General features: G+C 38.8%; 6 protein-coding genes, 1 non-coding gene and 1 pseudogene across 9 annotated transcripts; 3 read left to right on the plus strand and 5 right to left on the minus strand.

The window, feature by feature from the left end:
* Nucleotides 1–6863: 6863 nt before the first annotated feature.
* LOC121804296 lies at nucleotides 6864–11993 on the plus strand (annotated as a pseudogene).
* A 5424-nt stretch (nucleotides 11994–17417) lies between these two features.
* LOC121802497 lies at nucleotides 17418–19298 on the minus strand. The gene is made up of 3 exons (XM_042202175.1): nucleotides 19111–19298; nucleotides 18636–19039; nucleotides 17418–18523 (listed from the first exon to the last, which is right to left on the minus strand). Exons 1-3 carry the CDS (start codon nucleotides 19174–19176, stop codon nucleotides 17443–17445), a joined length of 1551 nt encoding a protein of 516 aa, XP_042058109.1. The 5' UTR covers nucleotides 19177–19298; the 3' UTR covers nucleotides 17418–17442.
* Nucleotides 19299–25170: 5872 nt separating this feature from the next.
* Nucleotides 25171–25323, plus strand: LOC121806076. The gene has a single exon (XR_006051612.1). It is a non-coding gene; the product is annotated as a U4 spliceosomal RNA (small nuclear RNA).
* Nucleotides 25324–26996: 1673 nt separating this feature from the next.
* Nucleotides 26997–28899, minus strand: LOC121805635 (GTP-binding protein SAR1A-like). The gene is made up of 3 exons (XM_042205575.1): nucleotides 28676–28899; nucleotides 28460–28591; nucleotides 26997–27588 (listed from the first exon to the last, which is right to left on the minus strand). Exons 1-3 carry the CDS (start codon nucleotides 28802–28804, stop codon nucleotides 27265–27267), a joined length of 585 nt encoding a protein of 194 aa, XP_042061509.1. The 5' UTR covers nucleotides 28805–28899; the 3' UTR covers nucleotides 26997–27264.
* A 442-nt stretch (nucleotides 28900–29341) lies between these two features.
* On the minus strand, nucleotides 29342–34745 carry LOC121805168 (DNA replication licensing factor MCM7-like). Its single transcript, XM_042204957.1, has 15 exons — nucleotides 34601–34745; nucleotides 34450–34517; nucleotides 34298–34357; nucleotides 33989–34212; nucleotides 33439–33616; nucleotides 33229–33351; nucleotides 33060–33149; nucleotides 32382–32524; nucleotides 31625–31802; nucleotides 31254–31445; nucleotides 31001–31173; nucleotides 30627–30830; nucleotides 30243–30408; nucleotides 29773–29994; nucleotides 29342–29574 (listed from the first exon to the last, which is right to left on the minus strand). Exons 1-15 carry the CDS (start codon nucleotides 34629–34631, stop codon nucleotides 29470–29472), a joined length of 2157 nt encoding a protein of 718 aa, XP_042060891.1. The 5' UTR covers nucleotides 34632–34745; the 3' UTR covers nucleotides 29342–29469.
* Nucleotides 34746–35128: 383 nt separating this feature from the next.
* On the minus strand, nucleotides 35129–43467 carry LOC121801794 (vacuolar protein sorting-associated protein 51 homolog). Of its 3 annotated transcripts, XM_042201202.1 has the most exons (20): nucleotides 43145–43467; nucleotides 42243–42382; nucleotides 42037–42091; nucleotides 41504–41611; nucleotides 41315–41413; nucleotides 41113–41190; nucleotides 40476–40553; nucleotides 39887–40030; nucleotides 39514–39614; nucleotides 39339–39406; nucleotides 38762–38835; nucleotides 38560–38626; nucleotides 38162–38280; nucleotides 37183–37449; nucleotides 36991–37095; nucleotides 36583–36654; nucleotides 36445–36495; nucleotides 36007–36240; nucleotides 35736–35912; nucleotides 35129–35610 (listed from the first exon to the last, which is right to left on the minus strand). In XM_042201202.1, the coding sequence occupies exons 1-20, from the start codon at nucleotides 43328–43330 to the stop codon at nucleotides 35485–35487; spliced, it is 2349 nt and encodes a 782-aa protein (XP_042057136.1). In that variant the 5' UTR covers nucleotides 43331–43467; the 3' UTR covers nucleotides 35129–35484. The 3 variants fall into 3 exon arrangements, with proteins under 3 accessions (XP_042057136.1, XP_042057137.1, XP_042057135.1); XM_042201203.1 differs by lacking the exon at nucleotides 40476–40553; XM_042201201.1 differs by having other exon boundaries at nucleotides 41315–41611.
* Nucleotides 43468–46979: 3512 nt separating this feature from the next.
* On the plus strand, nucleotides 46980–48231 carry LOC121802459 (bZIP transcription factor 53-like). Its single transcript, XM_042202135.1, has 2 exons — nucleotides 46980–47134; nucleotides 47317–48231. Exon 2 carries the CDS (start codon nucleotides 47645–47647, stop codon nucleotides 48059–48061), a length of 417 nt encoding a protein of 138 aa, XP_042058069.1. The 5' UTR covers nucleotides 46980–47134; nucleotides 47317–47644; the 3' UTR covers nucleotides 48062–48231.
* A 377-nt stretch (nucleotides 48232–48608) lies between these two features.
* Nucleotides 48609–49181, minus strand: LOC121802458 (calvin cycle protein CP12-1, chloroplastic-like). The gene has a single exon (XM_042202134.1). The coding sequence runs from the start codon at nucleotides 49117–49119 to the stop codon at nucleotides 48739–48741; it is 381 nt and encodes a 126-aa protein (XP_042058068.1). The 5' UTR covers nucleotides 49120–49181; the 3' UTR covers nucleotides 48609–48738.
* Nucleotides 49182–71282: the final 22101 nt, after the last annotated feature.

Here is a 71282-nt window from a genome sequence, read left to right on the forward strand (position 1 = left end):
GTATTGACACAACAACAATCAGTAATGGAACAACTCAAATGGAATTGTTTGTCGCTGTCTTTCAACTAATTAACATAATCAAATTGTCTCATCTTCATATCTCAATTTGCCGTTAAGTTAAACAAACCATGCATGAAAATTAGAAATTATTGTATCTGGTATTTACTGAGCAACTGAATATGAACTTTGTTTCCACCAACAAATCTTCAAATATAACTGCATAACACATGAGTATATGAACAACATCATCATCATCATTTTCTTTCCTTCTTATTTGCAGGAGGATACTTGAATATCCATTTCCAAACTTTGTGGGACACACCTCCTCGCTTCAGCCCCCTATCACTCATCGTAATCCCGCTAACCCCCCACAACTTTTAATATTTGCAAAACCGCCCCTGCCGCAGCCCTCCGTCGTCTCCGGCGCTGACAAATCCACCTTCAAATCTATAACGCCGATTCATCCATCGTGCTGAAATCGCTCTCCTTCGCCGGAAAAACGATCCTGTTCGGTAAGCTATATGTCCGATCAAATTGTTCCACAATCCGAATTGCTTGTCGAGATCGAGGAAGATCCCGCTCGTGACGTAGGAGATTTTAGCGCTCGACAGCGCGCAATCGTTCATCATCTCATCGGCGCCTCCGCCGCCTCTGAAACTGCAGATCGATCTTGACCGAGAAACCCCCATGGCGTCGAACGCCCAAATCTCGTCAGAAAATTCGTCAGAAACCACCACCGGCGCCGCCGCATACATGTCAGCAGCATCCACCTCCGATTCATGCTCCTCCCGGCACTTCTCATGGCTGATGAAATCCTGCTTCCCTCACCCCCACCACCCCTCCGCCTTCTATTCTCCACTCTGATTTTGTCTATGAAATGACCACAATACCCCCGCTTTGTTATTATAGAGTAAATTTGTGATTGAGGGAACTAATTTCTCCTTAAATTTGAAAATTAATACTAGCCCTTGATTTTTTTGATCTTGTAGCTATGATTTGTTCTCTAGTTATATGGTTAAGGGTGTTTGCCATAGATCACTACCATATATATATATATATATATATATATATATATATATATATATATATATATATATAATGGGTTCCTCAATTATTAGTATAAACTTTGCTCGAATTTTAAATTTTCTCACAAAGATTTTATGTTACAAATAAGATAAAGAAAAAGAATTGTGTGCCTCTTTATGTTAATTTCTTCTCGTTCTTCTCCGGCAATATGATGAAGAAATTGACACCATCGTCTCAGAGCTTATGCTTCGGCGGTTCAATCCCGTCATCTGCAACCTTGCATTGAAACGAGAAAATTCCAAAAAGGCTCCACAACGAGGTCCTCTACATTTTACGGTTACGAAATATATTCTAGATATAGTACAATATTATTAAGTATTAAGTAGAAAAATCTAGAGTTCTTAGTGAAAAAATATCTATCCAAAACTCTTTAAAAGAAATTTAGAGTTAGAAAGTTTTAGAAAAAATATAGCGGCTTCATCCACCAACTATAAATAATACAATATGTATCATTTCAAATTTATAAATATATAGAGTGGAGTTGTTTGGAAATTAACAAAAATTACATTCATGGTGTTTTAGCAGGAACCCTCATTAAGTATTACGAACACTTACTCCCTCCGTTCCACAGTAGTAGAGACGTTTCTTTTCAGCACATAATTTAAGAAAAATTGTGTTAAGCGAGTAATTTATGTTACCCTTATAAACACTTATGTTACACTTATTAGTATTATGAACACTTATGTTACACTTATTGTGTAATTTATGATATAGAGTATATTGTAAATCACATTACTTATTCATAGGATAAAGCTGAGAGTCTATAACAACATTTAGTATAAAGTGCAATCAAAAGCAAAAATGGTCAGTTCATATTCCAACAAGTCTAATGAATTAGTATCATATTCCAATAAGTCTAATTAAATTCATTAGTACTTTATTAGTACTATAAATTCCATGGTGATTTGAGATTGGTTAACTTCTTTTTTCTTGTAAATCACTTGACCTTATGATGCATTTCTAAAAATTATTTTTTAATATTCATTTATTAAAATATTGTACCAGCCAAAATGCAAGTGAAAACATTTTTATCAGGAAAATAGAAAAATAGAGGAATTGAGTAGAGTATTCCGGTGTACAAAGTTTATTTTACCAAGAAAGTATGAAATAATACATATAAAGCTCTGCCAAATTAGTAATTTCAACAAAAAAAGTACTCCATGTAAGAAGAAAAATGAATACTTATGTAGATCAATTTTGGATCTTAATTTATTGAATTAATAAATTGCGTGTGTGCGTGTTTGTAACTTTGTATCGTCATATGTAGTAATTCTACGTGTTTGTAACTTCGTATCCTCATATGTAGTAATTTTAAGTGTTTGTAACTTTGTATTTGTAACTTTTTATCGTCATATGTAGTGTAGTAATTCTACTCATCTTATATTTTATATTCCACAAAAAATATACTAGTAATGTACTTCATATAAGAAGAAAAATGACAAGGAAAATTAGTTGTAAATTGGTGTAGTATTCGATTTGGACACGTACAAATTAATAATTAAGATTTCCAACTTCTACTACATCATTATCATATAGCCAAAAATTTCATACCTCATTTCCATCTCCTTAAATCATACTCGTCGTTTCACAAAGAATATGCACTTTTGGTTGAGATAGATAGAAATAAAAAATAATTAAAGTATTTTAATTAGATAATGAGTTCCACCTCATTAGAGATAAAAAAAATTAAAATTAAAAAGTGCATACTTTTGTAGGACGAACTAAAAATAAAAGAATGCATATTCATGTGGGACGGAGAGAATATTAACTACTCCTCCGTCCATAATAAGTATTTTTTGTTGGGCACGAGTTTTAATGCATAATTGGTAAAGTAAGAGAGATGTAGAAAGAAAAATACGAGCTTTTGTTAGTGGAAAATGAGTCTCGCCTCAATAGAGAGAAAATAGTTTCCAAAATTAGAAAGCGCATATTTTTGTGGAACAGACTAAATAGAAAATAGTGCATAATCTCGTGGGACGGAGAAGTATTGATTTATTATTACTATTAAAAATGTTGAATATTTTGAAAGATATAAATCATTTAACTTAGATTGTGGTAAATTTATGAATGCATTCGTTTCTTAAAAATACGAGCTTTTGAAAGTGTGCAAGTTTTAATACACTGTTGGTAAAGTATGAGATGAATAGAAAGAAAAAGTTATTGAAGTATTGTTAGTGAAGAATGATTGTCATTTTATTAGAGAAACAAGTTTTTTGAATTAGAATGTTTAAAATTTTAAGGGACATATTAGAAAAAAGATTAGTTTATATTTTTAAGGGGCGAAGGAAGTACAAACATGCATATGCCTATTGGATTTTCAAAACTGTACAAATATTAGATGTTAGAGTATGATTGCTAAGTTCTTAATATCCAACACAGCTTGAATCAACGTATGTGTCTATGTTATTTTAATTTCCAACTTATTTAATTTTATGTATTTAGTTGTCTAATAATATTGTTATCCACATTTCTTATTTTTAAAGTGTATGTAATAATATTATTTCTCAGTTATATTGTTTATTAAGAATGTATAATCAATATGTAAAAGTTATTCGACCCGTGCATCACACAGGTGGTAATAACACTATCATATAGGAAATATAATTGACAATACAATAGAGAATTGGTCCAAATCCAATTTCCTTAACTACTTAACTTGTTTATCATTAATTGACTTGTGACATTGACAAAAAACTGACGCTTTGACTTCACAAGTAGTCTTTTCTTTGATCAAATGCCAATGAGATTATCTGATTCTTCTTCGTCATTAAGCATAAACAATGTGAACAGTAAGCATAAATATCATTCCAAATCCCATATAATTCTTTAGAAAAACTGATTTGATCACGGTAGATCATTGCATGCTCCAGTAATAGAGAAAAACTCACTCAATCACTCGAAATCATTCCAAATCCCATATAATTCTAAAAATCAGTGAAATATTCAAGATAAACTTTGTATCGTTAACCTAACACTAAAATATTAAAAAAAAACTCAAAATCGGAAAATAGAATGTAACCTCTAGAAGTTTCCACGAGATCTACTTGTTTCTTTGTCATTTTTGCTCATTCTTGAACAAAAATCGAACAAGGTTGAATGGTAAGTAAACCCCACATTCCATCAATTTATTCAAGTCACATTTTATTATAAAACTAATATATATAAGTGGAAGCCTCAAGCTCACTGAGCATGGTGTGGAATGGTTCTATGACGTCAAGCTTTCCTCCGATGGTAAGAGCAAAAATGGTATACTTGAGTTGTATAAGGTAAGTAGGTATGTGTGGATATCTATCCTTTAAATGACATATTTATAAGCTAAAATATTATGCACTTAACCCTTGATATAACTGCAAAATTTAGAGACTCCACTTAATCACCCTTTAATTATAGAATAATGCTATGCGACCACATTATGACCAGCCATAAATTAATTAAATAACAAAAAAAAGTTGATTTTTTTCAAATTTTTGGTTTAATACTACTTGATTTTACTTTTATATCATCTTCATTATATGTTGCTCAACATGTTAGTGTTGCTCTTTCGTAGTTTTTGTTCAACTTATTACTACTGGCATTTCTTGATTGTTGATCAACGTATACAGTAATTCGTGATATTAATGTTTTTACGTAATGGAATTCAAAGATAAGTATCAACTCACAAGTCCATTCACACACATATAAGTTTATATTGGTAATTCTAATTTTTTTATACATGTAAATGGACTAAATTAACTCTTTATGGCCGGCCACATTATGACCATTTAGCATCACTCTTAATTATACACGATCATTTTTGTAACTCCCACACATACACGATCATGTATTTATAAATTATACAAATGTATTTTAAAATATCTTCATTTGTAATTGCCCCACTAATTTTAGTTTAAAGTTTCTTTTTTAAAATATGACAAATGATCTCAATAACTTAATTTTGAGATCATAGTTTACATGATTTTAGCTGCCCTTTAATTATAACTTTTTAATTTCATATATTTTTTAAATTAAATGGAAATCTTGTAAATTTTTCCAAAACTCTCCTTTTATATATTGTATAGATATAAGTAAAATAAGATTTTAATTAGTATCAGACAAATCTAAATAGCAAAATAAGATTCCTGTAATTAATGTCATAAACATTGCACCCAAATTTGCGAACAAGGTACTAACTGGATGTTGCATAGAAATATCAAATAGTGGTATGAGTTGTGGGTGAGCTTGTATATCATAATCGTTGAATAGGAACCAAATCAACTAATGAAAAACATTTTGTTATATGATCAAAGGGTTGTCGAATGAATATCATAAATATGTAACAAAAATAATGAATAATAAAAGTTGGAAATGGTAGAAATTAAATAAATTGTTGACCAAATGAATGTTGGGAATAGGGATGTCAATGCAACCCGGAACCCGCGGGCCAACCCGAATAACCTGATAAAAATACAGGGTTATGGTTGTAATTTCGCAGCCCGAATTTAAAATCGGGCCATTTGGGCTGACCTGTTCGGGTTGTCGGGTTAGGCGGGCTGACCCGTTCGGGTTACGGGTCGGCCCGACGGGTTGATGGCTTCTACACAGCGAGCAGTTTTTGTAACGGTCATAACTTTCTCCACAAAGCTCCGATTGAGGCTTGCAATATATCCACGCGAAGCTCTTTCGAAGACGAAGAGAATGATATGCATTAGAGGTTTATCAAACTTCAAAATCGCGAGAAACATTGACTCAAACAAGGCTGGTGCACATCCACATATTTTATGTATATTTTCTAATTCATTTTCTGTCATATCTCAACAAACATGTAAATATACCAAAATATAGAAATATAATCAAAATCATCCAAGACAACCCTCTAAAACCATGCAAAATCCAAATACGTCAACCGACTACATAAGATCACGAAAAAAATCACTATGTGGTTCATGGATTCATAAATACTCGTATATAAAAGCTTTCTTTTAGTATATTTCCAATATAATAGTGCAAAGTGTTTTGACGCCGCTTCGTCATTGAATTATGCGTACTTTGATGATTGTTAAAACAAAGATAAGTTATTATTTGACTTATTTACAGCTGGAATAAATTAAATTTGACCAATCATAATTCAAAAAACCTTAGAGTTACTCCAATTAGATAGCATCTTGATAATTCACTCTTTAACAATTCAAAATATTTTTGTTACATCTACGATGAACCTCTCATGTTATGAAAATTTTATTCAATTTTCTACGAATTGATTTATGTTTGAATTTTGAAACAAAGTGTTGATTTATGTTTTAAATACATAAACATACTATTGATAGATATTTTGTAAATAATTATGTAATGAATAAGTTATTTAAATTTAAATAACTTAATCTTTTTTAAAAATATTAAAGAAAATTAAAAATACGTATTTCATTGTTGAATGATTAATTAAAAATATGTATATAATTAAAGAAAATTTAAAATACGTATTATTCTTTTGAAAATATTAAAAGAATTAAAAATGCGCATGGCCCGAATAACCCGGTGGGTTAGGCCGAAACCCGAAGGATTAGGGTTATGGTCGAACTTTTATAACCCGAATACCCCATACCCGAATGGCCCGACAATCCGAACGGGTTGGGCCGATTGACATCCCTAGTTGGGAATAATAATGGTAAGCCTACAGTATCCCCCCAAACCTCGAGTTAGATCTCACTTCACTTGAATTCGCACTGCCACAAATCTATCTTCATTGCTTCTTCACTTCTCTCTCTAATTTTTAATCCTAAACAGAAACTCACCCATGAATAATGGCCAAGAGGGGGCGTTGATGGTTGTGCGGCCGTCTCGCGTGCTGGCGCAGGAAAACGCAGCAGCGGATGCTCTCTTGAAATTCAAAACCGCCCGCCCTAGTGAACGCATTGGAATCCTGGAACCCGTCGAACACCGGAAACTGGCCGGCCGTGGACTGCTACAACGTGTACGTGTGGGGACTGCAGCTCGACAGTATACTATATACCGTATTTATTTTATATACGATATGATATACACGTGGAGTAGTATAATAGTCATTTATATAATGAGAAACAAAATATTAAAGCAAGAAATTTCAATTTTTATCAATTGGCTGATTCGTATATAAAATAATACAGTATCTTTTGGTGCTGCTTGAAAAAATGTCGTTTTATTAAAATACAGTAAGTATTTTCTCTTTTTCCTTTATTTTCTTATTTTATTAAACAATGTCGTTGAGCATCACTATGTGTTTTGTACACGACTAAAATAATTGAAAAAATTGAATATTCATAATTCAATAGTCCATTTTCAATAATCAAAATTCTTGATTTAATATATATACATCTGTTATAATAAAGCTCTTTGCCAACATTTTTTCTGCATCCGCCTGTGTCAACAGGGCCAAATCGACGTCGACGCTCTCGTCGCCCTGCAAACTCTACGCACACTCAGCTTCAAAAACAACAACTTCCAGCGGACCATGCCCGACTGGCCGAAACTCCCCGCCCTCACTTCCTTGCATCTCTCCGGCAACCAATTCTCCGGCGAGATCCCCGACTACGCCTTCACCGGCATGGATTCAATAAAGAAGGTCTTATCTCAGGCAACAAATTCACCGGCCCCATCCCCACTTCCCTAGCTTCCCCTACAATGGAGGAGCTCGGCCTCGACAACAACCAATTCTCCGGTAGCATACCGCCTTTCCCCTCCGGTAACATCCAAATCTTCGACGTCTCCGGAAATCAGCTAGAGGGCCCCATTCCCCCGTCTCTACGCAAGTTCGTTCCATCCGCTTTCACAGGTGAGCTTTCCGAAAAAATAATGGTAGGGGGGCTTGAGCCCCCCTAGCCAGCATACATTTTGATCTTTTTTTTTTTTGCAGGGAACTCGGCTGCGAGGGAGACTCGTGCGAGCCCCCGCCGGATTTACACCCTCTCCCGCCTTCCGCGAAGAGTAAAAAACTATCTCCGGCAATGATATTTATAATCATCCTCAGCACTCTGCTTGCTCTGTTTCTGCTCATATTGCTTCTTCTCCTGTGCCTATGGTGGAGCCTCGAGGACGATGATGTTGAGACGCCGCGGGCGAGATTGGAGACGGCCTCGCCCTTTAGCGAGCGGACGCAGCAAGCGACGAAACTGTCGTTCATGAGGGACGACAGGCAGAAGTTCGACCTGCAGGACTTGATGAGAGCCGTGCTCGTCGACGGGGAGGCGCTCGTGGTGAAGAGATTCAAGCAGATGACCAACGTGACGAAAGATGAATTCCACGAGCACATGAGGGTGCAGCGTATTTATACCGCAAGGAGGAGAAGCTTATCGTATTCGATTTCGTCGCCAACACCAGCCTCGGGAAGCACCTCCACGACGACGGGAGACGGGCAGATGGGTGGCCGAAGCCGCTCAACTGGCCGTGCCGGTTTGATACAGACCAAACGGGAGAACTCATCCCAAAAGACTAGCCTGTTAGGAGAGAGAGCCAATTTAGTCTATATACCCCACATCAGTTATTCTCACAACCGATGTGGGAATTGAGTCCGTAACATTCGACCCTCCTTTAAGGGCCAACGTCCTCGTTGGTCACGGCCACGTTGGTCACGGCTGGTTCTTTGCCAGGCCACCACTCCGTGGGCCACCACTCCGAGTTCTCGTTGGTCACGGCCACGTTGGTCACGGCAGATTCTTTGCCCGGCCACCACTCCGTGGGTCACCACTCCAAGCGGTCCCAAACGCACTCGTTGGTCACGGCGAGTTCGTTGCCCGGCCACCACTCCGAGCAGTTTGGGCTCTCAATGAAAGCACCAATTGATACAGACCAAACAGGAGAACTCATCCCAAAAGACTAGCCTATTAGGAGAGAGAGCCAATTTAGTCTATATACCCCACATCAGTTATTCTCACAACCGATGTGGGAATTGAGTCCGTAACATTCGACCCTCCTTTAAGGGCCAACGTCCTCGTTGGTCACGGCCACGTTGGTCACGGCTGGTTCTTTGCCAGGCCACCACTCCGTGGGCCACCACTCCGAGTTCTCGTTGGTCACGGCCACGTTGGTCACGGCGGATTCTTTGCCCGGCCACCACTCCGTGGGTCACCACTCCAAGCGGTCCCAAACGCACTCATTGGTCACGGCGAGTTCGTTGCCCGGCCACCACTCCGAGCCGTTTGGGCTCTCAATGAAAGCACCAATTGATACGGAGAAACCCGTATTAATGATAATTGGTGAGAATTCGCAGGATATTGAAGGTCCGTTCGCGGGATCCTCCCGTCGAGCAACCGATGAACAAAGACGGAAAAGTAAATTGCAGAAAAATAAAAGACGGAACAATAAAGATAATTATATTTCTTTCATGATTCCTTCAAAAGATAACAAAGACTCATATTTATAATACTCCTATGAATAACCTAACTTGGTGAACAAAATAATAAAGATACGGAAAAGATATAGTAATATATTAATAGAGATATGAGAGATATTTCGGGAGATATAATCGTATCAACTCCCCCACGGTTGAAATCCACCTTGTACTCAAGGTGGGAACCAATAAGCAACGAAGAGCATCGCGTATCCCCTCCTGGATCAAATGCAAAAAATTGCTATGTCCAATTATAATATCCACTTATCATCGTTTTCAAGTACATAATAAAATAATCAACATCAAATATATCTTCGAATTTCGTTTGATCATTCCATATCTGATCTTGCATAAGCACCTTAGCATGAATGCATATATTATGACGGATCTGCGGCAGTCCGTTGGGCGGGTCTGCGTGCGCGCCCCAGTTGTAAGGCCGGTATGGCTGCTGCCAATCCGGGGGGTCAGGTTCGAGCCTCGGTGACAAACACCTTTCGTGTTCATCAAGTCTTGCCTCGAAACGCACCACCCTGGTGAGTAGGTGTTCCAGCATCGCTACAGTTTGGTTTAGCTGTTGGCTTCCTGGCAGTGGCAGTACCGCCGGGACCATGGACGCCGTTGGAGGGCTTGCAGAGTTCTGGGGAAGCACTTGCAGAGCAGATCTCGGGAGTACCTTGTTTTCCCTCAACATCTCACGTTCCTTGTCTTGAGATCCTTCACTCTGTTCAATTTCATCGCTCACATCTACCCCGACAGCAGTGTTGATGGCAACATCGGTGATGCTGTTGGGAACATCGTGAAGGTCTTTGGGAACATCCATCGTGAAAGTGTTATCAATGTTCTCCTCAATTATATTTTCATCATCAGTGTTCTCCTCAAACCAAGCGGTCAAACGGGCGAGCAGAGCGGCTTGGTCCAATCTATACACACGTAACTTCTCGTTGTAATCATTTACGGCGGCTAGTTGGGCAGGGGAGAACGATAGAGCCATGAGGTCAGGATTATTGGGGTCAGAACCCTGGTATGTTGCTTCACCATAGGCAAGATACGGGTCGTGAGGCGGCGACTGATCATAGGTCGAAGAACTCTGCTGCGTGCGCACCCATGGCGGGTCCCAGCAAGTGGGCTGTCGGGCCAGGTAGGGATGATATTGTGGATAGGATTGTTGCAGATCTAACGATCCAATCGGATGGTGTGGTGGCTGATATATGGGTTGCGATGGGTGGTGGTGTGGTGGCTGATATATGGGCTGTGATGGGTGGTGGGCGAATTGCGGCTGACGGTAGTCGAATTGGTGATGATAATAGGCAGCATAGGTGGATGACATGATGGAGGTAATTCGGAGGATGAGAACCGAATGAAAGCACCAGATGATACGAGGGTACTCGTATCGGTCCCGGCAGCGCGAGGTTGCCGGAGAAGGGTTAGGTTCGTTCGCGGGATCCTCCCGTCGAGCAGCCTACGGTTCTCGGTCAATTAAAGTTTGACGAGATGAACTTGCGGAAAAATAAAGTACGAAAAGATAAAAGAACGATAAAAGATAAATTGATTTGATATTTCTCCAATGATTCAAATGAATAACAATGTCCACTATTTATAATAGTGAATACCCTAACTTAACGAACAAGAAAATAATCCTAATAAATATGAAACGATATGGTAAATCAATAACTAACTAAATAATATAGATATGGGGATAATCCTTAGAAATATGCTCGTATCAACTCCCCAACGGTTAAAATTCACCTTGCCCTCAAGGTGGAAACCAAGAAGCAACAACGAGCATCGCGTATCCCCTCCTGGATCAAATGCAAAAGATTGCTCAGGGCAGCACGACAGAGAGATCGCTGCTGGTGGGGCTTGGTCGTCGTCTAACACTTTCCTCTCTTCTGCAATCTTGAATTTCTCATATATCTCTGCATCGTGCGTCTCCTTCTTCAGCCCGTAACGGGAGAACTCATCCCAAAAGACTAGCCTGTTAGGAGAGAGAGCCAATTTAGTCTATATACCCCACATCAGTTATTCTCACAACCGATGTGGGAATTGAGTCTGTAACACGGTTGAAGGCCATCAAGGGGACAGTGAGGGGGCTGGCCAACCTCCACACGGAGCTGCCCGGGCTAGAAGCCTCCCACGGCCACTTGAAGTCGTCCAACGTCTTCCTCGATAGCAGGTGGTGAACCCGGCCCAGATCAGCGAGGTGCTGGTGGCGTACAAGTGTCCCGAGTACGCCATGAGTGGGCGGATGTCGAGGAAGTCGGACGTGTGGTACTTGGGGATTTTGATACTGGAGACGCTGACGGGGAGGGCCGTGGATAAGTACCTCGGGCAGGGGGGGCTGTGGTACGGGGCAGAGCTGGCCGGGTGGGTGAAGGGGATTGTTGAGGAAGCGAACGAGAAAGGGGCGGTCGGGGTGTTCGACAAGGGTATGGAGATCAACGCGGAGGCGGAGGCGGAGGCGGAGATGGAGAAGCTTTTGCAGATTGGGATATGGTGCTGCCAAGAGGAGCTGGACAAGAGGTTAAATTTGGTAGATGCACTAGCAAAGATTGAGAAGTTGCATGAGTAATTTATCAGCATCAACTTCAAATGTTTTGTAGTGAGAAATAGTTATATAAGTAATGTTAATATTGTGATCAATATGGCATTTACTTTACCTACAAAGATTGTAATCACACGCAACTGTTGTTCCAATCATCCAATCTTATAAATCATTCAAAAAAATTTAACAGTAACACAATGTATTAGAGCAGTTTAAGAAACAAAATCATGGAGTGCCAAATGATTTATTCGCCAACTTGGACTGCCACATTGGAGAAATAGGAAGCATCAGGCCATCCGCAACATTTCTCGTTGCCATCTCTATCTCGTCTCGGCGAGACGAGACAGCGTTGCAGCCCTGCGTCTCGTCCCTGTCTCGCCGAGATGCTCGTCCCTCCGAGACGCCTAGCTCGCCAGCGCCACGTGGTGCGCGCTGGCGCTAGGCGTGACGCCCACTTGCGGGCCGGCGAGTGGGCGTCGTCACGCTGACGCAATAAATATTTTTTTTACAAAATTCGATTTTAATAATAATAAAAAAACAGTAATATGACCGTTCAATGGTTATTTTTTTAATTTATTTATTTATTTTTTTATTCTATAAATATTCCTCTTTCATTACCATTATACACACAAACACGCATCTATTCTTCGCAAATCATCTCCATTTTCTCTCCAATTTTCATCTCACCTCTCCAATTTTCATCACAAAATGTCCGACGACGGAAACTCTGGCGGCTCCGGTGGCTTTGACATAAACGCGTTTGGCGACTGGAGGCATGTACAATGTCTTGGTGGTTCCGGTTCCGGTTCGTCGACGCCGGGCACCCAAGGCTCGTCGACGCCGGCTGTGTACCAACCACCCTATTTTGATATGGATGCATACGCTCGTCCCTCCGCCCCGAGGTATTCGCATGGATTATCCAAAATTAGGGAGGATTATCCGGATGAACCCAATCTGGAAGGAGGACGAGGCAGTGGAAGCTCGAGGGCTCGCGCATTCGACGCCGTGGAGGAAGAGGTGGAGGCGGCCCAGGAGGAGGAGGAGGAGGGTGTAGGCCGTCATCCATACAGCCGCAAGGACACGATGGCTCTGTACAACGCCTGGGTCAGCGTCTCGTACGATCCTATCATCGGGAATCAACAAACCCGGAAGTGTTTTTGGGAAAAGGTCACCGACGCCTACAACAAGATTAAGCCAAAGGGGTCCCACCGCTGCACATTGAAGATGCTCCTCAGTCATTTTGACGAAGTCGACAGAGAAGTCAAAACATTTTGCGGGATCTACAAGAATGAAACGACGAATTACCAAAGCGGAGCCAGTGGAGCCGACATTCTGAGAGCGGCTTTGCGAGTCTTTTTTTACGACAACGACAAAGAATTCAAACATGTCGATGTTTGGGAGGTGGTCAGAGACGAGGAAAGGTGGGCTGGCGGTGTCCAGTCCAGCACAGGCTCGACCTCGAAACGCACGTAGCACACGGTGGGTGGCCAATACTCGTCTAGTGAGGGCGGTTCAGGTAGCGACGCACAAGAGTTTGCCTCACAGGGGCAGCGGCTAGAGGGAGGAGGGCCGAGGCGAATCAAGCCAGGCGGGCTCCCAAGGGTCGCCCTCCTCACTAATGTCCATGTACTTCACCGCCACGATGACGGACACTTCCCGCATGACGCCTGCCCAATATCAAGCCCATCATGCCGGCATTGTGTATCTAGCGGGACAACTTGGTATTCCGCCTCCATTCGGTGCACCGCCACCGCCTTCGGGGGATGATTCGCCGGCGGAGTAGTTTTTATAATTTCTATAAAATTGTATTTTAAATTATGTCTTTTTTTATTTATTTTGCCACGAATTTAATTATGTATTTTTTAGGATTTTAAGTTGTAGTTTTATTTTATTTAATGAAGTGTATTTTTATTAATTGAATTTGTTGGAAATAAAAATAGAAAATGAAATTGAATGAATAGTTAAGGGATGAGATGGTTAAGAGACGGATAAGAGATGGAGGGTTGCAGGTGCTCTCTTAGTTAAAAGATGGAGTGAAAATTACAGTGGGGCCCATAAATAATTAAGAGATGAGACGGTTAAGAGACGGATAATAGACAACATTGCGGATGGCCTCAACATTTATTTTGCATGGTCTTGAGTCTTAATTGCATAAATTATGAAACTCAAAGAATGATGTAGTGGTATATAAAAAATTACTAGTACAAAATAATGACATAGCATATTAGCATCACTTCTAATTATAGAAACTCATTATTTACGGGGTAAAAGATGATTATCAATTACGTATAATATTGAAGAAGATATGCTAAAGTAATAATGTCCGAGTCTAAGAGCATACGCAGCGGTGGCGTCCGTCGCCACTGGCACGGACGCCATCCGCCGTCGCTGCGCTCGCGCCGCTGGCACGGCGCTGCTCGATGTATCGAGCACGTCCTTGCCAGCGGACGCACACGTGACGCGCTTCCATTCGTCAACGGCATAGCCGTTGTGTTTAAACATTTTTTATTTTTTAAAAAAAAATCGGTATTTAATTATAAATAATGCTAAAAAATAAAAAATATATTTTCCAAATCCCAAAAATATGGCCGTTTTTTCCCGTTTTTTCTGAATTTTTTTGATTTTTTTTTATTTTTTTTCCCCAAAATCATCTATAAATACACACATTCATCACTCATTTATCACATCAATTCATCTCTCATTCATCTCTCATTCATAATTCTTATACAAACTATCAACACATTCAACATTCACTCAAAACATCAAATGGATTTCACTCATCTCATGGCGGAAGCGGAGCGCGAAGAACAAGAATACTACGAACAACATCGTGCCGCTTACGAAGCATATGTCGCGGCGAATACCCCCGCTCATCCTCCTCAACGCACTAGATCAAATCGCCGCTACATCCATCGTGACCGGGAGGGAGCCCACGAAAGGCTCATTGCCGACTACTTTGCCGACCATCCGCGGTTTCCGGCAGATTACTTCAGGCGCCGTTTTCGCATGTCAAAGCGCTTGTTCATGCGAATTGTCAACACATTGCCCGCACGTGTTGAATACTTTCAAACAGGTGTAGATGCAGCCGGCCGGCAAAGTATCACGGCGTTGCAGAAGTGTACGTGTGCCATCCGACAACTCGCTACTGGGCAAACGGCCGACATCTTCGACGAGTATTTGCATATCGGTGAGTCCACTGGAATCCTTTGTTTAAAGAATTTTTGCGAGGGCGTTCGTTCTGCTTTTGGGGATGAATTCCTTCGGGCACCCACCACCGATGATTGCCAACGGTTGCTTCGTCTTCACGAATCAGTCCATGGCTTTCCCGGAATGCTTGGCAGCATTGACTGCATGCATTGGAGGTGGAAGAATTGCCCGACTGCTTGGAGGGGGCAACACTTAAGCGGTCACAAAGGCGGCGGCCCAACACTTATCCTTGAGGCGGTCGCCGACTATCGCCTATGGATTTGGCATGCGTATTTCGGCGTTGCCGGATCCAACAACGACTTGAACGTGCTCTATTCTTCACCACTCTTCAATGATGTGATGAATGGTGTAGCACTGGTGATCGACTTCACCATCAACGGAAATACATACCGCATGGGTTACTATCTCGCCGATGGTATCTACCCAAGGTGGTCGACGTTCGTGAAGACGCTCTACAACCCGCACGACCCGAGACGGGTTCTTTTTGTGCAGCGTCAAGAGTCAGCGCGGAAGGACGTCGAAAGAGCCTTCGGGGTCCTTCAAGCTCGATTCAACATTGTGAAGGCCCCAGCTCGGCTGTGGTACGTGAATAATATCGCCGACATCATGTTCACGTGTATTATATTACACAACATGATTATAGCCGACGAAGGGTCGAGGGCGGCTAGCTTCTACGACGAGGACGAAGCTGGAAGCTCAACAGCGAGGTCTCCCCCACGCCGAGGCGAGCATACGACGGTTGGCCAGAGGATCGAGACAAGACACACAATGCGCGATACTCGAATCCACAATCAACTACAAGAAGACCTAATCAACCACATGTGGGCGAAATTCGGCAACGAGTAGTGGTTTTTTTAATTTTTAGGATTTTAATTATGTAATTTTTAATTTTTAGGATTTTAATTATGTAATTTTTCATTTTTAGGATTTTAATTATGTAATGTTTAATTTTATTTGTCATTTGTAATATTTATTGTGGTTTTTAAATGAATTTTAATATTATGGAAATGTTATTGTTTAATTGTATTTTAAATTAATTGTGCCCGTCCTTGTGGAAGAGCATAGTTGTGGGTGTTGCGCTCTTGCCAGAGAGCAGGCATGAATAGTACCGCCTGGGCCCACAACCGTGCCGCTGGCAAAAGCACGGTTGTGGATGCTCTAATGGTCTGGGTTCGAGTCCACTGTAGCCGTGACTTTTTAAATTATATTCATTTGTTCATTAAAAAACCCATCAACGGTCCAAGTGTTTGGCACACTCTTCGTTCCCATTTCAACATGTACAGTCATTACACATTTTATTCTTCATTTCCAATTTCTATAAAAACAATAAAAATAACTTCGCTTTAGAGTTTTGGTACTCTGTTTTTACAACTCGTTGCTTTGTAAAAATCAACCTCTTTGGCAATTCCAACGATTTAACTTGAATATGGACAGTTTCCGTAGCTTGTCACAACCAAGAAATTCTAGTGTATTTAACGTACATTTTCCGTAATTTAATACAAGCAGTATATGTAATTTTGATGATAATGAATTTAATTTATGACTTTAGAATAAAGGATAACAAATAACGCACTAAATCATTTGCCTATATGAGAATATCACAGAAGTAGTAATTTATGTTAAAACAATGTATTCACCAAAATCATACGCCTACAATTTTGTTGCATATGACAATTTGAACAAAACATGATAGTCTTATCTTATAAAATAATTTGAGCAGATATGGATGTAATAAATATTCCCCATCAACTATGGCAATACTGACTCACCCATCCCCTACTCCTTTCATTAATTTCCACCACCCAATTTTTTTAGGTTTATAAAATTATGTCTCACACTCACATACATGATACATGGGACATGAAACTAATTTTATACTAGTAGCAATTTGTTCTGCAAAACATAAAAAAATTATAAAAACCCATTTCGAGAAAATATTCCCCTATGCTAAAGTGTTTTAACATTTTGTGCAGATATCTCCCATCCCTTTGCTCCGTTTTAAATGGATCTCTCTTGCATGTCATCATCAATATTGTTTGATTGAATGTATTCGTCCCAATATCTACTATCAAGATAATGTCACGTAAGATTAGTCATAGGTCACGGAATTTGGCCTTCTCCTTAATTTCCACCAACTCAACGTCGAATAATCTCGTGTCAAATTTAATCTTGAGTGATCGAATAATCTCGTGTCAAATTTAATCTTGAGTGATCGAATAATCTCGTGTCAAATTTAATCTTGAGTGATCGAATATCTCGAGCGTATTAATTAACAACTGAGCGCCTCATATTTTAGTGGGATCGGATGATTGAACCGCGTGTGAGAAAGCGAATTTCCGACATCCCGACAAAACACTCCTTGAAACGACGTATTCCCTTCCGCTGCGTTGTTTCGTTGCTTCTCCACCGCCTCGTCCTCCAAAATTGCCGCCATTAAACTAGCATAACCCCTCTGAATCATTCTGTGCAACACCAAAGCCGACATCTTCGCGCCATCCCTCACCGAATCGACATCCTTCTCATCCGCGAATTCGCATTTATGCATGAAATTCCACGATTGATCGGGCTTGTGTCTCAGCATCAGCAGCAAATGAGCTCTTTCCAATTCCGACCTAGAGCAGCCTCGCCTCAATCCGATCAATGCGTGATAGTCTAGGCCTCCGGTTTCACCGGAGGCGAGACGCTGCTTCAGCTGCTGGATTTTAGCTGCCACCGAGCACAATTTGCCCGGAATTTCCCGGTGTTGGACCTTCTGCCGCTTCCAAACAGGCCCTGGGGTTTTCCGGTCGCGCTGAATCGAATTGTAGAGTAATTTCAAATGCTCGAGATCGTGGAGGCTATCGTGGAAGCACCTGATCGATTCAAACAATGTGGCTCTAATGGCGAGCGCGTCGATGCAGGATGTGTCCAGCGCTAGGGCTCTGTTGCAGTCGCCGATTGCCTCTGCGATTCGGCCGGCGGATCTGAAGGCGGAGGCGCGGTGGACGTAGCACTCCGCCAGGAACCCCTGCGGCGCGCCGCGGCGGCCGTCGAGGATCTTCGTGAAGTGCCTGACGGCTTCGGCGTAGAGTCCGGCGTCGAGTGCGGCTAGCGCGGCCGTCTTGCGGCGGATGAGGAGCTTGGTGTGGCAGAGGAGGCGCGAGATGCTCTCGAATTCGGTCTTCGGAGGCCTTTTCGGCTCGTGATTGTCGCCGGAGAAGGGGTGATTGATGGAGGAGAAGATGTCGTCGGTGAGAGAATTGCTCCGCCGGCGGAATGCGGCGGTGGCGAGGCGTTTTCCGGTCTGGAGGAGTACCAATGCATCCTCCATTAAACCTAGGTGGCAGCACGCTTGACCTAACACCGAGTACCTGTTCGATGAAATGCGTCATTGATTTGGAGATATTTCATCAATTTGAACTGATATTACTCCGATTCATAAAAAAACACAAAATTGAATCATCATTTCATTTCAATTCATACCTCCATTGGCCAGCTTCCTCGACATTCTTAAACAAACCGGAAATAACTTTCTTCTTCAAATCGGAGACAGAGAAGCATGTACACGCCGGCTCGGATCCGCCGCCGGAGGAAAGGAGCGAGGCTCCCTCCCTAGACAGGTGAGCCGAAGCGCTATCGGATGAACTGGTGGTCGACGCGTCGTCGGAGATAGCCATTTTCAGACTCGGAATGTAGTCCTGAAGCATTTCCACCACCTCCTTAAACCGGCGGAGGTAGAGCAAGCTCCGCGCCTTCATCTCGAGCGCCACCTCCATGCGCGGCGCCACCGCCAGCGCCGCATCGAGGAGGCGAAGCGCCGCCGCGATCTCGCTATGCTCCTTCGTCGCGATCAACATCCTCGCTTCCCTCACGTGTCGCTCCACCATCTGCATTATATTCCGCTGATTCAAACACTGTATTTGCGCAAAGACAAGGAGAAATCAAGCGAGGCGAATACCTTTCGGTTAGTGAGCCACCAGTGCTTCTTCTCGGCGGCGGCCGGAGATGGAATTGCTACCGCCATTGATAAATTGGAGGAATTAACGGTGACGTGATAATTTTACTCCGTCCTTGGATGCGTTATATATATACGAGTGAAAACATATTCACATTTTGATGAGGATTTACCCTCAAATGCAGAGGTTGGAACTGAAAATCTGAGGGAAATGAAGAAGAGAGAGAAAGGGGCTTTAAACAACAAATGCCAGCTTTTTACATCACAGAGTAAGCTTTCATTCTTCTACTTCATCGCTGGCATCAGATTCCTTTTCGTTTATTAAATCGTTTCATAAATTTCTATTAATTTTGGAAATTAGGATTAAATTTGGTGAAAATAAAAATAATATAGCAGCCGAAAATCATGTGTGAACTATATAAAAAAAATGAGATCCTTAAATAAAAAAAAATTAACTACTAATATTACAAGGATGTGACTAGGATTTTCATCATTAATAATGAGTCAAATCCAAAGTGCTAATTTTCAATGTTGCAAGACTGAATTGGTAAACTAATAATGATTTTGACTCGTCAAAGAAAAAGCATGTAAATATGATTTGAGATTATTAACTATGTTTTAAAATTTCAAGATGTTGATATTACTTTTCACTAATTTTACCAGACATGTCGCACTCTTCTTTCTACAACAAATAGAATGAATAAAATTGAAAGAATATAATTTGAAATATATTAAAATTAAAATGGAAAGTACGTTTAATAACAACTCGTACAAGTAAAGTAAATGAGAATTGGATAGGATGAGTTATGAAACATTAAAGTCTAATTAACTTAATGCACATCAATAATACGCTTGGTTACTATTTATGTGAATTAATGAAAATATCTAATTTTACTCGACAGTATTATATTTACAAAATTAAGCCATCTTGTATTAATGTAACATTTACACAAGATGAAAGCTTAATCCCAATAATTAACCCCCAAATCTAGTGGATTAACAGATAATTATTAATTGAATCGCATAATTTTGAAAATCAACAATTAATTCTATCATTATATGTATGATCCAATTTCAAAATTTTCAATCCTATCCACGTTAAAAGATCCAAAATCCAATCGAAATGTAGATAAAAAAAAATATATTGATTTTACCGCATAGTAGTTATATTTCTGTTCATTTAGATTAATAAATAAGTTATAGTTAGTTGGTAAAAGAATTGAATATTATGTGGTGCAAGTTAATGTATTGTTTCAATTTCTGATCATTTAGATGAATAAATAATTTATACGCATTAGTTAAATAAATAAATAATTTATACCCCGATAGGTAAAAGAATTGAATTTATATGATGCAAGTTAATGTGTTGTTTCAATTATTTGGACCCCGCCCATTATTATGTATCTGCGCTATGTGAGCGCTTTTTAATGCTTGAGAGTAGTATAGTAGTAGTATATTATTAATGTGATGGTTATATTATCAGTATATATTTACTGAATTATAGGAGTATATACTGGGAATATATTTTATAATTATGCATAATAAGTTATGGTGTATTGATATTTGAACATATCTAACCATTTTTACTAAACTCAAATCCATTTTAATATAAATATTATTAAAAAGAAATAGTGATTTTACTTCAATTATTTACATTAAATTTAAATTTAAAAGAGCATTCTCTACCGTTTTTATTCACATATGCTGAAAAACTTATTTGAGTTTGTTTTAGTATAAACCTAAATATAAGTATATTTTTTACTCAAAAATTCAAAATACGATTTGTTTTGGAGTATCAATGGAGCTAATTCTCTTCTATATTTTAGGTCTTAGTGTATCATTGGAGATGGTGTTATATACTTCATCCATCTGCCATTAATTGGCTGTGATTGACTTGACTCATATTTTCAAAAATGAAATGGAAATTGAGTGGAAAAAATGACAGGAAATGAGTCATACTTTTATACTCCATATTATTAATTTCACAATAAAATATGAGTGAAATAAGTTAATGAAATGCGAGATTCATTACAAAAAGTAATTATTCGCGGATGAACAAAATGACAAATTGAGATGATTAATGGTGAATGAATGGAGTATATGATACTTCATTCGTCCACCAATATGTGTCTCATTTATGATACAAGTTTTAAGAAATATAATATAAAATGAGCGGTAAAAAAATTTATGTCCTACTTTTATATGTAAAAGATAAATAAAAAAATTAATGAACTGTAAAGTTCAATACCAAAAATAATAAAAATAAAATGAAATAGAGAGGAGTAATATATACGGAAAAAAAATAGACACAATAAAAACAAGAATTATTTAAGGTTCGGTTTGATGATAAGGGAGTGAGTTGGTATATTTCCAAAAGGTGTTGTCACATTAATACGTATTTTATACCTATGCAATTAACCCTAAAATTTTTAAGACTACTATATTTAAATCTCACATTTAAGGAATTTGTAATGAGATTTCGCAAAGAATGCACACGCACCAATTCCCCATTTGTTAAGAATAAATTCTCTTCAACAAATAAGAATGATTAACCCCATTTGTTAAGAATAAATTCTCTCAAATAAGAATGATTGACGAATTATTCAAATAAAAAATAGTAGTCGATTTATATTTAATTGCGAGCTCACGGGTGAATTTTTTTTATCCACCAACTAATGACATGATCCTTATTTAGGGGAGAATACCATTATAAAATTGTAATTTTATATGAAAATTCCCTTAGCAAGATAATTGAATACAATAAAATTCACATTCTCTAGACATGTTGGTGCACGAGGAGGCAATTGAGTATGTGAACTACTAATAAATTAGAAACAATAACGATTGAGACCATAAAATTAGAAATAGATAAGAGTTTCCTAAAAATACGTAAATTTTAGTGAGTGAGAAACTTTGGTTGGAAGGAATGATGGATCACGGGCAGCAAAGTCAACAATATTTTTGGAATATTCTCACAAAAATCAACAATACTGCTTAATTATGGGGTGAATTGAATTTTGGGTCCCTTTGATTCGAAGCTAAGGGCATCAGTAACCCCGTCCCCATTTCCGGCCCCAAGTCCCCTCCACGTCATCATTCCTCTACAGTTGCGGCCCAAGCCACAACTGCTGTAACCCTGCAGGTTGCGGCCCGGGCCGCAACTAATAAATGACACTATTCACAACTCCAACCTATTTTGAAAGTAAAATAAAAAACGCTGTAAATTTATAACACGAAAAATTTAATTTCATCGAATACTGCAAAATTACAACATATAAATTTTTAAACTGAAAATAAAATACATGAAAACATAACGTCAATGCTGGAAAACGTTGTTGCGAGTCCAAATTTCTTCGATTAGATCGGCTTGGAGGCGAGTGTGTTGTTCCTCTTGGCGCATCGCAGCTGAACGAGCCATGACATTGCGGATGTCGTGAGGAAGGCCCTGCACGGGCGGCTCGGTGACAACGTAGTTACTCCCGCTGCTGGCGAGCGGATCGTCGCTCCACAAAGTGACGTTATCTTGTTCGTCCTCAACAATCATGTTATGCATTATGATACATGCATACATTGTGTCGGCGATGTTTGACCGCTGCCAACCACGGGCCGCTCCCTTCACGATAGCCCACCGCGCTTGGAGGACTCCGAATGCACGCTCGACATCTTTCCGAGCCGCCTCTTGCCTTTGGGCAAACATTGCCCTCCGATCGGTTGTCGGAGCTGTGATAGTCTTCACGAACACGGGCCATCGAGGGTAGATCCCGTCTGCCAGATAGTACCCCATACTATACCGACGGTGGTTGGCCGTGAACTCTACGTTCGGTGCTCGCCCAGTAACAAGTCGTTGAACAATGGAGACTCGTTCAACACATTGAGGTCGTTGTTGGACCCCGCGACACCAAAGTAGGCATGCCAGATCCACAATCTGCAATCGGCAACGGCCTCCAACACAATCGTGGGATGTGTGCCCTTGTGCCCGCTAGTGTATTGTCCTCTCCAAGCCGTTGGACAATTCTTCCACTGCCAGTGCATACAGTCGATGCTTCCAAGCATCCCCGGGAAGCCGTGGGCCCGCTCGTGCATGTCGACCAACTTGCTAACGTCGTCGGTCGTTGGCTTTCTCAAGTACGTATCCTTGAATGCTTCGACGACTGCCCGACAGAATCTAGCGAGGGACTCCCGTCCAGTAGGCTCGCTTACATGGAGATACTCATCGAACATATCTGATGTAGTTCCGTAAGCGAGTTGACGAATGGCAGACGTGCATTTCTGCAACGTCGATATACTTTCCCGGCCCACAGCATCGGTAGTTTGGCAGAAATACGGGTCACGAGCTACAACGGCGTTGACAATGCGTATGAACAAAGGCCTCCGCATCCGGAACCGGCGACGGAACATCTGATCACTCCATCGCGGATCTCTAGAGAAATAATCCGTGAAAAGCCGCAAGGCAGCTTGTTCACGGTCTCGGTGAATATACATCCGGGTACGTGGTACCCGGGTTCGTTGTTCGTTCCGAGCTTGAATAGCAGCTTGGAAGCGTTCAACTTCGTTGTTCATTTCTTCTTGGATTGCCGGTACCGCCTCTCCTAACACTCGGGTCAATTGATCTTCGAATATTCTTTGACGAGGAGGCATTTTTTTCGAATTTTAGGAAGAGATTTGAAGTTGAATGTGAAGTTGAATGTGTATGAAAATGGTGTAGTATTTATAGAAAAAAATTTCGAATTTAAATAAAAAAAAAAAAATTTGGTTGCGGCCCGGCCCGTCACCGTGCAACGCTGGGCCGGGACGCGGGACTTGCGGCCCGTCTCCGTGCAACCCCGTCCCGGGCCGGGACGCGGGACGCTCCCCAGGCCGGTCACGCGTCACCGGGACGGTCCTGAGCCGTGCCGCACTTCCGTGTAATGCATGGGACGGGCCGGGACTCGCAATTTGCGGCCCGGCCCCAAGCGTTACGCATGCTCTAAGAGCATCCACGTCTGTACTCTTACCAAAGAGCACGGATGTGGGTCCGAACCCATTTTTATTATTTTTTACTCTCTGCTCTTAGGCAAAAGCACAACACTCACATTCATGCTCTTCCGCAAGGACATGCTCAAGGGTCTCACTATTCTATTATTCAATTTAAATAAAAACATTTACACAATATTAAAATGCATTAAAAATACCCGGAATACTATTACAAATTATAAAAAATTAAAAATTCCATAATTAAATTCCTAAAAATTAAAAATTACATAATTAAAATCTTACAAATTTAAAATTACATAATTAAAGGCTAAAAAATACCCCCGTGGAAGACTATTCCCCTAGCCCTATCCCCAATGTTCTTCGGAGACCCCGTATCATTGCCAAATGTGAATCAAGTTACTCGGGGGTCATATTTGACCTATCGGCCAAATTGAATTGGGCCAAAAGGGTCCACAACGAGTTGATGGGGGGTTGAGGTGGCACAAACGGAGCGGGGGCGGATGGGAATTGTGTAGTGTGGTGTGGTGTGAATTTTTTTGTGTGGAAGTGAGAATATTTATAGATGAAAATGTGAATTTTGGGGAAAAAATTGAAAAATAAATTAAAAGTGGGGAGAAAATGGATATAATTTATTGAGAAGTGGAAAAATATTTTTTTATTTAATTCGGATTTTTAAAAATTAAATCCGATTTTTAAAAAAAATGAAAATGCCAACGGCATTGCCGTTGGCCAATCAAGTGTCGCGACGTCAGCTGCTCAGCGGCACGGACGTGCTCGATGCATCGAGCAGCGCTATACCAGTGGCAAGAGCACAGCGGCGAGCAGGGGTGAGCCGCGCTAGCGGCACAGACGCTATCCTTGGGCGCGAGCACCGCTGCGGATGCTCTAAGTGTCACGAATATAGACAATAGTCACTATACTTAGACCTCAAATTAAAAAATAAGAGTATAATTTAAAGAGAAATTCAACTCAATTTTATGTGGTACAATTAATGATATGCACAAACTAAATATTATCCCACATCGTTTAATATATTCAAAAATTAAGTGTGTGTTAAATAAAAATGAGAGTAAGTAGTATTGTAATAGCATCTTTGCGCTTGGGGCAATGACGCAGCTAGTGAGGTTTTAACTGAGGCGCGTCTATTGTTGGTTGAAAACTATTTCCAAACCCCCTCTTCGACCCTAGCTTGACTTGGGCTGTCGAGAATTTTTGGAAGGGCTCCCATTTATAGGAAAAGCCCTGCAATATAGTTATAATTTTATTACTATCCAAATAAATACTATGTCAAGTTTGATCATTTTAATAAATTAATAACTAAAACTACGTAGAAGTGGTATAGTAGTACCATTTTTGACGTCCCAATTCAGTTTCATAATTTGAATTACTCCATAGCTTTATCTCTTGCACCATGAGAACTCCAGAAATGGTGCATCTATCCAATTGAAAAAACACGAGACTAGATCTATAGAAAAAGATGCTCTTTTGATTAAACGAAAATTACATTGGGTTGATGCCGGGGGAGGATGTGGTATTTTCAAGGATTGTTGCCAACTTTGGAATCCCAAATTCTAACTCTTTTTAGAAATGTCATTATGAAACATTATGTCCTGTCATGTAAAGGAGATTAAACTCAACAATTTTATGCGTTACAATCAATGACATGCAAAGACCATCATCTAATATTGTGTGTTGAATAAAAAGATGAGTAGTAGTAGTAGTAAAAGCATTGTTGCACTTGGCAACGACCCAACTAGTGAGGTTCTAACTGAAGCGTGTCGTCTATTGTTGATTGAAAATTATTTCCAAACCCCCTCTTCCACCCAGGTTTGTTTGTCGAGAATTTCTAAAAGTACATTTTTTTGTGGGAAAAATCGTACATTACAATTGCAATTTTGCCATGGCTTTTCTCTTATATCTTTCTTCTTTCAGGTTTGATATTCTAGTGTCCTAGACTTCCAGACTTTGAGGAACCACACCATTCAACCCTAACTTGGTGGTTAAACTCTTTGAGGTTGCAAGTGTCCTTTAGATTTATAATTGTCTCATCAAAAAACTTACCAGCATAGTTCCCAATTATTGTACCGGAGTTGGGTCCAATCACATTTATCGAACCCACTCGTTGTGGAGTTAGATTCAATCACAATTACCAAGCTCTTGCACCACTCATTATAAATGTATCCCAACAATACTTCTTATTTTTACAAAATCTTGAATCCCACTGTCACAATCCACTCTTTGCTCTTGAAGCAACACTTTCCCAATGTTAATGTTGCACACTCATGGTGGATGGAACACCAATGTTAATGTTGGAACACCAAGGAGGTCTTTAAAATTTCTGTTTATTTTTCTGATAAAAAGGAGGATGGAAACTCCAAAATAGCAAAGTGAGTGAGAAAAACTGACTAAATCACCTCATGAATCGCTTCTACAACTAAGCCAGTCTACTACTACCTTGCCAAAATCTCACTTAGAACTAGCATGGCCCTAAAACAACATCGTTCCCCTCTCTTCTCACCGCCACCTAACTTGACACCAACATCTCCAATGAAGATGGTGAACTTTGCCTGCCCTTCAAGTTTCTTCACCTTTCATCACTGACAACCAGGAAGGCCATTTCAACTTTCGAGCATCAGTTCGAAAGCAGACGCACACATTAACAATCCCCAGAGGTCATATATCCCATTTTTCCATGAGCTATCAATTTAAACGCCACAACATCAACATAAACTTGTGTTAGTGAGGCAACTAACACTCCCTAAAAGCTCTAACATCCAAGGAGTGGGTATCTAACCAAACTAATATACAACTGGTTTACTACCATGAACAATTCAATAAAATGACATAAGGAACTCAACAAACATTAGTTTTAAGAGCTGCACATCAGGCAAAGATTCAAACAGAAAATAACAATGTTTCCAGAAACAGTCACAAAGATATGATATGTATATAGTATATCCATTTATCTAGCACCAACTCCTCATAGACAGCCAAATTTCAGATAAGGATTGTACAGAGAAGACGCATAAGTTGTAACAACCATCAAATCAAACCAACCTGAAAGAAATTAATACTCTATCCATTTAATATTTTTGATCTTTTCGGTGAGGAGCAGTTCTTCCTATCTTCTTCAAGAAATACGAGTTATGGGCATGCCCATTAGACATTTATATGGTAACAACTCTAATTAATATATTGAGAGACCCATTTGAAACCATCACCATAGCCCATTTTGCGCACAATGCTGCACATGAATACCTCCAGAGGGCGGCGCACATTAGAATCTTCAAGATTAACCTTCCCTTTTCCAGTTGTCACACCATCCAAGCCAAGGTGATAACGCAATTCTTCTTCAGATGCAGCATATGGTATGTCAATCTTGTTTCCCAGAACGAGAAATGGGACAGTGGCAAGGGCCTCATCAGAAAGTAGTGCATCTAGTTCTTTCTTCGATTCTGCAAAACGCTCCTTGTCATAGGCGTCCACTAAATAAACTACAGCATCAACCTGCAGGACCATAAGACACAATTGTTATTATATAATAATATATCTCATTAGGTTTTAAAGTGCTTGAATCGAATATTGACAATAAAAAGTAAGAATTTTCTTTATGAAGTTTAGCACTTCCTCAGGTGATAATCTATATGAGATCCATATGTTTTCCCTTGCAAACTTCATGACTGGATACATTTTGAAAAATAGTTTCAATTTTTCACCACATTACAACTTAAGGCTGATATATGTTGATCAGACTGCAACAAATATGAGTAGTCCAATCTCATTAACAAGTCTTGCACTCAACAGTGTCTAAACCTGTTAAATATCAAAATTTGCTTTTTATACGTGTTGGTCTCATAATTTTCACTGTACATGTTGAGGTGCTAAAGGATCTAAGCTTACCTCCCCAATAAAATCACTTCATTAGGCCAATTGTTCTAACTCTAAATTGCACCAGTGAAGCCCGAAGGTAAGAGCTAAAAAGAACACGGAGCTTCCACTGTTACATTGACACATTATGTGTTTCCAACATTTTAGTTTATTACTGACATAACATGGGAATGAGCTAAAGACATATATTCACCATTGCAGTTCCAATTTATTCACATTACAAAGCCCAAATAACAACAAAACACTACTAGCTTCAAAAATTCATCTATTGCACGATATTTGAATCACTCAAAACCGTGAAAACAACAAGTAAATCTAAATCCAAACATGACTTGAAGAATTCCATGAACACAGATGAAACTTTAGAAACAATCCCTAATTTCTAGCAAAACATTCTGTAAACGCACCGTTTACTCATCGACTGAAGATGGCAAAACCACAGCAGCGCATTCAAAAACACAAACAGAAAAATAGACTGAATAAAATCTACCTTAGCGTAATAGTCCTTCCAGACTCTACGAGCAATCTGATGACCTCCTAAATCGAAAGCTTTGAACTTAATTTTGCCAATACTGAGCTCCTCCGACGTCGGATACTGCGTCGGCTGATGCTGCACTAATCTCTGAATGAAACCACGCTTCCATCATCAGGATCCATTAATCAAATCAATTAATTAAAAAAAAATTTAAAAAGGAAGAAAGAAGACCTCATCCTTGAGCATGTGGAGGAGCGTGGTTTTTCCGGCATTATCGAGGCCGAGGAACAAGATCTTAGCCTCCTTCTGCCATAAACCGAGAGAAGCCAAAACGCCGTAAAACCAGTCCAAGAGAAACATGGTCGATCGGCGGCGGCGGATCTGGTTTGATTGAGGCGGAGAAATTGATAGTGACGGACGGCGGAGGAATGGAATTTGGGAAAATTAATAGGAGTATTTATTTTAAATATAAATTGCGTGGATTTTATGGCTCAGGTGTGACGTGTCCCTTCTATTAGGACTGAGCCACGTAACCACCGCCTCCCTTTTTTAACCAAATTAATATACTAATTGGAATTGGGATTTGCATTAGATCTTTAAAATGACTAATTATCAGTTACGACTAGATTTCATCAGTTGAATGAAATTATGAAATTATGAAATTATGAAATCATGATAATATAGAATGTTGAAATTTAACTTTATCGAAATATCATAATAGTACGCCTTTGTCGAGGCTATGGTAGTGGGCCCACAATTTGTTAACATTAACATCACCTTCACATATTCGAAATATAGAGTGGACAAAATAAAATTGTAGTAACAAAAATTTTTTAATGGTCAAAATTTGGGAAATGTAACTAGACACATTACATGAATGATTAAGTAAAGGGAGCATAAAAAAGATTGAATAACATTAATAGAACTATCAGCAAATAATTCAAGCATCTACAGTTTAAGTTATCTAGCTAAGCTTTCCGTCTATGGCAACAGCATATTATATGTGACACTATGCATCACTTAAGCTAAGCATCAATGAAGCGAATGTCGAAGGTGTTAGGATGGATCTGCCACACGTTTAAGGCAGCGTATTCCTCTAAGCATTCTTTGAGCTGGGCTTCGCTGTATCCCTGGTTAAACCGAGGTTCAGACAATCAGATATCCAGCATATAAAACACCATAGAATTGAAGCATTCCCAGCAGTATGAGTTTAGATCAGGGAAATGCATAGTTTCTATTTCTCATAAATCAATTCACTTGCTACAATGAATGATGAATCAGAATAAAGTTCAGAGTAAAGGTGTCACAGGCAACTTGGAGAAACTGACCTTTCTTGAGATCCAGTTGAGCGCATGGGCATAGCTTACGTCCGTTTTGTTAGCTCTTGCAGCCTCATCACGTAAGATCGAATAGATATCAGATATTGCATCCAGACCAGACCGTTGGCGGTCATCTGAATACAATGAGAACTTTGACATTTGCATTAACCTAAGAGCCTCATCCACATCACTCTGAGCTACGTTGTCAGAGAATCTGAGTCTTGCCAGAGCCTGAAAAAACAAAAAGTACCATCTGCCATGCTAGAGATTATACATTTTTATATTGTAAACAATAAATTAATATTGGGAAACAAAGATTGTTTAAAAGGTTGAAAACTTTGTTTTATTAAGCCACAAAACAAGATGAGCAGCATAGGTTGTCTGATTGATAGTATTCTGTAAAAGGAATCACTCATGAGCAAATCTATTCCAAATATTCACCTTCTTGCAATATTTCAGCATCCAATAAAGAAACTTACAGCTGATATCCTCAGAATACTGAGAAGAGTTCTGATAGTTGTATACGTGTGTGGAGCGTTTGATTTTGCTTCTTCCTGCCTGATAGTTGAATATGCACTAGCTATATATTCCTCCAAGTCCCTTGGTACAGCAGGAGACAGTTTTCGTGCAGCTGAAATATATGCCCTGATAATCACAAGGCATTTGGTTAACACGAGAAAACAATTAACTTTTAATAGATATGAGTCGGAGACATTGACGACCCTGCATCCTAATTTACACAAGATATGGTTTGCAAACTTTAGCTCAAGGCCGGTAACTAGCACAACTTATTTTTCATATTTACGACAAACTTGACTGGAGAAATGAGAACCATCTCCAACAGTGAAGTTACTGCTACTTACCTAAGGAGAGATGGCTCAAGAGGAGTGAACCCAAGATCTGGCGATTCTTTTGCTTGGTGTACATGGAGAACATGCCGAGCCATTTCAAGATCAGTATCCATATCTGCTCGGTCTAAGATCAACCACAGAAGATCAAACCTTGACAGAAGAGCTGGAGGAAGATTAATATTCTCAGCAGGTGATCTCCTTAGATCATATCTACCCCTGCAACACAAGAAAGTTATGTTGTGAAACATCAAAGTTAACATCTGGAAGACCTCACACTTAACTATTAGAAACCACTTGATGATTATAGTTCCATATCAACTATTGAACTAACTTACATAGATTCAATTGTGAAATACAAACTGCATTGAGTTTACAAAAATAGGTACCAGGCAGGATTAGCAGCAGCAAGAACAGCAGTTCGTGCATTCAAGGATGTAGTGATTCCAGCTTTAGCAATGCTAACTGTTTGCTGTTCCATTACTTCGTGTATTGCTGTACGATCAGATTCCTCCATTTTGTCAAACTCGTCAATGGCACAAATACCCATATCCGCAAGTACCTGATAGATATGGTGATTAGTATAACTGTACAATGGAAGAAAGAGATATCCCAATGGTTTCAATGAAAAAACATCCTCACCAGAGCTCCACCTTCCAAAACCATTTCATTTGTCACTGGATCCTTCATAACAGCTGCAGTCAGACCAACTCCACTACTTCCCTTGCCAGTTGTGTACACACCTCTTGGCGCAACATTGATTATGTGTTTCAGAAGCTGACTTTTTGCAACACCCGGATCACCCATCAAACATATGTGTAGGTCTCCTCTAATCTGCATTGTATATGAGGGAACTTCATTTTACTAAAGTATGATAAAGAAAAAATAACTTTAAAATATGCAAACATGATACAGATTCTAAAATATATCGGTGCGCTAGGAGATTCATACATCCAAGTGAATCGTTGGAACATCATAGAAGTTTGAGCAAAGGGAATCTACACAGGTAGTACCTTCATCCCATCTTTTAATTTTCGATGAGGAGCACCGACTAGGAGAAGAAGAAGTGCCTTCTTAATATCTTCATGTCCAAAAATTTCAGGGGCTAATGATCGTGAGAGTTTGTTATAGATATCACCATCCTCAGCTAACCGAGCAATCTGCTCCTCCTCCTCCCCTCTAAGGTCATAGCTGCATTTAGAAGATCAAATCAACAATAAGGTTGTCATAGAACTTATTGTGTTCACGAGATATTTAACTGAAGAGTTGAACAAATGGAACTCCACAACATTCCTCTGTACAAACTGGTAAGAATGATTCGTAAAATATCCGGTAAGCTACTTGCTTTTAATTAGATGATTATTTAAGTTCCTTGTTGAACCCAGAATCAGGAGTGAATCTTATAGAAGAAAAAGATTACAACATTGAATTGCTATAGTTACTTGTTTCCATTAACAATGAATGAAGGTGGCATGATTTTACATAAAAAAAAATAACAAAACTTTGTCAATGTCCATTTGGGTTTACTAAGCATAATTTTATATAAAAAAAATCACACAAATTTTAAATACTCTGTAACTACACAGTATTAGCTGTACAGAACCTATCTGTGCAAACAAAAATAATGATTGGCTCTTTACCTTACGCTATTATAAAGTAATTTTATTTTAATAACTTCAGCACATGCATGTAGCAAATTACTCAGAGCTAATACCTTAGATTATTGGACATGGAAATTTATGGAATTGATGCAAATCTACAAAAACTTACTCTTCATATTTTTTCTTGAAGTGGGTGACAGACATTGCATCCAAGTAAGTATCAGCAATCAAGCCAGCTCGCATTGCCCTAAACCCAACATACGGAATTGGGAGAAATATTCCTGACAACTCTACAACATCACCAGGAGAAACCTGAAGTATATTAAGTGTAAAGGTTAATAAGGTTGTGAAAAACAAAACATAACTGAAACAAAAGTAAAGCTCAAGAGACGGATAACATTGAAAAAGAGGCAAAAGGGAAATCATATGGCAAAATATATCAAATTGAGCTTTAATACGAATAGGGAGAACAGATTCTTATACAAATGGGTCTTAGAACTTGTACACTGGGAGAAAAATCTGAAAGGTGCGATTCAAATAACCTAGGTACTCATGTCTGTGTCATTTTATATTAAAAGATGCCACAGCATGAATATGCACTTTGAAGTTTGATACACAGACACTTTACAAGACATCAATGATCATCGACTCTCACACTTTTTCCCAAGTTTACTAGTGAAAGGTTCACAGAACCAAGGTACTCATGTCTGTGTCAGCTGTCATAAAAGGTCCCAAGAAACATATGGCACAAATAGACAAATCCTGTACAGCATGTTCCCAAAACAAGGCTTACTATTATTACAATGCATATCTGCTAAAAGTAGCTTTTAAATTTTTAATCACTAACCTTTCTAGTAAGCTCTCCTCTAAAATGCACCGTCATTGATCGAGGAATGTGACCTTTTGGAACATGTTCAGCTAGTTCTTGCATTTTGGCCTGAAAAGTATATTAGAAAGTTTACGGGAACATATACTTTCAGAGGGGTCTTGAGCATAAGCCACAATGAAATGCAAACCTCCTGAAACTTCAAAAATTTCGATGCTCTGAGTTGGGGAATGAGCTTCCCTTTTGCATGGTTTGTTTTGCATTGTTCAGAAACACAATCAAATAGAGGCATAAATACTCGAGCAGTAACTTCCTGTGTCACATGTAACAATTAGGTTATCAACTAAATGAGTCAAAAGGATGACAGAACTCATAATCAATTGGGAACCAAAGATAAAACCTGATAGATTTCAAATCCACACTCCTCACATGTGTAGACAGCAACCTGCATTAGCGGTTTGACATCTGAACATCGTGTCACAATGCCAGATATCCTTACAAGCTGACCAATATATGAAGCTTTAACCTCCCTTATCGTGAATGGCCTCCCTTTTGGAGATGCCTTCACATAAACTTCGCTGATATAACAAAGACAAAATGTTACTTCTACAGTTCCACCATTCCTTACAAATTACGCAGACAAGTATAAGTCTCCATTGTTCTTTTTCTTCTTTTGGACTCCATAACTACCAACAAGTGACGACACTAGACACCGAAACACTATTAAAAACGCAGAAAATGCAATTGGCGCTAACCCAACATTGTTTCAAAATATCCCAAATTACTGCATTCAACCAACCATTTTCTGCTGTCATAATTGGTATGCCATTAAACTATAGGTACAATGTTTTGAAATCAACTACAAATCAGCAGTGCTAACAGATTAAAAAGATTAATTAAATTAAAGCAAATAGTCAAGCATCGAATACAGCGTGATCCACAAAACTTACTAAAATCTTTTAATTTCAGGAGGCATCTTCTTTTGGGGATCAGAAGCTCCACCGGAGTCATTTTCGTCGACAACCCTCTGAGTCATAAAAACATCATCTTCGTCATCCGGAAGCACCTCGGTTGGTTCTGGCAGCAGCTCATCAATTGCATCAGCAAATATCCCAATATATCGCCGTGTGTTTTCAGTGACGCGCCGGAGAAATTCCTCATCCAAATCCTTGTACTAAATTTTTCCAAACAAAACCCTAAAGTCAGAGCTACTGCACCCAAATTAATCGGACTAACATACTAAGACCATAAACTTTTACATTGAGTAGATCTTCGAGCTCGATCTGGACGACCTTACTCTTCCGATTCGCTACATCTTGCTGGAAAGATAGCAAAACGAATTTGTCAATTAAAAATGGGGGAGGGGTGATAATCAATTCATTAATGCAGTGAAGAAGCAGGGAAATCTCACAAGGATGCCAAAATATTTGGCTTCGCCGCTCGCATCTATAAAGTTAGTAAGGAAATCCTTCGCGATTTCTGCAATACAGAATGAGATCTAACATTAATAGGCAAAAACAATTAGACGCACGACGATGCTAAGACGTCCGCGGTTGGCTTGCCTCTATCTTGCTTGAAGTCAAATTCGTTCATTGCGGCAACGTCCGCGCTTGCCCGATTGTGCGTGTAGAGAGAGTGAGAGTGACAGTGATGAGCAGTTGGATATTGGCGGCAAATGAAGAGGAGGCAGAAATATAGGGTGGAAGTTTTGGCGGGAAAAGAGAGAGCGCTACAAATTGCAGATAGGTCCTCAAGAGTTTCTTATAATTGCATTTGAAAGCCTTGGATTTCTGGAAATTACAAATCGGTGATGCTGTTGTATAGTTACACGATTTATACAAATGTTTTATTTTATTTTATATTAATACAAAAAAATTAAATTTTGTATAAATAATACAAAAAATTTACCCCTTTTAAGAAGCAGTCTACAGTTAGTGATGCAATATATAATAAGTTGTTTACTATTGCCAACATGACATGTACAAAACATGAAACAAAGATGAAAGTTTTCATACATCCACGTAATGTATTAAAATGACATGCAAATAAATTTAACGCTTTTCAAAATTTTTAAGCCAACAAGACCAAAATTTAACCAAACTGCAATACACACTTATTAATTAAAGTGTGAGTCTTTATCTTCAAGCAAGTGGTTGGATAAAGAGTGTTCCATGATTAGTAACAAGTGATTCTGTTATTAGCCAACTTTGCAACCAACAATCTACATCACATTCATATCATCAGATAGGATAAAGAGACCAAAGGCTTACAAAAACTGGTTTTTTCTCAAAGGTATAAACGACATCCCCTCTCCTCCGACAACCATCTGAGCTGCCTATAATCTTTCTATGGCCTCGGCTGGGAATAGCCCGGTGCGACTCATTTACAAAAAAATCTTCAAGTCTTCACGTAGTAGAACCAACAAGAGAGGGCTCGTGTTACTTTCCTACTTCGATTTTTCATCTCCGCCTTGCTCGGAAGTCTTTGCTAGCTTTGCTTGAACTAGCCTGTCCATCACAGGAGGCTCCAGCGGATTTGGATCCAGACAGCGCTCTGCACTGCTAACTATCACCTGTTCAATCACACCACATCGACATTCTAATTTATGTTGCGCAATCAAAATACAAAAAAACAATCCGGCTATTCATTGAAAACTCTATAGCCATTTCCAAGAGAAATTGACGATGGCACACTTACCTCATCTAGCAAGAAATCAACAGCAGCTTCATCTTCAGTTATGTCCTTTAAAGTAGTCCTCAAAAAGTGAATGTCCAATTGAATCTGTTGAAATCCGCTACGGTTAAAGGTTTGGAGCCTGACAAACTCTTGGAAGCTCTTCAAGGAAAGTTTAACTATTGTTGTTACGACAGATTCCTGCAAATCATAGTAAATATCAATACACCATTGATCAGTTATTCATTCAAAGAATTATAAATCAAAAGCTCATACTAGAAAAAAGTGTCTCAACCTGTGTGTGCTCGACTTTTGTGAAGATTTCCATCTTTTGCTTAAACAATTTTGCTAGATGACTCTCCAGAAGCTGGCTTCTAGCCTTCTGAGTATTTGACCTGGTCAGTAGTCGGTCATCCCTCAGAGGATTGCTGCGTGAAGAAGTAGTGCTTCCATTGCTATTGTTACGACGATGCTTGTGAGTGAGGCCCTCAGGCAGAATTTGCTTTACTTCAGACCTTATTTCATCGAGCTTATGGATGATATCAAAAAATATCAATTCAAAATTAATTCATACTAGTATAAAATTCAGAATGGATAACAGAAGTGAAAGAAAAAAGGATAGATATGCACATAAGTCTCGTGGCAATGATGTAACTCAAACTTTGTATTTCAAATCTTCAAGAAAACAGGAACAAATAAATACAAGAATAAAACATCTAGTTGGACTTATTACCTCTTGACGAAGTAAATCCACAAACATATGCACTTCTCTGGGTTCTTTATGCTGCAGAAACACGTGAGAAGTTAAATACTCAGCTAGATCAGCTGTTGAAGTAAGGATGAAATAAAATTAAGCAATGGTTTCAATTACCTTCACCCAATTTGGGGCTGCAAACCTCTTCTTCAATAGAACTGATATTTTCTGAGTTCTCATTTTTATGTACTGAAAAGTGCAGTAACGGTCATTAAGAACTAGTGCAGTTAATGAGCTACTTATTCCGACAAGAACAGCAGAATGCATTCATCAAGACTAGCAATAAAATATACAAAAGCATTATCCATCATTGAGGAACATTCATCCAAATTCAGGCAAACACTACCAACCACTCAAACAAGAATAGACGAAATCAGGTGTGTGTGAGTTGGCCAAGCGGAAAAGGTCTCACTTCTCAGGTTCGAGTCCTTTGTTGCGCGGCCTTTATATTTAAATTCATTTACCATAAAAAAGAATATATAAAATCAAAAGCTTTACTTGAAGGTTTAGATCAAGAATACTCACAAGGTGCAAGAAACTTTCCCCAGATGACCGAAAGATGCGACAAATTTCAGCGGGATCTGTTGCGAGGCCACGGACCCCACCACCAGCAGAAAGTGAAGCTAGTTCCTGCAAATTTGATTTGGGTGTCAGATACAATTCAAACCTATACATACATATTAACAGGATTCTGGGTTGGGGGGATCAGCTCCCTGCCTCTGTGATTCTGGGGATGGCAGTTTGTTCGATATAAAGAGTTAACTGTGCCAGTACAAGAACAAGCCCAGCAGATATTTTTTCTCCTGGCATCTCCTCTATCAAATTAACATCTTGAAATGCTGTAATTTTTTTTCCAGAGAGCAAGAGAAAATAGCCATCAAGCTTTCTGAAGAAATCTTGGAACCCTTCATGGACCCAGTCGATTGTTAAGTCTCTCAACTTGAGTAGTAACTCTGGGTTTTCATCAAGCAGCAGCCTGAAGTCCTGCGACAAAAGTATATAGTGTTTATGAAGCAGCACTACATGACAAAAGCCACTTATAGCGACAAAAGTGTGATCATCTTCTTTTGTTATATCAGAAACCACATGAACATATTAAGATGGTTATTTTATAATTTTAATATTTCAAAGATAAAGCTCTACTCCTGATACACCAAGAACACAAGAATTTTGTATAAACTGATTGCTTGTGCCCACTTTCAATCATAGAAAATTTCAAGCTTCTAAACCATGGACTACAATGTATTATTGGTCTTTATTTACAAGCCATTAAACCTGGTTTTGAAATGAATGAGGATGTACAAAAGTAAAGTTTGGCGAGAACTGAAGGCTTCATCAAGGGACATGTAAACATAAAGTGTAACATCAGAAAATGATGAGGCTGGTGTAAAGGTGGTAAAAGAAGAAACATATAACCAGCTCAAATACCTAGTTTGGAGTCTGTCTGCATTTTTGTTCCTTATACAGTAATATTTACAAGTTTGAATAAAAAAAGTGTTCAAATCCAGAAAACCAATTGAAATTTAAAAGGGATGAACAAGCTTTAACATATGTGAAATAAATTTCACATGATAAAACTGATCCTGCCTTTAAGGGACACAGAGATGGTAAAGAATCAAAACAGTTCATGGTAGTAAACTTTACATAATGGAAACAGTACAAGGGAGCAATGATATATCCAGGAATTTATCTTTACCATTAAGGCATCCATACTGCCTTGGATCACTGACTTTTTGCTTGCTTCAAGGGCTGCACGCAACGGATATTCTTCCTCCATCTCTTCTTTTACTGTAAATTGGTATTTCTTAAGGGTGTCTGGTAGATAAAAAGAAGCAAAAATGAGCATCGACAACAAAAATTTCACAATGGAGTTATCTCAAAAACCTTACACAAAGTCATTAGGGTAGGACAAATTAGCTTTCATATTTTCATAAGTGTATAGTTTAACTGTGAGCAGTGATATAGAATGTTGAGCCATCTCGAATGACTATCAAATACAAATGTATCTGAAATTCATACATAAAATGTTCAAGTATTCCTCTGAAATTAAATGAGACTTTGTGTATACTATAACATGGCACAGAGTCTACAAACCTGAGATATTCATCAAAAGCCGACTAAATGTGCTGCAGGTGTAATCTTTGATGGCAACACGAGCATGCTGGAAAAAATATTTACTAGTTTATTGCGCAAAATAAACTGAGGTTGAGAATGCAATGTAGGTACTAGGTAGATAGCTGGTAGGAGCAGACATAATTTGCTCTTGTACAATGCCGTTCAGCAAAAATGTCATTACCTGCAAAGCAAAATCTGGCAGGGAAGCTTCAGGTAGCACTTCATCCATAAGAAGCACATCAGTCCAGATAATGCCTGGAGAAATACAAAAGGCAAAAATAGATGGAATCATATAACCAGCCTTTATTCATTCCGTCTATCATCTTAGCCTCTTGAGAGGTCTGTGGCCCAACTGATACAGATGTCACATACACAAATATTTAAGCCAAAAAATGAGTTCTCATTACAAGTTTAGAGTAATAACAAGCACATAATGATTGCTTCTTTAACTATTACAAGTCTACATCTGGAGCTGGTCAGCCTAAATGACAACTTCATACTCGAGCATATTTTAAATATATTAATCCTCTCTACATAAGTCACGGTTTTGTATGGCTTCATAAAACTGTGAAAAATTTCTTAACGCCACATCCTGAGTAACATTATAGCTACACTTTCTTCCACCCCATGTAATGTAGTTTATGGTGGATTGAGAGAGTTAAAGCCAGATAAATAACTCTGAACATTCATACAAAAACAAAGAATGAAAAACCAGTGACCACAATCAACAGTGATATATGGTGGATAATGTTACTTACGGAGCATTGCCAAAAGATCTGCAGATCGGACATGCTTCATGATTTGTTGATGAATAGCTTCAAAATGCCTGATGTTTAGGTTTAAAGTTTAATCTCAGAGCAAATATGACAACTTAACACAACTCATAACACAAAAAGATGTACAATAGCAAAATTATCATAAAAGCAGCTGTACTTCTTAACGAGGTCTTGTCCGAGATTACATAGCTGTGGTTCCGAATGCAAGAATATAGCTTTATAAGCCCGAATGGCTTCCGCAAATTCATGAACTGATGCCTGAAAGTAAACATAATTTGTAATCTAAATGATGATACTTGAAGCCTACATATCTGAACTTTTGATATTAGTTGAAACTGATTCAAGTGCATGAGAAGAAAAACAAACTGTGAAGAATGGTGACTATTCAATTACTCTGATTTCTTTAAGTACATTGCTAACAGCAGGCGCCTATATAAAATATGATGAATGTAATTTGCAGCCCAACTGTTGCAGAATAATCTGTGTTCAAAACTTGCATAAGCAAACTCAAAGTTGCCAATTCCTCTCACCTCATGTGTGGTAGTAGAAGCAGATTTCGGGTTAATAGACTCATCAACATTAACAGGCACATTTGTTAACTCATTGTATTCCAGATCAAGGTCCACAAGAAACTGCTTCAACTTCTCAAACAATTTAACCTTCAGATTTTCAACCTATTCAACAAAAGGTGAAAAACAATTAGCAAAAGATTATTGACATCATGGGTAGACTACAATAGAACATTCACATACTTTCTCCTCAAGACACAAACCTAACGAAGCCTTATATTCCAAGAAACACCCATACTAAAAAACCTATCTTCTAATTGTAATGCATGGGACAGTGTGTCACTAATTAGAATATGTTATCAAGAAACAAAACTTTCAGATACGAACCAGAATAACAATTAACAAAAGATTATTGACATCAAAAGAAGAATAGCATAGAAGTTCATATAATTTCACCACATGGCCAGCAACCCGAAATATAAAACAGTAAATTCCCAGAAAGACCTACATTTAAAACCTTATTTGCTTAGTTTGTAATGCATTGCACATAGTGCATCAGAAGTTAAAACATGTTACTGAGATTCGAGAAACAAAAGCTTTGGATACAAACCGGAAAGTCCAACTTCTTAAGAAGCATGACAGACTCAGCTCTTGCTTGTATTGACTCAGAATCTGAGAAAACTAAACCCTGAAAGAAACACTCAGACTTAAAATGTGACTGATACAGAGAGAAAAAAGGGTGAGGGACGGAAACCCTTTAGCCCAAAACAACTCTTACCTTGCATTTACCCCTTTTAAGAAGCAATCTACAATTAGTGATGCAGCATATGTTCATTTCTACTGTAAAATGATTACATGTAGCTTCCCAGTATGCATACTAATACTAAAGAGATCAAATTAGGCCATTAGGGGAAACTAATATTCCTGTATCTTCCAAACCTAATTCTTTCACCATTAAAAATTTTAACAAATCCTGGTGATACTACTCATCTTTCAGTAAGATATAAATAAGTGTGTGAGAAAGCGCGAACATGTGAGACTGGAAAATGTCTTCTGTACTTTGTTGAAGGTAGGGATTGTTCAACTACCAGTAAATAATCTACACTGCTGTGTTGGTGAACCAGAAATATTACCGAGGCTTAAATATTTAGGTTCTGAGAGTGAACAAAAGCATCGTCACCCCCCGCAAGGATTACAAAGTGAGAAACTCGACAATAGTGAAGATAGCTGCGAAAAAAGGGACTTGCCTGCAAGTTTTTTATAATTACTGACACTGCTTCTTCTGATGCACGTTTGCAGTCCAGAAAGGAAGAATCCCCATATGCCTGATCATAGTAAGGAGAGGTCAGAGATAGGGCAGTTACTGATGAAATGCAGGGTTCATTATGCTGAGTTATGCTACAGAATGTGAATATATACAGATTCACAGAAAATTCAAAGGCAAAAGACCTTGAAGATTGGAGTGGCTCCTGTATAAAACTTTACTGCATCAGCATAGGCCTCTGACTTGATACACTTCTGAAGTCTTGTAGGTAGATCATAAATAAACTGCTCTACCAACAAAATATAACATCTTTGTAATTCTTGCATGACCAACCAATTATACAGGGCATCTGAGAAACATAACAACTCTAGTACCTGAACTTTTCGAAGTAAATTGCGTGTGCGGTGCAACTTCTCTATATGTTCTCTCTTTTCGAAAAGAGAAGTATTGACTCCATCGCTCCTAGATTGCACGGATGTTATCTGCAAAAGTAACAAGTCAATCTCTGATACAATTTGGGGTTAATTGCAAAAGAATTTACCAAATTAAGGTTTTTTTGCATTTTAATCATATTTCCTAAATTTTGGCAATAACAGAAAAAACTTCCAATCAGTTGCAATTCCTTGTCGGCCTCTAAATTCAGTAAAATTAAAGTGAAAATAAGCCAGAACTAGACGTCTATCAATCCGATGGTGCATCAGTTCAGATGTCTGTTGTCATGAATGGGAGGGGGGGTCAGTTTCAGTCTAGCATTGCTAAAATATTATATGCTATATGTGATTAAATTGCAAAAATAACTAATTCCTTGAATTTTCTAGTTACTGATCTTTATTTTTGATACAATTGTTTTGAAAGTCCGCAAAGTTCTAGTATTTAACAGAAACCAAAACGAATCTATACCAAACACCTTTTCCAGAAGCTGTTCCATGTTTGTCTCCATGCCAACAATATTATTTTTCATCCTAGAAACATGGAAATAATTAGGTTGAGCTGACAGATTATCATATAGATAAAAGTAAGAAAAAAAAGTTCAATACACCGTGCTCTTGTGGATGAGGATGTTCACAAACAAAAAAAATAACTGAGACTAGTCCTTCTAATAAGAAAAGTTACTTCTTTATTGTATCTGTTGCACTGATGAATTTGTTGTAGTTCTCATACACCAACATTTGAAGGTCAGTGTCTAGATTTTTAATCTCTGCAGCCATTTCCACATGCTTCTGAAGAAGACCCTCCAGGCTTGACTTTTGTACCTACATAATCAGTCACGAAAATAAGTTAAGGGAAACAACATATAGACAAAAGCCTCCATATTTTAGCGGATTCAAGAAAGCAGGTTCCTTCTCATCCGTGAGTGAGCAAAAAACAAATACTACTATACACTGAATATGAATTTCTACATTAGCAAAATGCTATGAGCAGTCCAGTCTGGCCATTAGTTTTTCTTTTTTGGCATCCGATAGACATTTGGAAGCAACAGAAATGGAGAAACTGGTTGAAATTTTTGAATAACAGTCCCGGTCCCCATAATAATAAAGCCCACATACATGTTTCTCACACATAAATGATCCTAAATACATTTTATATCAACCCATGGTTAAGTATCCTATATCGTTTATCTATCTTGTGTCATTTATCTTATATCAGCATCCAACCAACAATCAAGATATCATGTAATATTTCCCACTTATATAAACTACAGCGAAGAAGTTTAGTAAATGATGTTGAATGTATGATCAAATTGTAGCAGAAATGTCACAGCTCCATATTATCTGTTCCTTCCACCCAATTTAGAGATAGCCAATACACATACCCCTCAACTTAAGTCGTCTATATTCCCTCAACTAAGCATCATTCATAAAATTGCACAAAACACGTAATGTAACAATTCCATAACCAGCGCACCACTCAATTACTCGTGGAACAAGTAAAAAATTAAGAAATTCACAACCAATCACGGGCAATTAACATCATTGAATCGACAAAATTATTCAAAATTGAAGCGAGGAACGCACGAGGAGATTCATGTACTGATCTGCGTCGAATGAGGTGGTGTTGATGGTATCGAGCGTGGCGAATCTAGAAACAGTGTTGTGCGGCGGCGATCCGGGTATCGATTGATCGGGAGAGTAGAAACTGGAGAGCAGATCTCTCATTCGCTTCGCCTTGTCGTCCATCGGCAGTGCTCCTTCCACCTCCATATTTTGTCGCAGTTCAGCTACTGCTTTCGGCGATTTGTGTGACTTGTGTTGATCGAAGGAAGAGATAGATTTGGAAGTCCAGATGCAGACGCGGTGAAATGAAACCAAGCATTCAATTCATTATTTTCTCCAGCGCAGAAATTAACTACACAAATTAAAATTTGATATTTTTGCTATAAAAAATTAGAGCATCCGCGGCGCGGTTAGTGGACACCGTCCGTCCGTCCGTGCCAGAGGCGTGGTACGGCCTGCTCGATGCATCGAGCAGCTGACGTGGCGTGTTCTGATTGACCAATGGCATTTCCGTTGGAAATTCATTTTTTTAAAATCGAAAATAATACCAAAAAATAAAAATAAAAAAATTTTAGATTCCCAAAAATATGGTCGTTTTTTACCGTTTTCTGGAATTTTTTTTATTTTTTTATTCTCAAAATCATATATAAATACACAAATTTATCATCCATTTTTCACATCAAATCATCTCTCATTCATATTTTTTCATACAACTTATCTACATCTTTCTCTCTCACTCAAACCCTCTCAAATGGATTTCACTAGAGGTGTGCATTCGGGTTTCGGTTCGGTTTTTGTCAAAACCGAACCAAAACCGAAAAACCGAATTTAATTCAAAATCCAAACCGAACCAAACCCGAAAAACCGAAACCGAAAAAACGAAAACCGAACTTAAAAACCGAAAAACCCGAACAAAATCGAAAAACCTGAAAAAAATAAATACAATATAAATATATATTTATATATGTGTATTTTATTTTATTTTATATATACTAATAGAATATTTATATATAATATAAAATTAATAATACATATAATATATATTATATAGTAGAATATATTAAAAGAATATATATTATATATAATATAATATATTAAATTAATAGAATATATATATAATTCGGTTTTTCGATTTTTTTCTTCGCCCGAACCGAAATTTTTTTATTTTTAAAACCGAACCGAATTTCAAAATTTCGGTTTGGTTTGGTTCGGTTCGGATATTCGGTTTCCGGTTTTTTTGCACACCCCTAGATTTCACCAATCTCATTGCGAAAATGGAGCGCGAAGAACAAGAATACCATGAACAATATCGTGCTGCCTATGAAGCCTATGTCACCACGAATACCCCCGCACCTCCTCCTCGACCAACCGCAAATTAATTTTTAGGATTTTAATTATGTAATTTTTAAATTTTTTTAATTTGTAATAGTATTCCGGATATTTTTAATGCATTTTAATTTTGTGGAAATATTTTTATTTAAATTGAATAATAGAATTGTGGGACCCTTGAGCTTGTCCTTGCGGAAGAGTACGAATGTGGATGTTGTGCTCTTGCCTAAGAGCAAGGAGTAAAAGTGGGTCCGGGCCCACATCCGTGCTCGTTGGTAAGAGCACGGATGGGGATGCTCTTAGCCACAAATTTTAACTACAGATCCATTTCCCTCTACCACTATGACGTCTTGAGTGATACTATAATCTTTGTTAAATAGTCCTTAGCCACGAAGATTAAGAAAAAAATATGTAATAAACATTTTTTTCTCGAAAGTATTTTGTCACTTAGTATTTTATTTTGTATTTATTATTCTATTTTATTTTATTATCTCTTAATTCTTTAAGGGCGCAAAAATCGAGACGCAGTTACTTGCGTTGGAAAATTGTAAAGAGTTACAACAATTTAGGACGCCAAAAAAAAGTGTTCCTAAATTCATGCTCTCTCCGTCCTATAACAAGAGTTATGTTTTGTCATTTTTGTCTGTCCCCCAATAAGAGTCTTATTTCACTTTTACCATAAATGATAAATGCATCATATTGCACCACCTTATTTTACTCATATTTAATTATAAAGCTAATATATACTATAAGTAAAACTATTATTCCACTAACTTATTCAACTCATTTTTCTTTACCTTTCTTAAAACTCATGCCATAATTAAATAGGACTCTTATTACGGGCCGAATGGAGTAATAAATTAACTTAATCTTTTATTTTTTTTCATGATAATTTTATTTGCATCCTCTAATTTAGTTGGAACACCAACAACTATAACCCTTTTTGTATTAAAAAATATACTTAACTATTTCTTTTGTTGTAACTTTGATATTTTATAAGGAATACTTTGTAGAATGTAGTTACGTGTTATAGTCTGATAGGATTACTCTTAGGTATTTTCATTTTAACTTTGTCCTCTATTAAATATTTTATATTGACACCATGGACACAGAATTTTTAAACCTAAATTTTAGGTTTACCACGTTAAATAAGCTGATTTCATATTTCAATATTTTATTTTATTTATATTTTTATTACAAAATTAATACTTATATGAAAACATTCCACTCGTCCTTGTCTAAGTAAGACGTTTTTTTTATATGATATTTAAGAAATTATACTAGTTTAGTGGATAGTTAATAGTGAGATCAACAAAATATTAAACTGGTTAATTCTAAAGATATTGTAAATAAAATGGTGCGTTGGAGTAATATTTGTTCAAAATTTCTAAATTAAAACTATAGTATAATATTAAGGGACGAGTTAAAATGAAAATATCTTATTATTAGAGGAAACATCTTTTTTGGTCCACGAACTTTGCCAAAGTATCATTTTAGGTCCGTGAACTTTGAAAATATCATTTGAGGTCCACCAATTATAGATTAATATCATTTGTAGTACTTTTTACTATTTCCAAGTTTTTTTGGACGATAATACCCTCAATACCTTAAAATGTATATATTTTTAATAAATTTATCATATAATCATATTTTTTTATAAATATCTTTACAATATAGTTTTGACAAATTTTCTAAATATAATTTGACCTTAAATATTATCACTTAATTTTGTGTTATGCAAGTAAAATTGCTTCTTCGATTTTTTATATTAATTTTTTTAAAATTGAATAAAGAACTTTTATTTAATAATAAAAAATTGAATAAATATCTTTTCTTGCATGTCACAAAATTAAATGATAATATTGAAGGTCAAATTATATTTAAAAAATTTGCCAAAAATATATTGTAAAGATATTTATAAAAAAATATGAGTATATGATAAATTTATTAAAAATATACACCCTTTAAGGTATTGAGGGTATTTTCGTCCAAAAAAACTTGGAACTAGTAAAAAGTACTTCAGATGATATTAACTCATAGTTGATGGACCTTAAATGATATTTTCAAAGTTCACGAACCTAAAATGATACTTTGGTAAAATTCGTGGACCAAAAAAGATGTTCCCTCTATTATTTTTATAGAACAAATTATAACCAAAGGAAACAGAATACTACAAAAGAAAAGACAAAAGAAAGATATCAAAATTTTATGATTTAAAATATTACTTTCTTCATTCCGTCTTAAATGATTAATTTATCTTTATTAGTATAAATTAAGTAGAAAGATAATATAAAATATAAAAAATAGAATAAAGTAAAAAAATATAAATAAATTGTTTTTGTCAATAATAAAAATTTAATTAGGATAATCCAAAAGGAAAAGTGGTATACTGATTATCTCATTTTGTAATATGCAATCATTTGCATCGACAAAAAAAATGTGAACGCAGAAGATATATCGTGTGGAATTCGCATTTTTGAGCGAAGATTCCCTCACTTATTAGCTGTAAATTAAATACAACGCCACGTATTTCATCGACGCCATAATTAAATCCAAATTCAACTCTTTGTAACATAAATTTAATTAAAAAAACCCCTAAAATCGCATCGCTTTTCCTATAAATACCATCTTCCTCAACCTTAAAAATCTTCCCTCGCCATCTTTTGGAACTGCAGCTGTAAGGTTAGCACGATTTCCGTTTCCCCTTTTCTTTTGTTTTTTGTCTCCTTTTTTTAGTATTTCGAGTTTCTGTTCGTTTTATTTATATTTACGCATCTGATTTAATTGTTGAAATCTGGTTCTGTCTTCGCGATCAGTGATGTAATCGGTTTTTTTTTTGTTTTTGGTTCTCAATTCATCTGCAGATTGGTTTCTGATCGGAGCGGTTTGATTTGTGATTCGTAGATATTTTATTTTATTTTTATTGCGAATTTGAGAAGTTTTCGATTAGGTTATGAGACGATGCCGAGGAATAAGATTAGAGCACTTCACTCATTCTCGGCAGTTTTCCTCTATTGGTTCTATGAATTTGCACGCTAAGCCCTAATTTTGTTCAGCTATATCAGTTTTATTTTTATTTTTGTATTGATTTATTTAATCGGATCTAGTGAAAACTGCTATAGGGTTTAGTAAGCATTATTTGATTGTAAATAATCGAGTCGCTCGATCATTACTGCGATAACGTTTTGAGGAATGGCTTCGAAACAATTGCCAACAAGCCAAGGCTCGGACGGTGATGAAAGGAGGAGGAAGAGGAAACTGTCCAATCGCGAATCAGCGCGTAGGTCTCGGATGAAGAAGCAGCAGCGCTTGGATGAGCTTCTTGAAGAGGAGGGCCGGATAAAGGAGGAGAACAAGAAGCTGAGCCAGATGATTGATGCCACTACTCAGCTGCACTTGAACGCTGCGTCCAACAATAATGTGCTGAGGGCTCAGATTGCTGAACTCACTGACCGCCTCAGGTCGCTCAATTCTGTGCTTCAGATTGCCTCTGAGGTGAGCGGCCTCATGATTGATATCCCGGACATCCCGGATACATTGCTCGAGCCTTGGCAGCTGCCTTGCCCGATTCAGTCTGCCCCTGCTTCTGTTGATATGTTCCAATGCTGAAATGGTGGCTGAGGATGCTTGTGATGGTCAAAGTTGATGTTTTAGTATTAGGTGTAGTCACATATCTTGGTCCTACAATTGTTATCACAAGAAAGATTAGGTTGTTGGATTTGCTCATTTGCACTGTTCTTATGAATTCTATTTAATTGAAATTCCTCATCTTTATGCTATTGATTGATTGATCTTTGTGAAATTGAAAGATCCACAAGTAGTACTAGTATTCTGATAGCTGCAGTTTTGTCGTGTAGATCCATCTCTCTTTCGTGCTTTTGATGCTAGCAACGTTGCTGTCCAGCTAGAGACATTTGGTTTTGTTTGTGCTTATGATCCTTGATTCTCTCTGTGTAAGAATGTGTTAGTATAAAAGTTTTTTTTGTGTGTTTATATATAGAGTTTCGATGCTAGCAATGTTATTATCCAGATACATAGCCAGAGTGTTCATTATGTTTATGATGATTATGCTTATGTTGCCTCATTATTCCCATGTGTTTGTCTCTGTACATTGTGTGAACTGTTAGTTTAGATAATGCATATATGTATATAGATATGTGGTAAATAACTTAGTTTCATTTCACACATCCCAAATCTTGATCTTTGTTTCATACATTAGTTGAAGGGCATTAACTGAAGCCTTACAACAGCTATTGAAGCACAGGTTTGAGATCAAGAAACACAAGCTAGTCATCATAACTTCTGCACTCGTCTGTCTCTGGATTATCCTTGCAAAATTTCTCCAATGGATCAGCGTCCCTCAGCTTGTCTCTAGCATGGCTGACCGCCGCGCTCAGCTCCTCCACCTCGTCCCACGCGGCCTTGCATTCGCCGCTGACGGGGTCCTCTGAGCAGGCCTCCTGTGCATTCTTGATGCTCTCCTCCACCTTCCCGGACAGCTTCTCGGGTACAGCTGCTGCTGGCCGGATGTACATCCGGCCGGTGGCGAGTCTCCTCCATGGGGTGGTTGGGATTGAGAGTTTGATGAGGTGAGATGTTGATGGATCTGTTGTTTTGGAGAAGTTTTTTGGAGTGGTTGTGATGCTCACTCTAGAGATAGCTGCCATTGCAAGATTTGGTGTGAATTGCTCTTGTACAATGGGAACAATGGCAGATCTTGAGAAAAAATATAATCTAGTAATGATCATATAAATGAGGTGTGGAAGAATTTTGGACACTGATTTCTTATCATATATGCACCAATCACGGGCCTCCACATAAGCTTTATTGGATGATATTATATGAAAGTGTCATTTTTAATGGTTAGTTTTCATGAACCTAACTTTGGCTATTCTGTAGTGGGGACAAATGGGAAATCACATGTTTATATATCACACGTTATATTCTGATCGGTAGCACGTTAGTCATTTTTGTCTTCAAATTGTGCACTTTTTCTTTTAGTAGTAATTAAATTTTTTTCCAAGAGACCTGTGGATTTCCTATTTTGATGAAATTAAATCATTTTTCTTACATTGAGCATTTTTTCAAGAGATATTTGGATACATAACATCCATACCTTAATGCCCACCTTTTGATCTTTCTTGGCAGATAGAAACTCAAACATGCACAACGAGATTTCTTACTCTAAATCTTTAAGAGTTTCAAAATAGCAGCAAGCAGAAAATCAGAAGGCAGTTACTCCCTTTCTTTCTATACTTCGGAGGCTCTCCAACTTCAGTGTCATATTAAAAACGAGGCAGGAACGGAACCAAAACTTAAAATGAGTCGGTGCTGAAATTTTACAACAAATATGGCAGGACGTTTGATGCTCCTAGAATCTCCTAAAATGCATCCACTACTATATATAGTAGTGGATGTATTTTTTTCCGGCACGGAGATTAAGAAAAAAGATAATAAAGTAGAAGAGATGAAAAAAGTAGAGATAATAAAATAGGAGAGAGGAAAAAATAATAGTGAAAAATGTGTTACCTTTCACTAAAAAAAGAAATAACTCTACTAATTATGAGAGGGAAAAGTAAGAGTGAGAAAATATGTGATGAAATATCATAGTCAAAAAATTAATAAATAAATTGATAAAATTTTAAATAATACAACGAATAGTAATTGATTCTTGAAATATTTTTAAAAATAGAAGAACAAGATGGTATTATATTCCTAAACTAATAATCACAATAAATAAGAAATGAAATAATCAAAAACTCCTAATCACACAGAACAAGAAATGGATATAAACGAGTGGTTTCTGTCCCTATGTCATAATTATACTCTTACTCTATCTCTTTTTTATAAACAAAATCCAAAAACACTACAGGTGAATTAAGAAGGACGGCTGACAGTGGCGGACCTACATAGGGGTTTGGGGGACCCATGGAACCCCCATTAATTTCGAATATTAATATATATTATATATTCGTTGGAATTATATACCAACTTAGCCTAGTTGGTAAGAATTCACGCCTCAATTGTATTTTTACTATTTTTCTGATGTTTATTTATACTATTTCTTACACAATTATACACAAAATTCATGTTTTATGTACTTCATTAATTAATCTATTTAAAATTAATTATTTCAAATTTTCTTTTAGCTAGTATTTTTATGTGATGGTTTTTTTTCCTACAACTATTATACACAAAAATTTTCATGTTATATACTTCATTACTTAACTTATTTCAAAATTTATTCATGATTAATAATATTAAATATATACATATATAGTTTCTATATCATCTAACTAAACCTATCTCATTACTCATTTCCCTTGCATCTTAATAATATCGCAACTTTCGGCTACGACGACATCAAATAATATTTTACGATTGTTATCAGAGAATTGGACCCCCAAACTTCAAAATCGTGCGTCCGCCACTGCGGCTTGGCATATGCTATCTCCGTCCCGAAAAGGAGGAAACTACTTAGGAAATAGTTAAACCTAAAGTATTTAATACATATCAAACTGCGGGCAGTACTTCTAGATAGCAAAATATTGTGTATTAGAGCATCTCCAACCATTTACACTAAATTCAAACTCATTTTAGTGTAAATGTGATTTTACTTCAACCATTTACATTAAACTCAAACTTAAAAGAATATTCTTTATATTATGTCTTTTTTACTCACAAAATTTGAAAAAGTTTTGGGTTTTGGTTTAGTGTAAATAGGTATTTTTACTCAAAAACTAAAAATGGAATTGGTTTTGGAGTACTATTAGAGCAAATTATATATCCCATTTTAAGTTTTAGTATACCCTTGGAAATTGTGACATCCCTAACCCGAAACATGCATCATTTTGCATATTAACATATTTATTTTAATTAGTTATATGTGTCATGGAATATTAAGTGGATATCATAGATAGTAATATTTAAGGTTATGATTCTTGAAAAGAAAAATAATTATAGTAATAAAATCAATTACGTATATTATGTAATATTGCTTTAAATACTACATAGTTATTCTAAATGCATGTATATGTGTAATAATGTGTGCATGCATTTATAAATGTATACGTACTAATAGCTTTGTTTTAATATTATTTTACTATGACTTTTGTTTACACTTGTTTGTATAATTAAGTATACCAAAGAAATATGTAATATTCTATTTTAACTTCAAGAATGTGAATCCATTTAACAAAAGGTGAGTATAGGGCGTGTAAAATTCTATTAAACTACACGTATTAATGTGTATGTAAAGTAGATAAATGTGACCTTGAAAATTAGCTCTATTTGTATAATCTAAAGTAATAAGTTTATTTTATATAAATATGCATGGGAGAGGGCACGTGTAATTCCTAGAATTAGTGCATGTTTTGTGTCCTGGTGGATGAGTTGAAACCATATACAAGTGGATTAATTAGCCGCCATTAGTATGCTCACATATATATACACATACAAGAGAAAAGTGTGTAAATTAGAAAAAGAAAAGGGACGAAAGGGAGAGCAGAAAGCACATGGTTTGAGAAGAGTAGATTCATGAGATAAACGTGATCGAGGGTGGTAAATTAGAAGACAGTCGGGAGTTTGATTAGATCATCTATCATAAACAGGTGTGTATAAATCACACTTTTAGTTTTACATGTGTTATGTGGTTGATTGTTATATGTTGAATTGGAGTGAATTATTTGGTTTTGATGGTCGAATATGATATGAATATTTGATTGCTGAAATGGACATGTTTGTATAGATATATTTGATAATTTGATGGAGTATGATATGGATATGTTATTGGTGCAAAGGATATGTTTATGATACCGATTATGTGAATCATTGGACTAAAGAGGATCTGTGACGGTCTTGCCCTGGATCTGAAATTACAGAGGGACCTACGGGTCAAATTACAGAGGGACCTATGAGTCCAATTATAGAGGGACCTTCGGGTCAAACACAATGGGACCTTCGGGTCAAATCATAATGGGACCTACGGGTCAATCATAGAGGAATCCCGGGCAGATACCAGGCTAGACTGTTACAGAATAATAAACTGAATAGAGTGGCATATGCATATGAATATGGAATGGTTTGTTTTTAAATTTATGTTATATATTGTTTCTGATTATATGTATTGATAAAAGAATATGCTTGATGTTTGTATCATGTGACATTAAAGGTGGAAATTTATATATACTGAGTTGTGGCTCATATAAACCACTAATTTTTTCAGGAATAAGATAACAGTAAAGTTTTGACTGACGTGGGTCATAGGAACTCCACGTATTATCAGGTTCGGCGGCTGACGCATATTGGCAACCTTCTCCTCCTCATCATTTTGCATGTAGATAAATGTATAGTATATAGAGTGGTGAGAGGGTCCCACTACTTTACAGATTATATTGAAATATGTATCAGATAAGTGTTGGTTTGAACTTATATAATATGGGTGTTCTATGAATTAGACACGTGTATTGATTGCTTATATGATAAGGGATTTATTTATTAAAAGAGTATACGTCAGAGGGGTTGAGGTGTGACAGTTTAAGGTGGTATCAGAGCGGGGATAGAATCCCGCTGGGACATAGTATTCATGTATGTCATATGATACATTTATGTTAAAAGTTTCATTTGCATTTATATTGTCATGAACATATCTCACTAAGGAGAGAAGGGTCAGCCGCCCTGCATCATCAATTAATTATAGAAACATCTCATATACATATTGCATCATATGGTAATTTCCAGTAAATACATGGACCAATGATGAGTCAAAGAGGTAGAAACATTAAATAGCACCGAAAAATGGAATTGTTGACTTTATGAGACTACTGATCCGACCGAGGCCAAGATATGGTTGAAAAGGATAGAACATGTGTTCAATCGGATGAGTTGTATGTCAGATGTGCGTTTTGATTATACAGTGTCTCTTCTTTGAAGCAATACTTACTATTGGTGCGAAACAGTCTCACAAGCTATTATACAATCTCTGGTACTCAGTTCAGACGATTTTCCTAGAGAATTTAATGATAAATATATGCAAGAAGTGTATTGTGATGATGAAGTAAAGAGAGATTCTGTCTTTAAACAAGAACTATGTTTGTTGTTGATTATGAGCTGGAATTTTTTTTTTCAGTATACACGGTTTATCTAGACTACGTGGTACAAGTTAATTCAGTTGAGCTGCCAGCGAATATTGATTCTCTTGTTCATACACAAATTTGATATTATCACGGGTATAAGCTGGTTGTCACTTCATCAAACTAAGGCAGCTTGTCATGTTAAAGAAATGGTAATATAATCATCGAGACGAGGTCGAGTGATATTTAATGGTATCGATAAATTGCAACTTGTCTTATATTAGCTACATCGGCTTTTCGATTTATTCAAAGTGGAGATTTACCTGGATTAGCACCTGATCAAGAGACAAAATTCACTATTGAGTTACTATCAGGTACTGCACTTATTTCTATTCATCCTTATCAAATGTCTTGATTAGAGTTTCAAGAGTTAAATAAATAGTTACAAGAGTTGTCAGACAAGAGATATGCATGACTCAATATTTTACTTTGGAGAGCAACAATATTATTTTTGAAGAAGAAAGACGACACACTGCGACATTATATACACTATTGGAAGTCGAATCAAGTGACTGTGAAGAATAAATATCTATTACCGAGAATAGAAGATTTATTTATCAATTTCAAGGTATGTATCTGTTTTCGAGTACTGGTTTTCGATCAAGATACCATCAGTTGAAGATAGCTAAAGAGAATATTGCAGAGACACCATTTTAAACTCAATACGACCATTATGAGTTTTGGTTATGCCTTTCAAATTAACTATTGCACCTACAATTATTTATGGCATTGATGAACGAAGTCTCTCAACCATTCCTATATCACTTAGTAATTATTTTTATTGATTTACTAGTATATTTCTCGAAGTACAGATGAGCATGTTAATCACTTGCAGTCAGTATTACAAGTTTTGCGAGATAAACAGCTTATTGCAAGGTTGGGTAAGTGTGAGTCTAGTTAGATCATATGGTATTATTGCGACACATGGTATCAGGTTGAAGAATAGAAATGGATATACAGAATACGGAAGTATTTGTCAACTGAAAATTCTTCTCGATTATGGTTGAATTGATGAAGAAGTTATTACGGAAGAGCTCTCATCTTATATGGAGTGAAGCATGTCAAAACAGTTTTGATGAATTGAAGCATTGATTGACTTATGTCGTCTATATTGGTTATTTCCACATATATATGATATTATGTTATTTACAGTAATGCACTGCAACATGGATTGGTTTTCTATTTCTTATCTGGATTTCTATTAAAAAAAATGGAAAGTTTATTGCGTATGCGTCAAGGACAATCACGAGTACATGAAGCTTCTTATTCTATTTCTGATCTGGATTTAATAGTGTGGTTTTCCTTCGAAGATTTGGCATCATTATTTGTATGGAGGACTTCGTCGAATTCTGGTTGATCACGAGAGTTTGAAATATTTGAAGAGTATGAAGGAGTTGAATATGAGACTAAGACATTGGATGGGGTTTCTTACAGAATATGATTGCACCGTCGAATATCATTTTAAGAAGGTGAATGTTGTTACAGATACTTTGAGTTACAAGTCAAGCATAGTGATTACACATATACAAATAACATCATTATTAGAGTATTATTGATGGTCGAAGAGGAAGAAGAAAGTCATAGAGTTTGTTTCGAGGTGTTTGACGTGTCAACATGTTAAAGCAGATTCATAATGTTTTTCACATTAGCATGCTTCGACGTTATCGGTCTGATCCGTCACATGTTCTGAGAGATCCTGATATACAGATTTCTGAGAATCTGAGTTATATAGAAGAACCAGTTAATATTTTAGACCGACAGATTAAAAAATTGCGAAGAAAAGAGATCCCAATGGTTAAACTTAGTTGGCGGAATCACGGAGTCGAAGAAGCAACTTGGGAAACAGAGGAAAAGATGAGAAAGAACTATCCACATTTGTTTACGGGTTAGAAATTTTGTTGAGCATGTCAAATTTTAAAGAAATGAATTTTGCGGACAAAATTCATAAAGAGGGGAAGAATTGTGACATCCCTAACCCGAAACATGCATCATTTTGCATATTAACATATTTATTTTAATTAGTTATATGTGTCATGGAATATTAAGTGGATATCATAGATAGTAATATTTAAGGTTATGATTCTTGAAAAGAAAAATAATTATAGTAATAAAATCAATTACGTATATTATGTAATATTGCTTTAAATACTACATAGTTATTCTAAATGCATGTATATGTGTAATAATGTGTGCATGCATTTATAAATGTATACGTACTAATAGCTTTGTTTTAATATTATTTTACTATGACTTTTGTTTACACTTGTTTGTATAATTAAGTATACCAAAGAAATATGTAATATTCTATTTTAACTTCAAGAATGTGAATCCATTTAACAAAAGGTGAGTATAGGGCGTGTAAAATTCTATTAAACTACACGTATTAATGTGTATGTAAAGTAGATAAATGTGACCTTGAAAATTAGCTCTATTTGTATAATCTAAAGTAATAAGTTTATTTTATATAAATATGCATGGGAGAGGGCACGTGTAATTCCTAGAATTAGTGCATGTTTTGTGTCCTGGTGGATGAGTTGAAACCATATACAAGTGGATTAATTAGCCGCCATTAGTATGCTCACATATATATACACATACAAGAGAAAAGTGTGTAAATTAGAAAAAGAAAAGGGACGAAAGGGAGAGCAGAAAGCACATGGTTTGAGAAGAGTAGATTCATGAGATAAACGTGATCGAGGGTGGTAAATTAGAAGACAGTCGGGAGTTTGATTAGATCATCTATCATAAACAGGTGTGTATAAATCACACTTTTAGTTTTACATGTGTTATGTGGTTGATTGTTATATGTTGAATTGGAGTGAATTATTTGGTTTTGATGGTCGAATATGATATGAATATTTGATTGCTGAAATGGACATGTTTGTATAGATATATTTGATAATTTGATGGAGTATGATATGGATATGTTATTGGTGCAAAGGATATGTTTATGATACCGATTATGTGAATCATTGGACTAAAGAGGATCTGTGACGGTCTTGCCCTGGATCTGAAATTACAGAGGGACCTACGGGTCAAATTACAGAGGGACCTATGAGTCCAATTATAGAGGGACCTTCGGGTCAAACACAATGGGACCTTCGGGTCAAATCATAATGGGACCTACGGGTCAATCATAGAGGAATCCCGGGCAGATACCAGGCTAGACTGTTACAGAATAATAAACTGAATAGAGTGGCATATGCATATGAATATGGAATGGTTTGTTTTTAAATTTATGTTATATATTGTTTCTGATTATATGTATTGATAAAAGAATATGCTTGATGTTTGTATCATGTGACATTAAAGGTGGAAATTTATATATACTGAGTTGTGGCTCATATAAACCACTAATTTTTTCAGGAATAAGATAACAGTAAAGTTTTGACTGACGTGGGTCATAGGAACTCCACGTATTATCAGGTTCGGCGGCTGACGCATATTGGCAACCTTCTCCTCCTCATCATTTTGCATGTAGATAAATGTATAGTATATAGAGTGGTGAGAGGGTCCCACTACTTTACAGATTATATTGAAATATGTATCAGATAAGTGTTGGTTTGAACTTATATAATATGGGTGTTCTATGAATTAGACACGTGTATTGATTGCTTATATGATAAGGGATTTATTTATTAAAAGAGTATACGTCAGAGGGGTTGAGGTGTGACAGAAATGGTCTTACAAATAGGCAAAATTTACTTGAATGCTACGTAAATTAATTAGTACCTTCACAATGGCTTCATCATTAGGCGTGACCAAGTCCCTGAAGAAAGAAAGAGGGGAAGTATTAGACAATATCCCAAGGCAACTAACATCACATATGACCCTAATTGCTACATCAAATAGGGAGAACTAACAACAACAAATACTGCATAAAAATAAAAATAAAAATAAAAATAAATCATCATGAATGCAACGAAGCTGTTTAATTATGTCCATAATCACATCACATGGCTAGTTCTGGCATCTAACTACATAAACTTACAAAATGGGTAGGGAAAATTGAAATAACACAACATTCATGTGTTACATAATTCATTTTTCCTTTTTTCAGGCTGATTGTGGAGATCCTGAGGCCATCCGCATCCGTCTCGACGTTGTCTCTATCTCGTCTCGGAGAGACGAGACCGCATCGAGACAGCGATGCGGGCTCCGTCTCGTCCCCAGGTCCTATTTGTAATAAAAAATTAGAAATCTCAACACAAGTAAAAGTAACTCAATTTATCATATAAATACACAGGTGCTTACACGGTATATGCGCACGTGGACCGGGTGGATACATAGGTGCTTGCACAGTACGCGCACATGATTCATTTTAAGAAAGTCTCCAACCAATTATGTTTCCCTTTTCCACCTTTTAGAAGTAGTTAATTAGAATTTGTTAGTAAGAGTATATTTTTAATTTCCTACGGATAATCCTTTGAATTCTTCTGCATATCTTTCATTTCTCTTTACTACTCACAACAATTATTCACGCAGTTGCACTCAAAGGAAGTTGATCCGATCAATCTCAACTCTTTTTTTTAAAAAATAAGAAATTTAGAAAAACCACATAGATAATTAAAAGTCATACTACAATTTAGATGATAAATATAATTAAAATGTGGTTAAATTCGTGCAAAGGCTGTTGGGTTGTCACTTACATCATGATGTTTCATTGCATATCTCTCATCTCCATCTTCAATGCCAAGCAAATCTTGCACTTTCTTTTCCTTCGCTACCTTAAAGCTCATTATATCTCCATCCTGATTGATTGATGCATAAAAATAAAAATTTTGTTTTAATTTTTCAGTATATTCTTACGTAAATTAAGGGTAATAGTTTTACCTACTTTTATTTTTAAGCTCAGAATATTCTTTCATGATTAAATATTTTAACCAATACCGACGAATACAAATTGTTTAGTTCAAGCGTAATGAACCAAAGCTAATTTAAACTATTTTTTGAAGAATTAAATCAACTTATCTTTATCAATACAAGTAAAAGTAACTTATATATTATCACACAATAACCATATAGTTTAAATCTCAGGTGCTTGCACGCGCATGCGCATGCGCACTTGCACGTTACACGTGTGATGATGTGGCGAATTTTTGATGGGAATAAATGCAAGTAATAAATGATCACAACACGGGAAATTACGTGGTTCGATTTACTGAGGTAAATCTACGTCCACGGGAAGAAGAGAGGGCAAATTTGTATTGCTTGGTCTCGCTTACAGATTACAATACTGATTTGCTATAAGATTCAGGATATAGAGAGCTTAACCCTCGTCTATCTGATCCAAGTTCTATTTATACACTCGAACTAAGATCGTGGCTTGCAGCCCTGGTAGTGGGGTTGATAACTGCTTAATACCACTAAATAGATCGTGGGTGTAATGGAGGTAGTGGGGTTGATTACATGGGTCCACTATCTCCTTGTTCGGTCGAATACTGAGACCGAACTGCTGAACTTTGCCGATCAGCTTTTGCCGATCTGAGAGTTGAGCTCGATTGGTCGGCTTTTACCGAGCTATAGGCTGTGACCGAACTCTTTGGTTGTGCCGAACTGATACTACCGAGCTATAGGCTGTGACCGAACTCTTTGGTTGTGCCGAACTGATACTCTTTCTTGGGTTTTGGGCTGATGGGCCGTCACTGCTATTGGGCTCGCAATTAGGGTTTAGTTGCTTAGTTCGTATCCCATCACCACCCCCCCGAAAAGCGAAGTGAATCACTTCGGCATTTTAGATAAGTGTAAGGGGGAGGCTAACGTCAGGGGACGTGCTCTGCACGTGTCCGCATTAAATGCGACAGCAAATCCGGCCAGAGAATCCAGAAAAAGTGGGATTTGAAACGGTGCGACGAATTTGAAAAAGCCTCTACGAATCTGATAAATATTTCCTTTCTTCATCATTGGAACACTTTTGCGATTATTTCTTCTGCATTCTCTCTCTTTTTCGTAAAATTCTCTTCCGCTTCTTCAAGAATTTCTTCAGAGACTTTCGACCATCAAAGAGTAAGAATCATGTCTTCTTCTTCTGAATCTGTTTCTGAATCAGGTAGTGGTAGGAAGGGGGGTGAGGGGTCTTCTGGCCGGAAAAGGTCCGGGGAGAAGACGGTAGAATATTTTCACAGCATTTTGAGTAAGGATACTGTGATATCCTTACACGGAAAATATTTTCTTCCTGGGGGGTTAGTGGTGATTCCCGACGACATTCATAGGGCTAACTCGCCGCCGGAGGGTTATGCCACCGTTTACGAAGCCTGCTTAGAATGCGGGCTTCGTTTCCCTCTTCCCCCTGCCTTTGTAGAGCTTCTTGATTTTTTTCAACTTCCTTTAGGTCAGGTGACTCCAAATTCTTGGAGGCACTTATCGGCCTTTGCTGCCGAGCTGCGTAGACTAGAAAAGGATCTGTCTCTGAGGGCAATCCTTAATTTCTTTCAGTTTAAGAGAAAGGGATCCTGGTTTTACTTGATCCCTTTACAGCCCTTCAGAGCATTCTGTAAAACCAAATGGCCGAAGTGGCAAAATCGTTTCTTTTTTTACAATAGGACAGCGGCTCCGGACTTTTCCTGGAGAGGGCCGAAGTCCGTAATTCCTCATCCTCGGGTAGAACCGTTGGACGAGCTCGAGGGCAAGCTCAATAAGATTCCCATGATTAGGAAACAGTATTCGGAATCTGAGCTCGTCAAGGGTGACTTCGTGTTCGATTCCTCGTCTTCGGACGAAGAGACTGAGGGTAAGGATTTCTTTTTTATGCTTTACTGCTTTAGCGGCGAAAACTAACTTTGTTTTCTTACTTTTTGGCAGTGAACATGCTAAACAAGCTCGGTCGCAAATCCTCCGAATCTAATGAGCCGGAGAGACAGAAAGCCACCGGCTCGGCGTCTGATGCCGAGAAGAATCCGAAAAGGCAGAAGACCTCTTCTTCGGATCCAAAAAAGCCGGAGTCGACTTCGGCAAAGGGGAAGGGGAAGATTCAGAAACCCCCAAGAGCGCCGGAGAAAGACATTGTCTTGGCGGCCCCTTCGGAACATGTCTGTGAGCCTTTTGCATGGCCAACGGACTTTGTAGAGGTGAATTCTCTTCTTGATTTTCTGGCCTTGCTTTTTTCCTATATTTTTTGTGGCCCCTCTGTTGACTTTTTCCTTTTTCCATTTTCAGAGGAACAATATGCTCTCCAAGCTCGTCGCCGTTGAACTCTCCAAAGCGTCCAACGATTATGCTGAGATGCAGAGGAAGTTGAATGCTGCTCGTCACCAGGCCGAACAGGCTCGGGCAGACTTTGAGAAGGCAAGGGCCGCTAGGATCTCGGCTCAGGATGAAGCTCAGCGTGCCAAAAACCAGCTCATCATCCAGAGAGAGCAATCTAAACAGAGGGAGGCTCTCCGTGTTTTCGCGGAGAAACTCTTTTTGAGCAATCAATTTTCGGCCTTTATCGGTGATCTGCTGAAATTGATGACCGATAACGCTGAGCAGGGACCCGAAGTCGTCCTGCCGCTGTATGGCCGAGAGATTTCAGCTCGTCTCCAGAGTCTGCCGCTCCTTGAGGAGCTTGCTTCTTCCTCGGTCCTGCTCTCTGCTGAAAGAGTCCGTAACTGCCGCGCTGACCGGGACGAGAACATGGAGGCCATCTTTGCCTCCTTGGGACCTGTTTCACCCGCTTCAATCTTTAACGAAGAGGGTGGGCAGGAAAACGAGGCCGGCAAGGAGACCGAGCAGACGGATCAGCAGGCCGGCGACGGGCATGCCGAGCAGGAGGTGCAGCAGATCGGCGATGGGGGCACCGAGCAGGCTGGAGGGAGTAGGGAGGCCGAGGCTGAAGCCGAAGTAGACAAGGAGAAGGAGGCTGAAACCCACAGAGGAGCCGGAGACGAAACTGGCGGAGTATGATTTCGTCTCCCTTCTCTTAGTTTAGTTTCTTTCTCTCCTTGTAAAATGGCCTTGAAGCCCTCCTTGTGTAAAAAATTTTTCTTGTGAATGAAAAAATTCTTCTTTCTACACTCGTGTCTTCTTTATAGCTTTTCGTAATCTCTTTTACTCCTGTTGTGGTTTACTGCCTGCTCGGTAAACTGAAATGCCGAACTGACATAGCTGCTTTGTATTCTTAACTCTAAGGAGCTGGAGGTACTTCACTGGAAGCGGCTATACTCTTCGGCTTTAAACGAAGCTGAGAAAAAAGCCATAGATGACCAGGTGAAGTATGACGAACTCTTGGCTCGGTTAGTGGAGCTGGAGTCCAACAATAAGGACTTAAAGTCCATAAAGAAAGATCTGGAGGCCGAGCTGAACACTGTCATCGCTGAGAGGACTGCATATGAGGATTTCATCTGCGGGCGCGGGGGAATGACCATATCTGAAGTTCAGAATCAAGTTGATGAACTGTGGGAGGAGCTTCATGTACTCCGGAAGAACAATGCGCTGGAGAGCTCGGCTTGCCAACAAGTTGTGAAGTCATTGCGGCGCTTGGCTTCTCGGTACGACATCATTCTTTCCCGGCGTCCCTCAATCGAGAGATTCCTTAGGCGTTTCCCGCCAACAGATGCTCACACTCCAACTCAAACCTCTAATCCACTTGCTCAAGATTCTACTCCAAACCAACAACGGACTCAGGATGAACCGGAAACGTCAAGACGAGAACGTACTCCAAGTCAGCAACGGACTCCGGAGCAACCGGAAATGTCAAGACGAGAACGCCCTGAAGTTCGTAGAGGAGTTGTGATTATGAGTGAGCAAGATCAGCGGATGCTTCGTGAAGAGACTCTTCGCCGCCGAGGTGCTAGAACTTCCCGGACTCAGGGAAGGGGCGGTAGGTCGATCAGAGCATCTCGTCGACCTACTTATTCTTCAACTGTTCGGAACACCCGAACTCAGCATCATGAGGATTTTTTGGATAGGTGGCTCAACTTTAGCAACCGTGGACAGTAGAATAGTCCTTTGTAATGGTGTAACGCCTTCTCGTGGGGCAGCGAAATTGTATGCCGAACAAGACTTAATAAATGAAATTTTTTCATTTCGCTTCTATCACTGCGTATTTACAGTTCAGCGATTTTTTATTTCATTTATTGTACTCGTCCGCGGTCTTATGAAGAAAACTCTTCTTTGGCCGGACTCGTCCTCAGTCTTATGAAGAAAACTCTTCTTTGACCGGACTCGTCTTCGGTCTTATGAAGAAAACTCTTCTTTGACCGGACTTAGTTTGTGTCCTTATTTGGCGAGTTTTATCGCTTGGATTGGACTTTCCCTTTGTGTCCTAATTTGGCGAGTTTTATCGCTTGGATTGGACTTTCCTTTTGTGTCCTAATTTGGCGAGTTTTATCGCTTCGATTGGACTTTCCCTTTGTGTCCTAATTTGGCGAGTTTTATCGCTTGGATTGGACTTTCCCTTTGTGTCCTAATTTGGCGAGTTTTATCGCTTGGATTGGACTTTCCCTGGTTGACCGAAGTGGTTTTCGGCTTATTGCAGTCCGTTTCAGACGAACTGCTTGTTTCTTAAGCTGGATTGTGGTCTTGTATCTTCCTTAGAAGCTTGGACTCACAATTGTCTTTAATACATGATCTAAAAAGGGGATCAGCCTTTAAAGATCAATATACCTCAGTAATATTTATAAGAGACAAAACGCACATAGAGACTAAACGCACATAAAGACAAATAAAAAAGACGAAAAAGATTTTAAACTTTTATAAAACGACCAGCATAAAGGACAAATAGAAACATGAAAGCACATATCCCTAGGACCGAACTAGATACAAGACTGACCGGACCTTGTCTCTTACAAATGGAACTTCTTGAGGTTGGAAATATGCCATGTTCGGGGTACTTGTTCTCCTGACATGTGAGTCAATTTATAAGACCCTTTTCCCAGGACTTCTGACACCCGATACGGACCTTCCCATGTGGGTTCAAGTTTGCCCAGCTTTTCTGCTCGGCTTACTTCATTGTTTCTCAATACGAGATCTCCCACTTGAAACTGCAGCTTTTTCACCCTTTGGTTATAATACCGGGTTACTTGCTCCTTGTACTTGGCTGCTTTTATGCAGGCCAGTTCTCTTCTTTCTTCGGCAAGATCTAGTTCGGCTCTCAGTCCGTCATCATTCAGTTCTGTTGAGAAATTGAGTGTTCGGGGGCTGGGTATGCCGATCTCAACCGGAATTACGGCTTCAGTGCCGTACACTAGACTGTACGGAGTTTCACCGTTGGAGGTTTTTGGTGTAGTTTGGTAAGACCATAGGACTTGAGGAAGATTTTCTACCCATTGTCCTTTGGCTTGTTCTAACCGAGCTTTTAATCCTTTCACCAAAATACGGTTTGTTACTTCCGTTTGTCCGTTTGCTTGTGGGTGAGAGACCGAAGTGAACCGCTGTTGAATATTCAACTCTTGGCACCAATTCTTGAATGTCTTGTCGGTGAACTGAGTCCCATTATCCGAAATGAGGATATGGGGTATGCCAAATCGGCAAACTATGTTCTTCCAAACAAAATCCAATGCCTTCGAGCTCGTTATCGTAGCTAATGGTTCAGCCTCCACCCACTTTGTGAAGTAGTCCACGGCAACGATCAAGAATTTCATTTGCCGAGGAGCTTGTGGTAGTGGTCCTACTATGTCTATGCCCCATTGCATAAAAGGCCAAGGGCTTTGCATAGCACATAGATCGGTCTGCGGCATCCTTGGGATATTTGCATGGATTTGGCACTTCGTACATTTCTTAACGAGCTGTACTGCTTCTTGTACCAAAGTTGGCCAATAATATCCCCATCTCAGAACTTTTTTAGCTAAAGCTCTAGCTCCGATGTGGCTGCCGCACGATCCTTCATGAACTTCTCTAAGGATGTAGTCCGTCTCTTCTGGTCCTACACATCGCAATAACGGTTGAAGGTAGGACTTTCTATATAGGACTCCTTCATGAAGTTCATACCGAAGTGCTTGACATGTGATTTTCCAAGCTTCTCTCTTATCCTCGGGCAGTTGTCCTTGATCTAGATACTTTGATATTGGCGTCATCCAGTTCGGCGAGCTGGTTACTGAAAGTACCTCAGCATCATCAATGCTTCTGTGCGGTAATTCCTCCACTTTTGAGCTCGGATATGAGGCTAACTTGCTTAAAGTATCTGCTCGGCCATTTTCCGCTCTGGGAATGCGGATTATCCGAAAATAAGAGAAACTTCGGCTAATGCTTTGCGCTTTGTCCAAGTATTTTTTCATCCTTTCATCTCGGGCTTCACTTGTACCCAACACGTGATTCACTATGACTTGTGAATCACAATGGATTTTGAGAGATTTGATAAATAGACTTTGCGCTAACCGAAGTCCGGCAAGAAGGGCTTCGTATTCGGCTTCGTTATTAGTGGTTGGGAATAAGAACCGAAGTGAATAAGTTACCTCGTGTCCGTCGGGAGCGATAAGTAGAATACCAGCTCCACTTCCCGTCTTATTCGAAGCTCCATCTACGAATCCCATCCAACAGTCCGGCGGCTCTACTTCGGGTTCCTGGGGCTGTGTTGGTTCATCATTGGTAGGGCTTTTCTGTTCGGCAATAATAGGGATTGCTTGATCGAACTTTGCCTCTACCAGAAAATCTGCCAAGGCTTGTCCCTTGATGGCTTTCCGAGGTAGATATTCTATTGAATGTTCTCCCAACTCTATGGCCCACTTGGCAATTCTGCCTGATGCTTCAGGCTTAGTCAAAACTTGCCGAAGTGGAAGATCAGTTAAGACGCATACCTTGTGAGCATAGAAATATGGCCGCAGTCTCCTTGCTGCATTTACTAATGCCAGAGCATTTTTTTCCAGAGGTTGATACCTTGTTTCGGGACCTCTTAATGCTCGGCTTGTAAAGTAGATAGGACGCTGCTTTAGGCCTTCTTCTCGTACAAGTACCGCGCTAATGGTTTGATCTGATGCCGCTAAATATAAGAATATCACTTCGGCATCTGTTGGAGCAGAGAGAATAGGGAGTTCGGCTAAATAACTTTTGAGTTCGTCAAAAGCCTTTTTCTGTTCGGCTCCCCACTCAAACTTTGGTGCCTTCTTCAAAACATTGAAGAACGACAGTTGCTTTTCGGCTGCTTGGGAAATGAATCTATTCAGTGCGGCTAGACATCCAGTTAGCCTTTGCACATCATGTATGGACTTCGGCATTGCCATGTTCTGAACAACTTGAACCTTTAGGGGATTTGCCTTGAGTCCGTCCTTTGAAACCCAACAACCCAGAAACTTTCCCGAATCTACCAAAAAGGTACATTTTTGGGGATTGAGTTTGAGGTTGGCTTTTTTGAGCACGTCGAGAGTTGATTTGAGATTGTCTTCGTAATCCGAAGTGCTTCTACTTTTAACAACTATGTCGTCAACATAGACTTCAACCTCTTTTCCGATCAGGTGCCGAAATAGCTTGTCTACCATCCTTTGATATGTGGCTCCGGCATTCTTTAAACCGAATGGCATCTTTTTATAAGCAAAAATGCCGAAGTCAGTAATGAAAGCCGTTTTTGAAGCATCATTCTCATCCATTAAAACTTGGTGGTATCCTTTATACAAATCAAGAAAACAGAAAATTTCGAAGCCTATCAAAGCTTCTACTTTTTTATCTATGTTCGGAAGGGGGTAGCAATCTTTAGGACAGTGCTTATTTAGATCGGTAAAATCTATGCACATCCGCCATCCTCCTCCTTTTTTCTTGATCATCACAGGATTGGCCACCCAAGAAGGATATTTTACTTCGAATAATACATCCGCTTTCAGTAATTGGCGGACTTCGTCATGGATGACTTGATTTCTTTCTGCCGCAAAGAGTCTTTGCTTCTGTTTTATAGGCCGGACTGAAGGATCAATATTTAACCGATGTGTAATTACCTCGGAAGACACTCCGGTCATGTCCAACGGAGACCACGCAAAGACATCTTTGTACTCTTTGAGGAGCTGGATGGTCTTTTCCCGGAGCAGAGGTGTTCCCGCGAAACCGATCTTGACCGTTCTGGATGGATCATCTTCGTATAACTGAACTGTCATCGAGTTCAGCTCCGGTGTGACTTCGGTCATTTCGCCTGCCTCTGACTCCGGCTGCTGTGATTGCTATGCTTGATGGTGCCGATCTGATTGCTCGGCACTTTTAAGCGCAATCTGCAAACATTCTTTTGCTCTCTTTTGATCACCTCGGATGACTGCAATCCCTCCTTTAGTGGGGATCTTGATTGTGAGGTGATAAGTAGAGCAAATGGCCCGAACTGTGTTGAGCCAGTCTCTTCCCAGGATGATGTTATACGGGGACCGAGCTTTTACCACAAAAAACTCGATCATCGTACTGGAGCTAGTAGGCGCTCTTCCCACCGTAATCGGAAGGCTGATAGTACCTTCAGGGCGGGTGTCTTCCTGGGCGAAACTTTTCAGAGGAAGTGGGGCCGGACTGAGCCGAGCTGGATCCACTTCCAGTTTATCAAAACATTCTTTAAAAAGAATGCTAACCGACGCTCCTGTATCCACAAACACTCTGTGGATCAGTTTGTTTGCCACTCCGGCCTGAATGACAATCGCGTCTTGATGAGGAGAAATGGCCGGGACGGGATCTGCATCTGAAAACGTGATTACTTCCTCCTTCTTCAGCCTTTTATGCATAGGCTCCTCTCGATTGACGCATCTGTGTTCTGCTTTTAGAGACGACTTAGTCTTCCCGGCTGGGAGAGCGTCAATAGTCTGGATTACTCCGTCATATTGCGGCTCGTCATCGTCTTCGGGATCCTGTTGCCTTTTAGGATCCTGAGGAGCGCAGTTCGCACCTCTCTGTTTCTTATTCTTCTTCGGCATCTTGCTTTGGTATTTTTTTAACGTCCCTGCTTTCACAAGAACATCAATACCTGCTGCCAAATTTCGGCACTCCTCGGTATCGTGACCGTGGTCTTGATGGTAGGAGCAGTACGTATCCTGACTTCGGCGCGTGGCTGATTTCGTCATCCGCTTTGGTTTTTCGAACATATCAGAATGCAGTTCGAAAATTTCCGCTCTTGACTTGTTCAATGGTACGAACTGAGCGAGCGGTTTCTCAAGATCGAGACGTGGTCCCAATCTGCCTTGTACCGGTGCCCTTTGAATTCTTTCAAAAGGAGTTCGGCGAGGAAGCCCCTGATCGCTATGATCGGGCTTCTTTTTGTCTCCTCTGGATGAGCTGTCTAAAGACCGTTTTCGACGGTCTGCCTCATCGGCACGAGAAAACTGGTCCGCAATGTCCCACATCTCTTGAGCTGTTTGCGGACTGCACTCAACGAGCTTTCTGTAGAGAGCTCCGGGCAGAATTCCATTTTGGAATGCCGAAATGACAAGTAGATCATTGAGATCATCTACTTGTAGGCATTCCTTGTGGAATCTCGTCATGAAGTCGCTAATTTTTTCATCGCGACCTTGACGTATAGAAAGCAGCTGAGCCGAAGTGATTCGGGCTTCCGCTTTCTGGAAGAATCTCCTGTGAAAAGCATCCATTAGATCTCTGTAAGATCTAATGCTCCCTTGAGGGAGGCTGTCAAACCACCTTCTTGCGTTCCCGATAAGCAGCTCGGGAAACAGCTTACACATGTGAACCTCATTGAGACCTTGGTTCGCCATATTATACTGATAGCGTCCCAGGAAATCATGAGGATCCACTAACCCGTCATAAGTCATTGACGGAGTTCGGTAATTCTGTGGCAATGGAGTTCTGGTGATATCATCCGAGAATGGAGTCTTCAGCGCTCCATACATAGCGAATCCGACATCTCTCCGGTATGGTGGAGATGGAGTTCTCCTGTGATTTCGGTAACAAGGAGGAGAAGGAACATGTCGGTGGTGAGGATTCTTTCTCCTGGAAGGTGCGACACTACTGCGGTAGTGACTTTCATGTCTGGAGGGGGAGGGAGAATCCGCTGTTTTCTTCTCCGGCTTCTGGCTCTTTTGCAGGAATGTTAGGAACTCATCCTGCTTCTCAGCCAAGAACAACTTGACAGCCTCATTCAAAGCGAGCTGCTGGGGAGGCTCGGTGCGATGACTTTTTGAGTGGTTTGTTCCTTCACCGTGAGAACTGGAGGCAGATTTCTCCCGAGGCTGTTTTCCAGACCTATGGACTGGACTAGCTTCCTCACCTTCATCACGGACGGAAGTATGGGTATTATGTGATCTGGTACGCATTTTTTTTTGGTAGAAAAGGATCAAAAACTCGCTTTTATCACAGTTTTGGTTCTCTGTTTCCCACAGACGGCGCCAGTGATGATGTGGCGAATTTTTGATGGGAATAAATGCAAGTAATAAATGATCACAACACGGGAAATTACGTGGTTCGATTTACTGAGGTAAATCTACGTCCACGGGAAGAAGAAAGGGCAAATTTGTATTGCTTGGTCTCGCTTACAGATTACAATACTGATTTGCTATAAGATTCAGGATATAGAGAGCTTAACCCTCGTCTATCTGATCTAAGTTCTATTTATACACTCGAACTAAGATCGTGGCTTGCAGCCCTGGTAGTGGGGTTGATAACTGCTTAATACCACTAAATAGATTGTGGGTGTAATGGAGGTAGTGGGGTTGATTACATGGGTCCACTATCTCCTTGTTCGGTCGAATACTGAGACCGAACTGCTGAACTTTGCCGATCAGCTTTTGCCGATCTGAGAGTTGAGCTCGATTGGTCGGCTTTTACCGAGCTATAGGCTGTGACCGAACTCTTTGGTTGTGCCGAACTGATACTACCGAGCTATAGGCTGTGACCGAACTCTTTGGTTGTGCCGAACTGATACTCTTTCTTGGGTTTTGGGCTGATGGGCCGTCACTGCTATTGGGCTCGCAATTAGGGTTTAGTTGCTTAGTTCGTATCCCATCAACGTGTATGATTTCACAATTTTATTTACGTACTTTTTAAGAAAGTCTCCCGCCGTTTTTGTTTTTATAAAACGTCCGCGTAGACATTTTTATTTCCTATTTCCATTTCTAACAGTAGTTAATTACTCCTTCCATTTCAGAAATATATGAACTATTTCTTTTTAATTAATCATGAATAGAGTACTATTTCATAAATAGTTATGAATAATCACAGACAACTCACCTCGGTTAATGTTTGAGACAGAGATGGGAATTGAGAACTGGGGTTCTAAGGGCATCATTAACCCCGTCCCCATTTCCGGCCCCAAGTCCCCTCCACGTCATCATTCCTCTACAGTTGCGGCCCAGGCCCCAACTGCTGTAACCCTGCAGGTTGCGGCCCGGGCCGCAACTAATAAATGACACTATTCACAACTTCAACCTATTTTATTCGTAAATGCAATACGTTGAACAATTCAAACCGGGAAAATACATTGTTCAGTCGAAAAAAGAAAATTACAAATCCTAGAAAAAAAATACAAATCCTAGAGAAAAAAAATTACAAATCCTAAAAAAAAAATATTAAATCCTAAAAAATAAAAATTACACGTCCTAGAAAAAATATTGAAATAATTTAGAGGATAGAAATGGAGAAATTGGTGGAAGAATATTGAAGAAATGGGTATAAATGGACAAAAAAATAAAAAAAAAATACATTTTGGGGGTTTGCGGCCCGTCCCGCACCGTGTAACCCTAGGCCGGGCCGGGCCGCGGGATGCTCACCAGGCCGGGAACGCGGCCCCGGGAGCGGCCTGGGCCGTGACTCGCCTCCGTGTAACGCATGGGACGGGCCGGGACTCGCGATTTGCGGCCCGGCCCCTAGCGTTACCGATGCTCTAACGCGCGTCCCTTTATTTGGGTGGGGCCTAAACCCTTTTTGCTTATTGTTTAATGGCATATGTTTTATTTCTTAATTATTTATGATCTTTTTCTTGTTTCTCTTAGAGCATCCACAGTGGTGATGATGTCTCGACGGACATCCCCGCGTACATCCCAAAAACACCTCCTGCTACGTCATAAGGACTTCCCACCGCACAGTGGCGGACATCCCCAAGGACATCCCGACGGACTTCCCACAATAATAAAAATTCACAAATTCACCAAATTAAACAATTTACGGAATTAAAATTTCGCCACGATTACGAAATAAAATTTTCATTAAACAAAAAAAGAAAAGTACATTTCAACAAAAAATATTACGGAATTGAGAACTGGGGTTCTAATAGCATCTCCAATGGCGGACGTCCGGTGGACATCCGGTCGGACGTCGCGACGGGCGACCGGGACGTCCGCCATTGTGGCGTTTAGGGTCGGATACGGACGTCCCGTGAGGACGTCGGGTGTCCTCGGACGTCGGCGCGACGGGCGGGTGGACGTCCGCCATTGTGGCGTCCAGTCGGACGTCCGGTCGGACGTCCCGTTTTTAAATATTTTTTTTAAAACTCTATATATACGACTCGTTGAATTTTATTTCATTCGCACCACTTGTGTTAACAAGTTTCTCTCTCTACATCTCTAATTTCAAGTATATCTAGAATGTCTAGTGAAAGTGATAGCGAGAATGAGTTGGAGGTCGCTGTTGAAGGTGCGATAGAGAGGCTGCTACAACAGAGGTCGCAGCGGCGGCAGCAGGCGGCGGTACCTCGGCCGATCCATCGTCGAACTCAAGTACCTCGTGACCACATTGCTGCACATATTCGGTTGTATGCGGACTACTTCGCTCCGCAACCGCGTTTTGGGGAAGCCTTATTCCGGCGACGCTTTAGGATGCATAGTCCGCTGTTTCTGCACATCGTGGGTGCTTTAGAGAGAAGATACCTGTATTTTAGG

Source organism: Salvia splendens, chromosome 5, assembly GCF_004379255.2.
Source record: "Salvia splendens isolate huo1 chromosome 5, SspV2, whole genome shotgun sequence".
Taxonomy (NCBI): Eukaryota; Viridiplantae; Streptophyta; class Magnoliopsida; order Lamiales; family Lamiaceae; genus Salvia; species Salvia splendens.

Excerpts from the sequence above, each read along its gene's own strand:
- LOC121802497 (XM_042202175.1), bottom strand. The coding sequence starts at position 19,176 with ATGGCGGTAGCAATTCCATCTCCGGCCGCCGCCGAGAAGAAGCACTGG. Across the intron at positions 19,040-19,110 it reads GGTGGCTCACTAACCGAAAG|ATGGTGGAGCGACACGTGAG; the intron begins GTATTCGCCTCG and ends AATATAATGCAG. Across the intron at positions 18,524-18,635 it reads GAGGAAGCTGGCCAATGGAG|GTACTCGGTGTTAGGTCAAG; the intron begins GTATGAATTGAA and ends TTCATCGAACAG.
- LOC121805635 (XM_042205575.1), bottom strand. The coding sequence starts at position 28,804 with ATGTTTCTCTTGGACTGGTTTTACGGCGTTTTGGCTTCTCTCGGTTTA. Across the intron at positions 28,592-28,675 it reads TCCACATGCTCAAGGATGAG|AGATTAGTGCAGCATCAGCC; the intron begins GTCTTCTTTCTT and ends GGTTTCATTCAG. Across the intron at positions 27,589-28,459 it reads GGAAGGACTATTACGCTAAG|GTTGATGCTGTAGTTTATTT; the intron begins GTAGATTTTATT and ends ATGGTCCTGCAG.
- LOC121801794 (XM_042201201.1), bottom strand. The coding sequence starts at position 43,330 with ATGGAGGTGGAAGGAGCACTGCCGATGGACGACAAGGCGAAGCGAATG. Across the intron at positions 40,031-40,475 it reads TTAAGAAGTTGGACTTTCCG|GTTGAAAATCTGAAGGTTAA; the intron begins GTTTGTATCCAA and ends TTTGTTGAATAG. Across the intron at positions 38,627-38,761 it reads TGCCAGATTTTGCTTTGCAG|CATGCTCGTGTTGCCATCAA; the intron begins GTAATGACATTT and ends TATTTTTTCCAG.
- LOC121802458 (XM_042202134.1), bottom strand. The coding sequence starts at position 49,119 with ATGGCAGCTATCTCTAGAGTGAGCATCACAACCACTCCAAAAAACTTC.
- LOC121802459 (XM_042202135.1), top strand. The coding sequence starts at position 47,645 with ATGGCTTCGAAACAATTGCCAACAAGCCAAGGCTCGGACGGTGATGAA.
- LOC121805168 (XM_042204957.1), bottom strand. The coding sequence starts at position 34,631 with ATGAACGAATTTGACTTCAAGCAAGATAGAG. Across the intron at positions 34,518-34,600 it reads TGACTTCAAGCAAGATAGAG|AAATCGCGAAGGATTTCCTT; the intron begins GCAAGCCAACCG and ends TCTGTATTGCAG. Across the intron at positions 31,174-31,253 it reads TTTTGGAAGGTGGAGCTCTG|GTACTTGCGGATATGGGTAT; the intron begins GTGAGGATGTTT and ends CATATCTATCAG.